This window comes from Falco rusticolus, chromosome 1 (genome assembly GCF_015220075.1).
Source record: "Falco rusticolus isolate bFalRus1 chromosome 1, bFalRus1.pri, whole genome shotgun sequence".
NCBI lineage: Eukaryota > Metazoa > Chordata > Aves > Falconiformes > Falconidae > Falco > Falco rusticolus.
Window position 1 is genome coordinate 126,858,571 of NC_051187.1, and position 64,393 is coordinate 126,922,963.

General features: G+C 44.8%; 1 protein-coding gene and 1 long non-coding RNA gene across 2 annotated transcripts; one reads left to right on the plus strand and one right to left on the minus strand.

Annotated features, from left to right (window-relative positions):
- Nucleotides 1–1,922: 1,922 nt before the first annotated feature.
- On the minus strand, nucleotides 1,923–28,382 carry CD38 (CD38 molecule). Its single transcript, XM_037400045.1, has 8 exons — nucleotides 28,110–28,382; nucleotides 13,457–13,589; nucleotides 12,644–12,779; nucleotides 11,758–11,840; nucleotides 9,919–9,995; nucleotides 9,110–9,202; nucleotides 6,770–6,856; nucleotides 1,923–3,562 (listed from the first exon to the last, which is right to left on the minus strand). Exons 1-8 carry the CDS (start codon nucleotides 28,346–28,348, stop codon nucleotides 3,481–3,483), a joined length of 930 nt encoding a protein of 309 aa, XP_037255942.1. The 5' UTR covers nucleotides 28,349–28,382; the 3' UTR covers nucleotides 1,923–3,480.
- A 267-nt stretch (nucleotides 28,383–28,649) lies between these two features.
- Nucleotides 28,650–33,364, plus strand: LOC119142411. Its single transcript, XR_005102262.1, has 4 exons — nucleotides 28,650–28,871; nucleotides 30,232–30,266; nucleotides 31,410–31,534; nucleotides 33,279–33,364. It is a non-coding gene; the product is annotated as an uncharacterized LOC119142411 (long non-coding RNA).
- Nucleotides 33,365–64,393: the final 31,029 nt, after the last annotated feature.

The window sequence follows — 64,393 nt, forward strand, 5'->3', positions numbered from 1 at the left end:
GGTGACTGCGGGGAGATGCAGGAGGCTGAAGTGATGCGTGGGGGCAGCTACCCGGGATCAGCCAAGAGGAAACACGAGGCATACGGGGCTAGGCGGGATTCAGGCTATCTGCATACCATCGCATTGAGCCTCCTGACACTAGGAGAGGCTGATATTTTAATTTGAACACAAGACCAAACGATGGCTAGCAAGGAGAACAAATCTTTCTGCATTTCATTTGTTTCCTAATCTTAAAAACAAATCTAATAATTGCAGGCTCTTGTCAGGTTGAGTACATCAAAGACTGGGGAGGCAGCAATGCGGTGGTACTAGTGCAGCGGTCCGGTCCTCAAACTTTTTAACTAGGGGGCTGGCGCGCAGATGAAGTGGCAGGCAGTCATCTGTGGCTGCTTAGTTTCCCCACAACCTCCGGCAGGGGGGTCTGTAAATACCAGGGGCTGGATTGAGGACCCTGGGGGGCCATATCCAGCCACGGGCCGTAGTTTGAGGACCCCTGTACTAGTGTCACAGAAGTAGCTTTCCCCACACAGTGTGGTCTGGGAGTGCATAACATTGATATCTCCTTATCACCCAGTAACTCTGATTCCTCTCAGGTTTCTGGACAGTGTTCTTTGGCAGTGTTTGCTAGGGGCCTGGGGCGCAGGTTAGCCAATTTATCTTAATGAAATTGTGACAGAGGTTAGCTTCATCAGGTTGAAAGTATATTTTCAAAACCCAACGTGTTTCAAACCATATTAAGAAATACTTCTTCCATGTAATGGAAAAAAGCATCAATTCTGCTTCATTTTGTCTGGTTTTCTGTGAATTTGGGATACTTTGTATTGGTTTGGGCGTTTCTTTGGTTTATAATTTTTCAGCAAAGCAATAGGATTAGGAATCATACTTGTCTGGTAGGGCATGTCTGCATGGCATTTCAAATGTGTGACTATGAATAACAAAAATGCTAGTTGTAAATGAGTTCACTAATGTTCTGTTATGCATGTAATCCAAGCACAGACCTGAGTGTGTCTCAGTGGGCCAGATGTACACCTACAGTGCATCTGTTCTAGTAAATAAAGTGGGCCAACATTAATGCTGCTTCCCGAAAGGCAACGAGCAGAACACAGTAGATGACACCAGGCTCTGTGGGTCTGGGGGGTGGTACTGGGGAAAGGAGCTGAAGGATATCCAGAGTGTGCCACAGCTGCTGTACTTGGGCTGACATCTCCCTTTGCAGGTGCTAATGAAGGGAAAAGCAAATGAGCCATTGTGTCCTGCACCCTCTTCCCAGCACATCCACCTGCAAATGCAGAAAATTTGCAACCCCTCTTGGCAGCAGAATAACGAGTCAAAATTAAATCAGGCAATTGGAAAGTTGATTATTTCCCTAAGGTTAATTTTGTTTATTGCCCTTTTCTCCTGTAAATGTGTGTCATCTTACATACCTTTAAAAGAAAGACTTTTTGCCGGGACAGTGTTCACGCCAACCACCTCTGTTACAAAGCTGTTATTTACTCCAGCACAGTTGCCTGTGTTAGGTGTAAACATCAGCTTTCAAAACCACGGATGTCCTTCTTGGCATTTTACTACATAATCAAATAAGAACAGTCACCTTTCTTAATTAATATGGCTGAGAACAACATATATATATATGGATGGATGTGTTCAAGATAAAGACACGGGATGTTTCACTGCCAGCCACCTACAGAGACATGGACATTTCTGTTTAAGATGGAGAGTGAGACAGAGTGCAGCCTAGGGAAGATGTGTGCTGTGACTTTTCTCTGCTTTCCTGCGTGGGTATATGTAGGGTTTCATACTTTGAATGAATTTCTGAGTTATTTTTAGGAAATGCTTATTTTTATGTTCAGTCGGAGGTTTAAATAGAATGTGAAACTGAATTAACCATGTTTGCCATCTGCAATTTTATTCTAGATCCCAACTTTACAGTCAATATTTTATACTATAACAGAAGAGGTACAAAAGCAAGCACAAAGACAAACTCTTCACCTATAGTCAGAAATAATCTATTTCAAAGTATTGGTATGTGTCTGCATTGATGCATCTAAGAAGTTACATAACAGAGTGCAAACAAAAATATTTTCACTTAATGTAAACATTATGGGTGAGGTCTTGGGAGTGGTCCAGCTACGCTCAGTGCAGGCTTGTGCATTACAGAGGAAAGGTTTATCTAGAGACGCGCAAAATTACACCAGCTTGTGTAGTTCCATAAGGATGCTTCACACTCTGGGTAACTGCAATAACATACGGCATTATAACCTCCTGCCTGTGGGATCATGGGAGCTTCAGTCCGCCTAATCTGCTGGTTACGGTGGCACAGCAACACCTAGGAGCATCTCTGTAACAGGGCTTGCTCTGTTCTCTTACTGTCAATGGCACTGCATGAAGGCACTACAGCCACGGCCACAAGCTGCCCTCAGATCTTTGCTTTGTTATAAACACTGCACTATAAACTATGCATATGAGGCTGGTGAAATAGCAATCCAAGGAAATCAATGAAATCTGCTGTTTCAGTGTACTATGGCATGCCCGTGCTTCTGAATTATGCACTGCAAGGAATCACCTTTCACCTCAGAAACCAAGGTCAAGAGAGACTCTTTATTGTGGCAACCTTTTGATGCTTGTCTCTGTTCCAGCGGATGGCCAAGCTGTGGCCTGAAGAACCTTTTATGAGAGTTAGAAGGCTTACGCTTACTGCTATATTAAGAATAAAATGTAATCTGAACTGCAAGAGTGTTTCCAGTAGGATGTTAATAGGGCAGTCTGAGTCAGTCTTGCTATTTTCTCTCCCCAGCTACATATTTGATGTGTTCTTACAGATGCTGGCAACCCCCTGAGTGGTTTCTGGTCTTTTCTTAGCTCAGCTCAGCCATTTCCCCAGCAGCCACTTGCTGTGATGCCCAATAAAAGGTAAGAACCATTCTGCCTCTTCCATTACTTGCTTCACTTGCTTGGGGGTGCCACGGTCCCTAGGAGAAACATGATGTATATATACCGTGTGCCACTGGGCAGTGCTCCCCTCTGGGGGATGTTGCGCTGGGATGCAGGGAGAGTGTAGCATGCTCCAGTCACTTCCCATCCAGTCTTCCAGCAGGGAAGTAGCAGAGCGCTGAGCCAGGCAAGCTCTGCCTCCGCCAGAAAGTCTCTCTCTTCTCTATGCATGCCCCAGGGAATACCATGCTCTGAGCCTGTGGGCACAAGGGGAGCTGTACAGGCGGGAGCAAACAAGGGCAACCATCTGCCCTCAACCACTGAACATGCCCCGGCCCCTTTGAAATAATGTTTGTGTGCATGTGTGTACAGTAATCACACCTAAAGTATCATCTCCTGTTATTTGGTTGTTAGTATCACAGCAAGGATTTCTGGTTATGGACTCTGTACACACCACACTACTATTTATCGTTCTAAGCTATGTAACCTCATCTTTTCCAGTTTTGCATGCAAATAATGAGAGTCCTCAGCAGTGTGTAGGACTGCATTTCATGGAGCTGCCGTGGCGTTGGTGCAAAGTCTGCAGTCTGAGTGGTCAGGATTATGCACACACTGAAGGAGCTGAACTGGCCTGTGATAAGACACAAAACCAAACAAATATTTAGTAACCACTTTGCAAGTACAACAGAGTAACTCCCCAGGTACTAAACCCAACATGAAAGTCACAGTGCATGTTACATCTGTGCTTATAAAGTAGATGTCTTTTCTTAGGTTATTTTTCAGATCTTGCTGCAGAAAGATAACTGGTGTTTCTAGGGGCTAGGGACAAGAGCAAGTGAGTATGCAATAAAGTATGATGTGAACTCACAGCATGTCAGCTACGCTGCATTAACAAAAATAATTATGAAAAAGAAGATCTCTTGCACGGGCTATGGAGTTGCTGCCATGCTGGGAAATTTACCATCTTGCTTAGTCAATGGTAACCTCTAGTGCTACAATGTAAAGCTGTTGCTAACAATGTCAGATATGATTAGATTTTTTTTGCTGCAATCACATCCAGTGAATCTATTTTGGGGTTTACTTGTGGAGGATGCTGTTGACGTGGACAGAAGCAGGAGAAAATGACCAGCATAAATTGCTACATGGCATGAAAAGCGAAATGCTCATCTGATATGGACCCACACAGTCCTGTTTGCAATGACTTCAGTGGAGAGATGCTAACTTGCACAGTCTATCTTGAAGAGTTTTACTGTACGTGTAAATTGCTTATTTTATTATTGCTCTGTATATAAAATACTAAAATTAATTGTCCATATTGCTCTACACAGTTGTTCATGTATTAGTGGAGCTCTGACAAAAAGCCACACTTGTTACTGTGTCTGAGGAGAGTTGTGAATCACAGCAATGAGTGTATCAGCGCTCAAGCAGATCACTGAATGCTGTTATGTGGCGTCCAGCCACATATGACAGCCAGGCAGTCAGGCCCAGCAGCAGGGGTTTACAAAAGGCGGGTCTTGCCTGACTGACCTGATCTCCTTCTATGACAAGGTGACCCGCTTAGTGGATGAGGGAAAGGCTGTGGATGTTGTCTACCTGGACCTTAGGAAAGCCTTTGACACTGTCTCCCACAGCATTCTCCTGGGGAAACTGGCCGCTCATGGCTTGGACGGGTGTGCTCTACGCTGGGTAAAATGCTGGATGGGTGGCTGAGGCCAAGGAGTGGTGGTGACTGGAGTTATATCCTGTTGAGGGCTGGTCACAAGTGGTGCTTCCCCAGGGATCAGTACTGGGGCCAGTCCTGTTTAATGTCCTCATCAATGACCTGGACAAGGAGGTCAAGTGCACTCTCAGTAAGTTGCAGACACCACCAAGCTGGGCAGGACTGTTGCTCTGCTTGAGGACAGGAGGCTCTGCAGAGGGGTCTGGACAGAACGGACCGATGACCCAAGGCCAACTGTGTGTGGTTCAACAAGGCTCAGTGCTGGGTCCTGCACTTGGGTCACACCAACCCCACACAGCCCTACAGGCTGGGGGAGAGTGGCTGCAAAGCTGCCCAGCAGAAAAGGGCCTGGGGGTGCTGGTCAATGGCCATCTGCATATGAGCTGGCAGTATGCCAAGGTGGCCAACAGCATCCTGGCTCGTATCTGAAATTGTGTGGCCAGCAGGACCAGGGCAGCGACCATCCCCCTGTACTTGGTACTGGTGAGGCTGCACCTTGACTACTGTGTTCACCTGTGGGCCCCTCAGAACGAGGAAGACCTTGAGGTGCTGGAGCATGTCCAGAGGAGGGCAACGGAGCTGGTGATGGGTCTGGAGCACAAGTCTTATGAGAAGTGGCTGAGGGAACTGGGGCTGTTTAGCCTGGAGGAAAGGATCCTCATGAAGGACCTTACTGCTCTTTACAACTGCCTGACAGGGGCTGTAGACAGCTGGGGGCTGGTCTCTTCTCCCAGACAACAAGCTATAGGATGAGAAGAAATGGCCTCAAGTTGCACCAGGGGAGGTTTAGATTGAATATCAGGAAAGATTTCTTCACTGAAAGGATGGTCAAGCATTGGAACAGGCTGCCCAGGGAAGTGGCTGAGTCATCATTCCTGGAGATATTTAAAAGATATGTAGACATGGTCCTTAGGGACATGGTTTAGTGGTAGACTTGGCAGTGTTGGGTTAACGGTTGGACCTGATCTTAAAGGTTTTTTCCAACCTAAACAATCATAGGATTCTGTAACAACTCTTCATGATGTGTTACGGGTTTCTCCTGTGCTAAGCCATGAGGGATCTAAGCTACTACTTATTTCCCCTTCCTTCCTGGCCCCTTAGTTTATTCATCTTAATCTAAAATAGTCTGTACCTACTCACAGGTCCTGGGAGCATTGATTAAAGGCTGCATTTACCCAAAGAGAAAGTGAGTACATGATCTGGCAGATTTATGCACTGCACCAGTGATAATTTTTTCACAAGGTGCAGAGTACCCGTTAATCAGGTTCAGCAATACCTAAACAGGAATATATTGCTCTGCCTTCAGGATTAAAGTTCTATCACCAGATAAGGCATTTGTCTCCTTTGCAGACCAACACTTCCATACTTAAAACCGATGTTACAAACACAGCGGGTTTTAGAAATGTTTGTTTACTTTGGAAATGTTATCTAATTAAGAGTTCTTCACTCTGAAAAGCTGTTCCTGACAGATATGAGTAATATTGAACTTTTGCTGCTTTTCTAATGTCACTAAGAAATAGTTTTGCTCTGTGTGAAGGTCTCTAAACCTACACAGAGGGATAAAGCCTCTCAGGCTTCTGTATCTCCTCAGCAGGCAGCTGGAGATTTCAGGCAAGTCAGAACTTGGGCTGCTGTTTCCCAGGTTCCTGTTTTTCTCTCCTGACAATGGTAAATTATAGTAATTAATAATGCTTATCATGTCTCATGCCTTATTCTCTGACAAAGCAGCTGGACAGAAAGTAAGCTTAAACTATAGCGAAGGAAGTGAGGACCATCCTTGACATACTGCGCTATCTGCATGCCACGGGGAGGAAAGCTGCTTACGTGGTTCTGATTATTGTAGGTAAAAAGCCCAGTCAGATGAAAATCTGTTGAAGATTGCTCCTTCTCTGAAAGCAATTGAACAAGCTTAATGGCAAGCACGAGGCAGAGAGCAAACCCCAGACCCAGCCAACACTTGCAGCCCAAGTGGAAGCCCTTGAGAAGCACACAGACACTGAAGGCATGTGATGGCAGTAAGAGGGGAGTCTGCTCTAGCTTGCTGTAAACCCTGTCAAGAGGGAGATGCAATTTCAGGTTTATGTTAGCAAGGCGTTACCAATAACAGCAAGTAATTACCTGTAATTGTCTTCACAGGTGATCTTAAAGTTTCGCTCTTCTAAGATGCTTTTTAACCTCTTTATGGAATGACCTGAGCAGGATTCACTGGAGAGAAAAGTCTTTCATTATTTGTGTTCCTTACGTGTACAAGAAGCTAAATTCCATACTATGTCACTTTGCTTTCTTTCAGGTAAGATTCTTTAAAAGCTTGTTTGCTAATGTGCTGTAAATTCCATTGGTTCTGTGGAGTTTTTGCTACTATTGGGCCTTCGCTGGTAGGAACTGTGATATTCGGCTGTGTACCTTGCACAAGAACTTTGTGCAGGATGGTGTTAGTGGGAAATAATTCAGTTCCATTCATAGTTCAATACGCTCTAGAACTGCTCCAGAGCTATTGGTGGCCTCCATCCACAGGAGTACAATATAAGGCTGTGGAAGGACAAAGGGATCGAGTCCTCTGTGAGATGAGAAAGGACCAATCATGAAAATGAGCAGCTAAGCCCCAGGCAGAACATAAGACAGGAGTAAGCAGGTAGACAACATGGGAGAAAGCATGCTATGAGCAGCGCCTGTCTGTTTGATTCAGTCTGTGGGTGCTGCTGCTTTGTTTTGGCAAGGGGCTGTTTCAACCTCTTTTCCATTGGCAGGAACCCTAACTTGTGTGTTCCTTTTCCATCCAGCTGATGGTTTCATGAAGCATGTAACAATGTCGTGCCTTTGAGATATTTACGTCTATGCTGAATTTGCTTGAAATAGCCCGAGGGGCCCCAAAGCTGAGTGAGAGGACTGACAAATGTCATAGGCAGAGATACTGCAAAAGACTTGCTACCTTGGGATAAAAATAATTACCTAGTCCAGAACATAGGACACACACCAGGGCAATAATACAGTAGCAGATCGTATCCAGTTCCTAACATATGGCATTAGTGGAAAGCAGTTCTCCTTTGTTCACTAAACTTGCCAGATCTATCAGTGACTCATCATGGAATACAAATCAGAAGATAAAAAGAATATCTACTATTGGAGCTAATCCTCCCTCTTTCTCCTTGGAAGGAAGTCGAAAATAAAAAGGAAACTGCTGTGAATGTGGCACAGGAGGAGGATGTGTCAAGAAGGTTGGCAGGGCACTGGGTTGTTGAAGCTGTTTAGGAGGAATGTGATGGCTTTTCTGATGTAGGGGAATCGTGACCGAAAGGATCAAGTGCTATGTCTGTTAGAACTAACGCACAGATTACTCAGTGTCCTTTTCTTCAGCAAACCTCTGTGCAATGGGACACAAGAGTATGTCTGGCACACTGACCACAGGATACATGCGTGCCTGTGGGCTCCAACAGATATGTCAGCTTGTGTGGCAGAGACACTTCAGGTGTCTGGGCTAGGGAAGCTGTTGCAGCACTGGAGCTGGTACTGTGTCAGACAGTGAGGCTGGCTAAGCAAGGGTCTCTGCTGGGTCCACACTCATTCCTGAGTGGCAACTGCATCATCACAGCCTGCTTCCTGACCCACAGGATCAGAGCTGCTGCCTCTGTCATGGGGATTCCTTAGGAATGGGAGAAACCATGGCAGTGTATTATAACCACAGGAACCACAGAACCAGCTCTGAAGGTAGGGGTCAAAGGCCTCTTTGACTGAGCCTCATGCTCAGTGCTTGAAATGTGATAGATCTGCAAATGAATCTGACCAGGATGGAGAAGGTCACTCAGAAAGGCTCAGATGTGATTTGAGGTCACTGTTCTTGTATCAGTAATTCCATGGTAAGCACTTAGACTCCAGATCTGTTATTAAAAATCACATAATCACTTAGGTTGGAAGGGACTACTTCAGATCATCTAGTCCAACCAGTATCAGCTAGAGCAGGTGTCCCAGGACCCAGTCAGGTTTGGGGAATATCCACAGTTGGAGACTCCACAACCTTTCTGGGAAACCTGCTTTAGCATTCAAAATTATTTTATCAAAAATAGTTTTGCTCAGCATAATTATACTATTACTGCAGACAAAGATATTTTCAGCCGTTCACCCTTGCAAATGTAGCCTGCTCTGTGACTTCAGTGCTGCACTCATAATAAAGGTCTGTAGAACTCAGTGGGGTTGGAAAGAACGTAAAGGTCATGGGACCTCTTGAAAGCAAGAAAAATGTCATTTGTCTTAGCTACAACTTCTCAGCAGTACCTACAAAAAATACTAAAGAAAACAACAGTACAGATGTTTATCTTTCCAGTAAACTTAGCAGCTAGGAGAGTGAAGGTAGAGCAGGTATTATGTGCAGGTTTAAGGCAGTGTCACTGTTAGTCACTTGTTAGAACTAAGCTGTGCTGTTTGGCTTCTACATGCTTGTTGTTTCGTACTGGCATGACTTACCTTTGAGGTCCACCGATGTCATGCATAAGCCAAATGTGTACTGCAGAGACTTTATCTGGATTTAGGTTAAAGATCTCAATACTTCCAAAAATGCTGTAAGAATGGGACATGAAAAAGCAAAACATTCTGTTATCTGAAAAAGACGTACAGAGTATGTTCCCCAAATACTAGTGCTTATTAGCGCTGCTGTTATTCTCAGTGAAAGAACGCTATCTTGCCAATGGATTTTCATAGAGTATTTAATCACCTTATGGTAAAATATTTTCTCCCCATTACTTCAATTTCAGAAGGACTTCTGAACCTGTCTGCAGACTGAGACAAGCTGAAGTTTTTCCATCTTTAGTACCTTTGCACCTGTTTGGTTTATTGGCTATTGATTTGGTCCAGTGCAAGGGAAATGAATATGGCTGTTCCCCTGACCAGCACATTCTGCATCTTTCAGTATTATTAAAGACTGCACTTCCAACCAGATGACCCAAGGAAGCACAGTCTGAAAGGGTAAAATCCAATCAGCTCCATGAACGGTTAGAAATGTGTCATTCAAGTGTAATGAAAAAATAAACTGCTATGATAAAGTTACTCTCTGTAGCAAGAGCATACTGGGTACCCCACCCTCATACCCTCTGAAGGATTTCAATTACAGTCACTGCATAGAAGGAGTTAAGTGAATCAGCTCTACCACAGCCAATGGTTTAGACCCCTATATGAGTTTCCCAAAATCTGTTCTGCACTGGGACTCGCTGGCAATGACATGCTCACCAGCGTGCAGGCCCCACAGAAACATGGGTGGTAGCACGCTGAGTAAGTACCTGCTGCTTCTGAAAGCCCCAGCTTCTACTGATCCATTGAGCATCACCTGAACCACACCACATGCTGCTTCTGCAAACTGAACAAAACAAATGGACATTACACTCTGACACTTCATGCAGTGCCGTGTCAAACTCAGGGCTAGTAGAAATTACTGTAGCTTCTTTGATGTCATCAGAACTGATGGATACAAGTAGAGGATCTGGCCAATATTTTTGCAGAACATATCAGTGCAAAAAAACCCAAAGCAACCCCAAAAAGCCTCTAAAAGCTATGGCAAAACAGTGACAAAGGTACATTAGCCAGCTATGAATTGGCTGTCAGAGGCTGCATGGGATTGGTACAGCAACTTTGCTTTCACTGCTGTTTTCAGGTTTTGTAGGGCTTTTCAGAGTCCCAGCAGCTACAGCTATCTGATGGGGCTGTAGTAACTTGCCATAATCCTCAGACTACTTTAACTCAGGTGGTGATGACGAGAACAGAGATGCCACACTAGTTTTAGGACATGCAAACCATCGTGTATTTGTTACACCGTGATTCACCCTCCGTGTTCTTTTGTGGCTTAGGATTTTTCTCCCCAGTGGTTTTCATAAAGCTCATCACTGAGTTTCATTTAATTTGATTTTTACATTACTGGATCATGTAATCACTGCTCTTTTAGTCTTTAAAGCTCACGGCCAAATATTTAAAGACTACTAAGGTTACAACATAAAGTAACCACTTTAGATACATAATGCATTGGTAAGACAAAGAATTTTTAAAAAGCTTGATGCAGGTGACTGTACTTATCAAATCTTCCAAGTCCTCTTACATCTAAACAATGTGGCTCACACTCACATCTTGAGAGCTGTGAAACTGCAGGAAGATTTCATTAAGTGTAACTTGCTAATGTAATACGCGTGAGTTTTAATAGATCTTAAATTTATTTGGACTGGAAAGCCTGCAGCTGAGCAAGACTGACTGTACGGTTGTTTATACCTCCCAGATTCTGGAACTGAAGGGATTAATAAGAACACAGAATCTATTCTGACCTTGGAAAACTTATGTACACCAGTTTACCCACAAAATTATTTTTTTATGGTGAGTAGACTTTTTCTTGGGTACGCGAGAGCTGAAGCATACAGGAATGCCTGCTTTCCACCTGGGCAGTCATCTACTAATAGCCGTATCAAGGATGAAGTCTTGAGAGACATGTAAAATCAAACTGATACAGAACAGGTTTTTTTCTGACAGTTTTTTTCTGTAAAGTGCTGATTCAACAAACCCAGGCTAACTGCTTAACTTGGACTAGCAGGGTCTCATTGCGTTGACAGGAGTTGGCATGTGCATACGAGTGGGTACACCCTAGGAACCTGGCCAGATGCTGCTGTAGGAGGACATGCTCTTCAGGTTTATGCCAGGAAGGTGCAAGGGGATTCTCAGCTGCTTGGAAAAATTCTGTGCCAATTTAGGCACTGCTCTCAATATTTACATGCTAAAATGTGTTTTATTTTAGCAATTTCAGTCCTCTGATTTAATTAAGGTGGTGATTATTATTAGTGTAAGCATTATTTGCAAAGTTCCAGCTGTCTGCCAAGTCTTGCTCTAGACACCAGCACACAGTCTCAGCCCACCCATAAGAATGCCCAAGCTACAGTGCTATTAAATCCTGTACGTAAAACATGGGACCTTGGAAATACACATTTCCAACACCATGATTTTTAGCACCTGAAGCTAAAGCTCATGTGAACTTTTCTGTTGTGTGTTTTAAGTCAAATCTGCAAACTCACATTTTTGGCAGTGTCAAGAACTTAGTGCCTTTCAACATTCTTGGATTCAGGGAGATTTGTTCTAGATCTTACCATCTTGGATGCCATTTTCCAGAACACAGAGCTAGGATTGCTCTCACATTCACTTCGTTTTGGACAGGATTCATAGTTGATTCCTGAGAAGAAATAAATTTATAGAATAGCTAAGGTTAGAATAAATATCATTGCAATGTTTACATGGCTTTGAGAGATGACTAACGATGGCAAAAAGATCTGCCCCCTACCAAAGAAAGAAGGCTACACGACGAAAGGGGTCTAAGAGGGAAACGAATTTGCATGTCTTCAAAGGTCTTCCAGTTTGCTCACACATGTTTTGGGGAGGCAGCTGCAGGCCCTGCATGCAAGTAATTCTCAGAAAACTGATTTTCTCAAAAAAAAAAAAAAATTGAGAAACAGGTGGCTCTTGACAAATACTGTCCAATTGCATTGAAAAATTAAACTTTGCCCAACATTTTCAGTAATTCCAGCCCAGTTTAGAGGTTGCTAGCCTTAAGTACCAACCCAGGGGTCCTGTGGGCAGCAATTGCCCCAGGGTACCCACATAGTGCCCCTGACACTTTGACTGGCCTATGGCCAGGACCTTTTTGAATGGCATTCCTGTTTCGCAAGGGTTTGTACTACAAAGGTCACAGGAAGGCAGCGAGTAAGCTAGATAAAGAGAGCTAGATGTGACCATTAGACCAAGCAGCAACTTTGTGTTTTAATAAAAGCCAAAGCTGTGGTTTTAAAATTAACCCGAGAACTAAGTATTATTTTTGGTTTTCCATAACATGGGACAGAAACACAGTTAAGGTTTTAAACTAAATTACAAGAAAAGAATATGATAAAAGGATTGTGTTTAGGTTTAGATACACAAGAGGAAAGAATAGTCTAGAATTCCAGTGTTTATGTTTGTTTTGTAAAAAACCGGACTCATTACCTGGGGCAGAGGGGTCTCCACACCATGAAACCCTATCAGCCATATAACCCAACAAGGTGTCCTCCAAGGTAAGGAAATTTTGATTGGATTTTGTATAACGATGAGCGAGGTCACTTGTCTTGCTCCAAAACAGTGACTGTGAAATAAGGTACAATGTCTAATAAGTGATACTTATACTAGAGCTGCTCAGGAAATTTTCCTGGAGAAAAACAAAACCAAAAAATATCATGATAATGAAAGAGGTTTAGTTTTTATTGAAATGCTGCAAGTTCACCTTAGTGGGTCAGTTCTTACTCCTGCAGCCCATGCTCCCATTTCCAAAATCTTTTTGGGTGGTTACTTTTTTGTGGAAATGGATGCGTTCAGCCTATAAAGCATTTTGAAAGAAAGGTTTTGACTAGTTCTCATAGGATACATAACTAATTTGTTGTGTGCTTTGGAACTGCACGTGGAGGAACAGCTTTTTGGAAGCAGTGTCCCTTTAACAGCATGATGGGATGCTCCTTACAAAAAGCCACCTGCTCAGGGAACAGGGACATCTCCCTCACTTCACCAGGATGACCCTGGTACTGGTGTTTGAGGCAAGCCTCACACAGGGATAATCTGCAGTGACAGAGAATGAACAAGGTCACTGGGGTCCAAAGGTGATAACTGCAGGACTATTGCAGTAAGGGCAAAAGCAAAATATCACCCTAGTCGACCTACAGACCCTCACAGTCATTACGGACAAGATCCCATCGCTCAGAGCACTGCGCAGGCATGCCATTGCACAACAATCCTACCTCAGCAGTCCACCATGCATCGTACTGTTACCTTGTTACAGGGTATAGGATGACTCGCTAACTCCATTAAAGGCTGATAATCTTCTGATGTAATATTACAGGGGTTCTTGTAAATGAACGCATGTTTTAATGATTCCCATATTTCTAGGCAATCCTTATCTCTGCTGAAAGATTAAAACATAGTTAATTAGTATTTATGAGTATTTATTGCTGTGATAGGATGTCCTTCTGTTATGGTTAAAAGCTTTAGAAGAGTTCTAACTGTCCTTAGGCACCAAAGTACATTATCCATTACAAAAGCAGAGTATCTCAAGCAAATTAAGTAAAAACGGAGGAATCATAGGATCATTTAGGTTGGTAAAGACCTTTGAGATCATCAAGTCCAACCATTAACCCAGAACCGCCAAGTCCACCACTAAACCGTGTCCCTAAGCACCACATCTACATGTGTTTTGAACGCTTCCAGGGATGGTGGTTCCACAACTTCCCTGGGCAAATGAACAGTTTTAAAACATCTTTCTCTCTATCCTGCATTTTGAATTTCTGATTATTGCAATATCTGAATGTCCTCTATGGTTTTGTCCCTTAAAAAGAGCAGTGCTGATATCACATAACCAGAAGATCAGATTTCTTGATTATTCATACCAAATCATGTGAAGCAAATGTGGCAGGCTATAGGTTGTAATTTTAAAAGTATGGCTGAAGGATACTACCTTCTCAGGTACGGTGAGCCAAAACTATGCCCATGCATCTCCCTGTACAGAAATAATATCTATATTTTTATCTAAAACAAAAGCAGGTGTCTGGCTGTTTTGGACCTGATATGATTTTCGCTTATGCACTCATTTGTAGTTACTGACTTTGCTGGAGCCACAGCTGATTTGCACACGTATAGCCAAGATCCAGATCAGGTGCTTGGTCGACAGTGGGTTTTTTCAGTCCCCTCCTGATCCTACACCCAGTTACAGGTTCTGGCACTTTTGCTCTCACTGGCATGAGTCAGAGGAGCTCCACTAAATTTACATGGTGGGGAACTGCTTCTTGCCACAACACAACTCTGTCACCGCAGCCTGTGCTTGTTTCTTAAGACACTGCTTCATCAGCCTAGGAAATTAAAGCACCTCTCTGTTGACAGGAGGGCTCCTTTCGGACTACCAAGAGGAACTCTGTTGCACAGTGTGGGCAAGCAACTGTGTCTCTGTACTGATGTAGTGCCATGCTCCCTTCCTGAGGCTGCAGCATACAATACCATTTGGGATGGCTCAGGACATTTGCTTTCTTGTACTTGAGATAATGAATGAAAACTTTGTATTAAGATAATTTGCATTTATTGCCTGTCCAGTATGGGTTTTCAAGGCTGTGCCCCATGGGTGTACTTCCTTTCCTCTTCCTGCTCCCACAGTTTCAGGCCCCTGTGGAAAGCCAGCCTCTCTCCTTACAGCAGTGATAAAAAACTCTCTTCTCGATTTTAATGTAAATTTAAAATGTTGACTGCCTTATCCTGCTGTCTGCATGTCTGAATGGAGCTCTTCTGTCTTTGACTCATCTGATCTTTCTTCACCATTTGCAATCATCTTCCAGAGTGTTCCCACTAAAAGCTGTTTGAAGAATGGACTTTGTCTTGTGTGAAGAAATTAGAGCCTTCAGAGCACTATAAAGCCAGCACTGATCAATTAGTACACGACAGACCCACAGCTGCAGGCTTTGTTACCAGCTGGCACATCCACGTGGGATGTGGAATCTGATCACTTCCAAATAGTCCTAAAGGGATTAAGAAAAGCAGTAGCAATTCATTGAAGATTTCAAAGCATTTTCAAGTTAATTGTCCCTACAGCTGCGTGATCTCATTCCTACTGCTGAACCTGATCGCAATTTCTACACGTTTAAGCATCAGGGGGCCAAACTGGAATGCTGAGCTCTCTGTGTGACGTGGGCTGCAGGAGCCAGAACCACTGAGCTCCTGGCCGTCTCCTTGCTGTCTGGGCATGAGCTCCCCTCCTTTCCTTCCTCAGCCTTATGGAAAATAATCAGAAGACAAATAGGAGGCCAGACTCACTCTGTGGCCAGAAGAAAGCGACAGCACCTGACAGCACTGTGTACCAGAGGGAATGTGTCCACCAGACGCACCGCAGGGGCTTGGGCCGGTATCATGCCAGGAAGGACCAGGCAATCCACAACAAGATGTCCCTGGCCTTCCTTCTTTTCTGCCTTTATTTATGTAGTAGCAAATCTAACTGAGTATTGTATATGATATTAGTTATGGGGAGGTCATACCACCAAGGTGGTTACTACAGCAGGTTTCCATGCCCCGGATTCTTCCAGCCCTCTGCAAAGGCTCCGCGGTGGGTATGTCCTCAGCTCTCGCTCCCACGGCAGCCAAGCATGTTACACTGCAGAGCTCTAGCTGGGCTGCAGATATGCCGCAGCCCAACCTGGCAGATTTCAAGCAAGCTTGGGTGCTGCTGCTGCAGAGTGCTGTCCGAGACACAGCCTGAGCCTGGGGCAGGGCACAGGCAGGTCAGCCTGGAGCGTGTCCGGCCGGCCAGGGCAGCCTGGCTGCACGCCCCATCTAACGCCTCACCGTGCAGTCTGGTACTGCTGTGTTAGGGACCACACCTCTTGCTTATACCAACCAAATTTACCTCCAGGTAAGGAAAGACTAGTAAGAATGATGATTTTTTACAGGGCTGTTGCCTTTTATCTGGGAGCCTAAATGCACTTCCAGTTACAGTCACCGTAGAAATCAGAAGCCAAACTGCAGATGCTCTAGGGAGCACAGTCAGTGCACTGTCATGTCAGGAAGTTTTCACATGTTTTACTTAGCAGAATTTAACTTGAGTGTATTAAATTTTCTCCTGGAGGAGCCTGTCCCTGGCTGCAAACTGTGTAATTAACCTGCAGAGACCATCCTTCTAGCTTTGGTATTTCATTTAGGAGTTGGGAAGTTGTAAATACCTCTCACTGCCACTTAGGATTACAACATGTCTGCACTGAATCAGCCAAAAGAGAGGGCTCTGGGTGATGGAGGGCAGAATAGGCAGCTGTCCCCTTTGCTTTGCACAGTCAACAGTATAATCAAGAGAATTTGTAGGGCTTGGCTATGAGCACTGGTACATCTCACAGACATTTATATGGCTCACACCTTCTCATCTGTCAAATGATTTGTGCTCCTGGCAGAAGCTTTTTTAAAATTTTTTTAAGCTACTCCTGAAATCTGTTATATGTAACAGTGTTAACAGCCACAGATGACAGCTGGTTACCTGGTCATTTACTCTTTCATATTACAAAGTTTTTAAACTTGGTCTCAGAAGACAAAATATTTTTCAAGGAATCATAAGAAAAATCTGGGGGGTTTATTTCCAAAGCAGAAAGGTAAGCAATACACACAATACAAAGCAGTTCTGCTGCTGGACTCAAGTCATGGCCATAAAAAGCACAAAGCAGCAACCATCCAGGTGATTAACAATCCTCCCGGGACAGCTTGCTGAGTCACAAATTCAAAGCATCAGCTCTCTAGCATTTCAAGACACCAAGCTCAGTACTTGGTGATGTGCATGGATGTCACTCGTGCCCAAGAGAAGAGTCTTTATATCCATGGTCCTGGCAAAGCTGAGCAAAACTACAAATGTCACAGAAGTGGTATGGCTTAGACTTCAAATGGGGGAAGGTCATCTACAGCTGCTAATCGGCGTGGTACTTTTAATTGTATAAACTAAAATGATAAGGCATGAAGATGGGCTTTTATAGAAATTAGGTAATTTCAGCATTGTTTTAGAAATCAAAATACAGATCTTCAATGTAAAAAAATACATGCAAGAGCTTAACAATATTTCATTTTTGCTGTCCTCACCTATCAAGGTGGATTAAAATAATTCATTGATATGCCATTGGAAAGCTATTTCTCTGATACGAAATACAGGTTTCGCCTCATATCTCAAAGAGATTGCCAGTCATGTAGAACTGTGATTTTGATTGATATATGGAAAAATAAGTCATGACAAGTCTTTTGGACTTGTTAAAGCCAGCTCCAGGGAGATATGCCACTCTTTCCAGCCTCACTGTTGAGGTAGACACTTTTCACCTCTCCCTTTTTCCAGCACAGCGAGAAAACATTTGTCTGGTATGCAGCGTTTAATTCACGCTGAGCAGAGGTAAAGGCAGAGACCTGCTGTAGCTCTGGGCCTCCTGAAAACAACACGAGAAGTTCGCTGGCATGTGGTATGCTAAAAATTCCAGCAAGAAGTTTCAGGTTGAAACAAGCACATCTGCCCCACCAAAAAATGCCTGAGAAACAAACTGTCCTCCCAACTTCTCATTGGGAAGTTCTCAGTCACAGAATGGGCTCATTTTGTTTTCTTTCTTGGTGTACAAAAGAAAGGAAGCATGCAAAAGAGATCACCAGTCTACCAGTCACATTTATCTAATCCAGATACAGAAATCCATGGTGAATGCGTTACATACCACACTGCTGGGAGGCTCATGTGATCTCCTTCTCTGGTTTTCGTTTGTATGTTTTGGGTTGCATATTAATTCTGCATCATATCTGCAAATATCATATATTTGTGCATAACAGATTTCTTCCTTTGAGGTTAACTTTGTTTATGCTTAAATATTTAAGGCCTTTTATTCTACTGCAGAATCTGAAATATTTAATCCAAATTCAGTGACATGTAACATAAACACACTCTAATGTTATGTTTAATTTTTTTAAAACTTTTTTTTTATGAACAGAGTTTGGGAAATGCTGGCACGTGTGAAATAATAACTAGCTTACTTAGAAGGAACACTGTGAAACCTGCTGTAAACTCAAGAACTGAACTTACAACCCTTTCTCCTGAATGTGAGGACTGCAGAACTTGCCTCATGACCTTCTGGAGACAGACACTATATCCTGTACTCTGTAGAGTGTTGAAGAAGGGCTGGGATGCAAATAACCATTAAAACCACATCGCCTTATTAAATCCAAATGTTATACATACTGCAAAGCATATCCTGCCTTTGTCCTTACATTTGGGTAGAAGTTGCATTTTCCAATGAATTTGAGTATTTCTACCCATTTACCTTTTATATGAATATCACACTAATTTATCAGACAGAAGCTGGAGCCAAGAATAGTTCCATTAGCAGCTATCCTAGCAGCCAAACTTTAATGTGCTTATTAGAAAAACGGACAGCTCCTGCATCATTATCTCTTGCATATCAGTACACTGGTCTGGCTAACCTTGAAAGAGTATCCTTTCACTTAAGGGAATGGGATGGCATTGAACTATCTGGAAAATCACTATTAATATAGATCTCCTTTTTCTTTACTTTGTAATTTTCTTTAACTGGACATGACAGAGCAAATTCATCCCCAACTGAAATCTATTTAATTGTTATAATATCATGAATAAGTTTCATCCCTGCAGATTTCAGTTACACCATGAACAATGTCTTGCTTTCAGTTACTTGGGCTGTGTTGCTTGTACATTTATACTCAAAGATTTGAGAGAGACGCTTCAAGTATGGGACCCATTTTAAATTTGTAAGAAATTACTTCTGGGCTTTGTTCTGGAGAACTCAGTCAACCCTGCCTGTATTGTTCAAATCGCTGTGAGGCACAGATACTTTCCTGGTGAGACGTGGTCTCCCCTGCACCCAGTAGCGGCTTTTCCAAGGTCTCAAGTTTTCTTTCTAAAGCACGCAATGTCTTCAGGCCACACTGAGATTTTAATTGTGGTTCTGTGGTGAGGCTCTGAAGTTAGAGCTGGAAACAGTCCCCTGAGTCCTTTACGTAACTGGCCTTTGCAGGCACCAAACCTCACCAGCAACTGCAATTTGTATAAGAAAACCCTTCTCATTTGCTACCACTGTTAGCCAAAACTGTAATGCAGATATGCAAATAAGCACTCGGAAATTTGGCTTTTTAAAAAAATCAGTGAGAAGTTTGTGGTTATTATGAAGCTCCTTAAAGGCTTAAGGTCAATTCACACTCTGCTGGGAGCCTAAGGTATCGTCTTCACCTGTGAAAGCCCAGGCATTTCAGAAGGAGAATGCATATTGAAGGATCTAAATGGTGTAGCAGTATTTCTGCATCTAACAGACCCGTCTCTGCCTGTGTTTTAGTTTATCTGCCTCCTTTAGGTGAACTGTGATGGCTGTAGACAGTGCTGCAATTTACACATCCATATTCAATTTGTTTTTTCATGTAAACTTGTGAGTGGCTATGTCTTTATGTTGTCAAAAACCTTTATGCCTGTGTTGAGGAAGCCCTCTGTAACCCAGAATCCTTTTGCTACCTTTTTTGCCCTAAATATTTCTGGGTTTTCTTCCGCTGTCCCTTCCCTTCTCCCAGCCTGCTGCTGCTTTGGAGTAGCTTTTTGGAGCGGCTGCCAAGCCCAGCCCAGGCGGCTGTGGTTGCGCTTCTCTGCAGCCAGCTCGAGCAGCAGGTGTGAGGAGCTGGATGCCGGGAGAACACTGCCACCAGGAGGGAGAGGGGGCTTCGCAGGAGCCCCAGCTGAGGGCAGCCCCAAAGGTGTGCGGTTCTTCATGCCAGCTGATGGCCAGACCCATCTCCAGACCACCTGTCAGAAGATGGGTACGTGCATGCAACAGATCAGCTCCGTGCCTATTCTTCCAGCACCTAAAATCTCCCATCAGGTATCTTTGTGCTAAAAATCAGACAGATATGATTTAAGAGAGGTCAGCCAACACGCTGTCATCGCTGAGGATTTGATGAGATAACTGTCTGCTGTTGTTAGCATTAGGATAATAGAGAGGGGGGAAATTACCAAGGGAAAGGAGGAAGGAAAAAAATCACGGAAGACCTGTCAATCTCAATGTTTCCAATGAGCACCAGCCTCTCACTACCCACTTAGTTTAATTATTGTAAAGTGTCTGCCACCATAACATTTCTGACTAACTTTTTTTCAATATGAGAATGACATACTCTATTTTCTTGGCAGCTTGATTTTGTAGGTATTGCTCTCTGTTAATTAAATAGTTCAAAAGCCAGTAAAGAAAATGTTGGAGGAACTGACTGGGGATACAAGATCCAAAACTCTGCCTCAGAGAAAGATGACTTCTGGAAAAGTTGCCTGCAGGCAGGGCGATTAAATTCCCCACAGCAGAGGTGGGGAGTCTGGAGGTCTGGAAAAAGAAGTACAAGGTGAGATTTCCACTGGGTGCACCTCAGGGCTGTGTACATTCATTTACAAGTAACGACTTGGAACGAACGATAGCTCCTCATTACATCGGTCCTTCACCTTTGGCAACAATGAGAAGGTTTTAATGGCAGGTGTACTTGTGGCTTTGGTTTATAGTTCCTAGAGTGTTTCACGTGTGTTGTGTGCTCCAGGACAACAGTAAGCCTTACCACCCTTCCTGGGAAAAGTTGAGCCAAGAGGTGGCAGCTATAAACCAGTGAAGGGTTCATCTACATAAGCAGATTTTTTTGCTGGCTAGATTTCAGCTTTCCTGGGTCAAAACCCAAGCTGCTAAAGCAGATGGTGTTTTCAGTGATGCTCTGTAAGTGGGACACAGTGTCTAGAAGGGCAGAAGCTTCACCTGGACTGCATTTTGACAGAGGGTCATAGCTGCTTTACAGTTTAAGCTTCCAAGTGAGGGCCATGTCATCAACAGATAGAAGGGGAACAAATTTAAGCTGGAATCTTGCCACTTGATTAGAAAGTGTATTTTTAGTATTGCTTTATTTTTAATATGAAACTTGGAAAAACACTTCTATAAGAAAGATCTAAATTAAAGTATGTTATAGCAGGGAATCACTCAACAGCTTAATGCAGCTGCGGACTATCCCCCCCCCCCCCCCCCCCCCGAAAAAAAAAAATAAATTGCAGTACATTAGGTTTTTTTATAGAACTGAAACTGCTGGGATGTGGCATAAATGCAGTAAGGAGAAGTCCCTGCTTCAAGGGTGGCATGTGTCAGCAAGACAAGGACAAGGGAACAGATCAGAGATTTAGTACAACTGTGAGTGAGCTACTTGCTAATACCTGATTTGGGTGACATCTCCTGGGAAGACAGCCCGCATCTTCAGCATCTGTTTTTACCCTTGGACACTTAAGGGAGATTTTCATTTGACCCTAGAGAGAAAAAGGATGCCCCTACAGAGAAGCAAAATTATATTTCCCCACAGTGCTCTGAAGCGTTAAAATTTCTCAAGTTTTAACCATACCTTAGCAATGACAGCTGAACAGTATCACCTCTAAGCACAGCTGTTTTCACTGACATCTCTACAGATATTACAGGAGAACTGAAGCAGGGAGAGGTGGGGAGGAAAAGGATTTCCCCTTTCAGCAACAACATGCTCTTTGACTGGCCTATCCAAACATCTAATAATTTCAATTCTAAAACAGTGCCATAATTTAGACAGCCCCAGCCATTGCTCTGTATAGCCAATTCTATAAAATCAATGAACAAGAGAGAAGGCAAAGAACAGGCACTGACTGTATATGACTAAATAGCTGCATAAAGTTGCAGTAGAAAAGTTGGACAGTATTTCATCAACAAATATTTCTGATTAATGTATAGAAGGCCAGTACCGACAGAATGATATTCTCTTTGGTATCTTGGATTAAAACCAAAGGAAACTTTCACTGCAAGCAGATTTATTATATGATGTGGGGTAAGTGTGATGCAGTATGTGTAGGCTAACCTAAATGTGAAAAATTATTTGAAATCCTACAGAATCTTGCAGTAAGAGCCATTAAATATCTAACCACTGTTAAATAAATGTAAGAAGTTTGAATATATGAGACATACATAGTCATTTAATATCAATTTTCATATGATTATAACTCAATATAGATGACAGAGGAGTTGACATATGGCTGCCAAAACAAGAGATAAGTTCAGGTCTCAACAGCATCTCTGTACCTCAGAAGTACATTGATGTTGGCCATGGAGAAAAGACAATGCAACTTTTGACATCTTCCCCTTAAATCTGCAGGAAACTCTCAGGCTTGGGTTGCTCTTGTCAGTGGAGTTACAGCCTGGGAGGGTAAATTTTAGGCGCAGAAATGAGTATGAGCTTTGCCCAGAATTGGATGGCCTTTCACAGCCTAGCATTGATGTTTATACTCAAGAAAAGCAGAAACAAATGTTGGCGGTTAATTATCTCAAGAACAAATAAATGATAGCTACTCACTGCCACATGAACTTGTCTCTTGCTAAAGAGAAAATGAATTCTTTCTAATAAACCTCCTCTCCGAAAAGATTACAATGACACCCAAACAGAACCCTATCTTACAGCCAAGAATAGTTAAGAAACTAGCCCTGTATAGCATGAGGGCTCATTTGAAGGACCAACTATAGAACCAGTGGCCCCACCTCTAAATCTTAAAGTGCTAATAACTGTCCATTTGTGCCTACTAAATGTTATACTCCAGCTTCCCATTAAAGCTCAATACAGCATATTTTGATGGAAGTGTATCTTTAAGTAAGACTCAAGCAATTCTTAATGTTTATATCTTAGTTACCAAGAAATTACAAGAACAGTCAAAGTCACTCACATACAAGTCAGGGGAAAACAACTGTAAAAGAAGACCTCGTTATAAGTATTGAAGGACAGAATACATGAAAAACAGCTATGCATGCTTCATGTAACAAAGGCTAACAGAGAAAAGGTATTAAAGTCATCATATTGGCATATGAAATAGGGAGAAGAATATTAAGAACATACACTGAAGCATTGTAGCAAATGTTCTAACTTGGGCGTTCTAATAAGCAGTGTGTTATTATGATGATACAGTGCCCACCTTAATACTGAGAGACAAACTGAAAGTAGCAACAGATATCAACTCCATTGCCATTACAGAGGAGCCAAAATGTTGCTGCATCACTGTCCTAGTTAGTCAGCGGACCTCTTGCAGTCTAAAAGCATTTTCTAAGAAACAGGAGAATAGAAAAGTACCTCTGGAGACTGTCTAGTCCAATCCCTGGCTCAAGCAGGTTGCTCGGAGCCATGTCCAGTCTGGGTTTGAATATCTCCAAGGATGGAGCCTCCACAAACTCTCCAGACAACCTGTTCTCCTCTTGGACCACCCTCACAGTAAGAAAAGGATTTTTTGTCTGATGTGTAAATGGAATTTTAATTATTTTCTTTGTTTAAGTATGAACAGAAGTATTTTAATTAGTGCCCATTGCCTCTTGTCCTGCAACTGCATACTGTGGGAAACCTCGGCTGGTCCGAGGGATCGGAATGTGAGCTTAGCCTTGAACAGATACCCGTGTATCCATGAAGAGTCCGAGAAGTCCTGAGAAGAGCTGAGCTAACAAGATAAAGGAACTGACAGCTGCGCAAGTAAAAGAAGCGTATTAAAGATGTGTCGAAGAAAAGATCATCCAATCATGAACTGGCGGTCTCTAATTAAACCAATCATGTATAGACACATGTTCTTAAGAAAAATATAAAAAGGCTTGTAAGAAAAATAAACAGGGCCTTTCATCGCCAGGTTTTTGCATTGTCAGACTCAGTAGGATTGCTGGGCCTGGAGAGTCACGTACGTTACCAAAGTGGCTCCCTCTCTGCATACTTGGTGCTCTCTCACTGACAGAGGTTAGACAAAAAATAAGCTGGTTTGATTTCAGCCATTTCCAAATAGCAGGTCCGTGCAAGCTTGGCTTAGCTTGGGTGAATGGGAGACTGAGAAGTGACTGCAGATCCGAGGGGGATACTCACTGCATGGGAATGAAAAATTTCTTGGGCTGCAAATTTAAGATGAGTTTATTTCTAGACTGAAAAAAAAGCATTGTTTATGCTTTGGGGATCAGTGACTATGACCTTTTAGAATATATCTTCTCTCCTCCTTTCCCAGGGCACAAGGTGTCGATCCGTGCCTGACCTCAGCCTGCCAACCTAGCCACGGTGGAGGAAAATGAAATCCGTTAACTCCGTCAACAAGTTCCGTGCTACACCTGTTACTGCCGGTTTTCCCCCTGCAGGCATCAAGGCACAAAGCCATCACAAACAACATCCCCCAGCCATGGTAAGTTACCAGGTGGCCACAGCTGCTCTCGACCAGCCCTGACCTCCCAAATGACCCGGCCTTGCCCCGGCACAGGCTGGTGCTGGTGGGTGCCCCGCTCTGCTCACCCCTACGCCTCCCTCCTCCAATTATATCTGCGATAAATTCCTGCAAGCTCAAATTTGTGTTGCATGAGACCCGGAGTATGAGAAGGGTGAGTTTCCGATAGCCACGAGGGAGGCCGCACCGCTGGGAAAGAGGAGACTGAGTAATCTGAGGTCAAATCCTTCCCTCAGCCTTTGGCCCCTACTCAGACAAAACTACCGCGCGTACCAACAGCCACGGTCGATGACTTCGGCAAGACTAGTGAAAGCAGAACTTGCAGCTTTTGTTAATGTTGAAAAAATCTCAGACTGCTGAGCTGTGGCAAGCTATGGCTCTAGCTCCGTCTCCTGGCAGCTGCCAGTATCTTCCAGGGAAGTCAAAATGAAACACTGCTCTTTAATGTCAGCATCTGGGTGTGCAACCCTGTGTGCGAGGAACAAACCCCCTAAAACCTGCTGCTAGACCACCCACATTTTCTCCTAAAAAATGGGGCTAATATTGAAAATACCCTGTTTAAGCATTTGGTATTCCCTGCCTCCTCGCAAACTGTGGCATGGTGACAGTTCTGTGCAGGAAGATGAACCGAGGAAACTGTGGGTGTGCAAGTCAGGCAGCCAGCAGCAGAGACAAAACTGAGGATTGCATTGCACACAGGTACTTCAACAATTTTTTTTCCTCAGGTGCTGCATACAGTACCTGAGAACTGCCCTTTAGCAAGCAAGTTCAATACCGCGCCTGCATGTTTTGATGGCTGAGGGGGATAAGCACATCGACAGGGTAATACCTGATTGCATGAGGCAATTCTTCAAAACGCGACTGCAGACAGCAGCAGCCTTTCCAGTGGCCTCACTGAGCTTGGGTTCAGCCCACAGACCATGTCGCAACAAAGAAGAGCATGACCAGAGTGTACTGACTGTGTACGGTGTCTGGGGCTCCAGGAAAATGAGGAAGAGTGCAAGGAGGTATCCTCTAGGATTAAAGCAGCCATGATGGTGGAGGTGTGTACGTTAGCATGTCCCTGGCCTTCTCACATGATTTATAGCATGCAGTTGCAAAAGCAGAGCTAAAGGGGGGCTGTAGACTTGTGGCCTTTGTTAAATCCATCCATGATATCCAGAAACATTATGAAAGTCCATATTCATATGTCAACAATCCCCCTTTTTTCTAAAATCTGCCAGCTATTCCAATTTGAACTATGGCACTCCAAAATGTAGTAGTCACACTCACTAACTACTGCGGTGAATAGATTGCTATTTTTAAAAATATAAAATAAAGTATCACCAAAGATGGAACTTAGTGGCTCTGATATAAAAAGGTAAACGTATGAGGAAATGCCCATGAGTTTACTAAAAGGAGAGTTTTTTAAACAAATGCGCATGTTGGTGTAAGATTAAAAGGGCAAGAAGAGATTGTGGGCAAATTTATGAGGAAATGAGAAGATGTCTAACCAAGGCACCAAGGTTCCCATGGTGGGATCGGTGGCAACAGAAGTCCTGATTCAATATAGACCACAGCTTGCTCAGCTCATAAACCTGCCCAAGTTTCTGCAGTTCCTTGTTCCTACTCCTTTACTTTGATTGAGTGCATCAAAGATCTCACGCAACACAAGATCCAAGGCCTACATTAACGATGAAAGAGCATGGGATGAAAGATAGGGGGTGCTCTGATGTGTCCTAAAGGCAAGCATTTTGTTATTGCAAAGTGCCAGCAACACAAGTGGTTGCATACACGACAAACTGCACCAAGGTCAGCTGGATCAGAAATGAGGAATCTCGTGTTGGATTCCCAGGAAAGCACCTATGTTTAATCCTTTGTTCAGGAACCTCCTGAACATTTCAGGTGTGTGTGAATGAGCGTATTTTTCCTTTCTTCAGTGTTCTACGTCTTGGATAGATTTGTCTCTTAAATAAAATAAACCAAAAAGCGTCCCACTATACAGAAGTCATTTAATCTGAAAGAAAGTGAGCTCACAGCCATGAAGCTGTTAAACATTGTTGGATTATGAATAGCACAAAATGTTATGCCTTGTAAAAACAACCTTCCTAGAAAATTTATGATCATGAGTTTGTGATTTTTTAAAAAGTGTCTTTGAAATAATTGCTTAAATAAATTATTCCCAGTGCTATTTGTGGTTCAGATTCAGCCTGTTGTTATGAATGAAAACGTAGGTGACTTTGAAAACGTGTTCACACAAAACTGGTTTTCACATCTTCAGCACCCCAATTTGAACGAAACAAGCATAAGTACTAAAGGTTATCAGGCTTCAAAATAATTTCAGATTTAAATACGAAGTGTATTTAATAAATAAGCTTCTTTAATAAATTCGTGTGTGCCTTTAGAAATATGTACATGATTTTGCAAAACCTTCAGGAGCTTTTTAATTTTATTTGAAAAAGAATCCCCCTTCCCTCACTAAACCCACGTAGGTGTTTAATGTAAAGCATGAACTTAAGTCTCTGCATGCTTGGGCCATGATTTTCAATGTGACAGTTTCCCTTCAGATGCTGCAAATCAGCTTTTAAATATGGCACCAGACATCCAGGGCCAAGAGAAGTCCAAACACAAGCAAACTATGTACAGCTTTGTTCTCATCAGCAAAATGTTATGAAAACGAGAGGTGGCAATTGCCTTTTGTAAGACAAAGACCAGGATGGTTCTGTCACCTGGCCAAGGTGTGGGGCAGCCCCACAGCTCTCAGCCCAGGGTGGTGGAAATGGCTGTCAGAGGCTTACTGCGGACACAAGATCGGGTGACTGGAGCCACAGAAGCGATGGATGTGTCCCTGCTGAGAGACCCTGGCTGCTCTGGATCCTGTCCTGAGGGTCTGTGTGTCCCCAACACTTGCAGGGGGCGGGGCTGGGGCACTCCTTATTTCATACTCTGCCTTTCCCTGTGGTGAAGTAGATCAGAAAATCAGTTCTCAGCCTTAACAGACGTGGGCTCAGGGGATCCTCTTCTGCAGCAGAGGAGAGGTGGGCTGCTCGGGGTGTCACACCACCTGCTGCCATGGGCTGAGCAGGGACCAGCACTGGGTGAAGGCTTTGCCTGGGACTGCTGTGCTGGCAGTTACCCATCTGTACTGCTCCGTGCGAGCTGTCTGTGTGCTCATCGCAAAGTCTTACCCACATGCTAAAAACACCTGTCTTGGCTAACCCTGAGATATTTCTCAATGCTTTTCTAACACCTTTGTCCATCCTTTAAATCTGTGCTGAACCTTCTCCTTTTCCTCCCTGCTGTGTGGGTTTGGTTACACGAATGCAGGATTTTTGGCAGATCAGCTTTATAGCAAATTGCTTACCTCCACGTACATAAACCTGTTAGAATGCAGCTTTTATTTCAGCTGGCTTTAAGGAAGTTTCAAAACCTGTTGATGATTACGTTTTGACCTAGGATTATTGTTCATTACACTGGCTCTGCAGGTAGTTTCCTTAAAGAGCCCCCACTCAGGTGCTGATGGTCGCTGTCAGAGTCTGAACATTTTGCTACAAAACGGGGGTCTTACCCCCCTGACTTCTCTCTGCCACTGCAAAGAGTGGACACAGCCAGGTGGAGGTGAGAGCCAGCTCTCTTTGGATCACTTTACACACCTGATGCACACCCGAGACCACTACTCACCCCAGTTCAGGGTACCGTGCCGTGATGTAGTTATAACATCTTCCCAGGATGACTTCCTGCAGGTTCCTAGTGGTCCCTCTGTCCTTCCACTTCAGCATTTGGGGGCTGAGCTCTCGCTCCCCGTGAGTCAGGACGGAGGCCAGCACCACGGCGAGGACGAGGGCGGCCAGCAGGACCGCGATCCCCACCAGAAGGACGGTGCGCTGCCGCGTCCGGGCAGAGCCCTGCTGGAAAGGCATCGTGCCAGGGCTCGGTGAGGAGCAGCACCAACTGCTCTCCCAGCGCGAAGGGAAAACAGCTTTCTGGGCTGCCACCCGCGCCGCCCCCCCGGCTCGGCCCCGCCAGCGGGAGGCCGGGCTGACCCCCGCCCGCCCCGGGGTCACCGGCCACCGCCATCCCGGCTGCGCGGCCTGGGGGGGCGCTGAGCCGGGAGCGGGTGGGCGCTGGGCTGGGCTGGGCCGGGGAGGGCCGGGCCCGGCTGGGCCGGGCTGGGCTGGGGGCCCTTCCACCGGCTCCTTCCCGGCAGGCTCGGGCCGGCTCCGTCCTTTTTAAAGCCGAACAGTGGCTTGTCGGGGCTGGACGCAGGACGGTGACAGCCTCGCTATTGCAAGCCTCCGTTTCCCGCTTTGCCGTGCTTAAACTTTGCAAAGTTAAACTTTGCAAAGCTGCCAGCGGTAACTCACACAACCGAATTACTTGCGAAACTCCTAAAGCCACTGTTCAAGTAAGGAGCTCATTGCAGAAGCACGCTCCGGCTAATGTGTGAGTACAAACTGGGCTCAGATAACCCCAGTCTGTTTTCTATAGATCGATTTGTTTCTAAACCGTAGGTGTCAAGTCCTACTTACCAAAGGAAATTATCAACTTTGCAGTAGTCCCAAAAATACAGCTCATCAGCACACAATGGGGTATTTTCTTTCCCTTGCCAGGTATGCTCGGATTAGTTGTCACATGAATTTCTAAGACTGGTGTGTACATTGCGGGTGTTTGAGTCTGGGTGAGATCATCTAACGAAGCATTAAGTGTTCCCAGCAAGAGGGAAGCCAGTTCCTTATTGTCTTCTCCAAACAGGGTGATTCTGCTTCCTTAGTCAAAAAACTAACACGAAATAATACTCCAGCCTCAAAAGCTAATCATCAATCAAAAGCAATGTCAGAATAATCTTAACCATAAATTATTAATAAATTGTTAAGAATTGCTTACCAAGCATCTGCCTTGAATGCGAGAAAGGGCATTTGCAGCACATCTTGGTTAGGACTAGGCAGTTCAGAAAGACCTGAGAAATGCTGCGCTCTGACCAAAGCCTTCACCGGGAAGCAGTGAGTTAAGCACATCATCTGAATTTTTCTGAACCTGTTGTCTGAGAAATGATGCAAACGTTGGCAGGGTTTTACTCAGAAATGAAGCCTCAGTTGTGGAGTGGCATACCAGGCTGTTAGCCCGGTGGTGGTGAGGCGGTTGGACTAGATGACAGTTGTAGGTCCCTCGCAGCTGAAATTCTCTATTCTCTATCTCTTCCTAACAGTATCAGACCTTCATAAGGGAGATAACAGTGTTCTCTCTTCATGACACTGCTTGTGTCTCCTCCACGGTCCCTGTGGCAGCTTCTGCAGAAAGCACAGGCAGCTCTGTAGGAGACAGTTCAGTAAGAACTAGCTCAAAAAGGAGGGTTTTTTCCCCATACTCCTTCAGTTACCATCCTGGTTTTGCCTTGGCAGGCTGGGATGATTGTTCTTTATTTGTTCCTTGTTTTCACCAACCTGTAAATAAGGATGCAAGGTTTTTGCAGCTGAACTTTCTAATCCTTTATGGTACGCAAGAGAGATTATTGAACGTGGTTTATTTTTCCCTTAGTGTTTGTTTGCATGTGTTTTCAACTTGCTGCTCTTTAGTTTCATTAACTAAGTGAACACCATGTTGCAAAAAACCAACTACCTATCCTAAGCAGTTTATGCAGTAAACCTGCAAACTCTGCTTGCTCTGGGTGTTGAAGATACATGTCTTCAGTGAGTCTAAGAGTCACTTGCAGAGTGGAACAATGGAATAGTTACTTAAAGAGTTTACAATTTTTTTAAATAATATTTTTCAGTAACCTGATATGTGAACTTTTTCTTCTGTTCAGATATGACATCGATTCATCAAGAATAAATACATAAGGTGAGTGCATACTCAGTGGCCCTGGAAGGTGTCCTTGTTGCTGATTTTGTAACACCTCGAACTACATAAGGAATGTCAAAGACAAGTAAATCTCAAGCCTCATTTCAGCAAGTCGTGGCAGCCTGATCAGGATGAAAAAATAGGACGAGCAGAGTTGAGGGGGCAGCAAAAAAGGCAGTAAAAGCACATATTCCCAGTGTTTCAGAAGGTGGAAATTTCTTTCCCGGTATGAATGTGAGCATGAACTCACTCCTTGCAAATGTTCTGGCCCAAGAGTTTTTCCAGGAGAGGTGTAAGATGGTAATGGTGCCTTAGTGAAGAAGGGATGAAACAGTATTCCCTGAACAGGATGGTGGGAGGGGAGCATAGATGAGAAAGTGAAATGAGGAAGGATGAAGGGAGGTGAAAATCAGTGTGTTTTACAAGGGTCTTGCACCCCCTTAGGTCTGTGGAGCAAGCTGGATTTCACTTCTTTCCTAAGCAGTTTTCCCAAACAGAGGACCATAAGCTGACTTGACTTTATTCCACAGGAATTCAGTACCTTCAACAGCACACTAAGGAAATGCAAATGTAGGGTTTCCCCTGAGACTGCAGTGAAGTGCTCATGGGTCTGTAACGTTCTTGAACTGGTTTGCTAGTGGTTATTTTGCCTTCTATAAGGAAAATTACAGTTTTTAAAAGCACCATGTCTCATAAACCGATAGCCAACTTTTGGAGCCCTCTGAGCTATGTGAATTTGCAAGACAGGAAATCTAAACTAATCCTGGTCTTATCAAGATGTGTCCACTCTTCTGCCATCATTTACACTAGATCTTTGGATGGGGTGATTATAAAGTGGATGTGAGAGACCAGAAGATAGAAATACTTTGGGCATGTAATTGCCAGCCTCTGCTTTGATACCAGGTATTGCAGCATGGGACTTCTATAAGAATGGAGCTGTATTGTGTATAATTTACCAGCCTGCATGGGTACTGCTGTAAGCACTGTAAGAGAAAAGCAGCTACCTCGCACTACTACCTGCAAGTTGTGCAGATGGTGTTTTGAGACAGCAAAGGATAACAGATCACCCCCCAGCCATTCCAAAGGCCAGATCACTCAAAAGTTTGATTTATCCTTTTCTTTTCTACTCACCGCCAAATGTAGATAGTTCTGGCACCGAAAACATGGCTGAGTACACAAAGAATCCTTCATGGCAGAAATGGCTAGTCAAAGGTGGTATGCAGCAGGTGGGACTGAACCTGTCCAAAAGAAGTGACCTGCAAATGTAGGTATGTTGTGCATCTTTTCAGTGCTTCTAGGAATCTCTGGAAATGTTTCTTCCCCTGAGTAAAATGTTTGTTAGAAATATTTTATGATGTGTGTGGTTTCCCTCTGTTTTGGTCATTCCTCACTGGCTGTGTGGCCAGCCCTCTGGTAGAAAAGGAAACAACGTCCCTGCTTTTAATGGAAGCCAGCTCAGCTACACTAGCAGTGAAGTTGTCCGTATAGTAGAAAAAAAGGCTGCCTCAAATGCTACATGATTTAGGAGTCATGAAGGCTCATTTTATTGTAATGTCTAGATTACAATACCACCACAGTGCCGCTAATCACTCACAGTCTTGTGGACCCCTGTAATTACTGGCTGCCACTTCTCAGCAGAACTTACCAAGGAGAGAATTTGAACTGAAAAGAGCAGAAGCTGTTATAATAATTAAAGAAATTATGTCTTTCTTGGCTTTTGTTGCAATAGCAGCAGCTCCCGTCTTCTCATTGCTTCCCACTTTCACAGGGTAAATGCTGTCATAACATTTAGGGAAGGTTTGAGATGAACACTGGAAATAAAATGACAAATGGGTTGGGATAAGAAAACCAGCTAGTACAAAGTGACAGCTGTAAAAAGCTGTATGCCATCCAACCACACACCAGCTCCTGAGAAAAATGCATTTGTAACTCAGTGTCTGGGCATCCCATTCAGCTCTCCTTTCTTTCAACTCCTCTGCCTGCAACAACATTGAGCTTTCCTGGAGAGCTGCGCCCTGGGCCAAGTGCGTGAGTGCTTGCAGGGTGTAGGACAGTTATTTAACCTGTAGGTTGCTCTGTGTTCTCCTGGTGGCAGCCCCCAGTGCACCCACCCTGGAGCTACAGGTGACAGCTGTAAAAAGCTGCATGCCATCCAACCACACACACAGAGACCAACAGACAACGGTGCCTTAACTATGAGCCTGCACTGGTGGCCATCTAAAGGACATGAAAAATGTCCCATTTGTGTCTTCTGCAATGCCATATCCACTGCTGGGGCCGTGTTATGCTCCTGTTTACCAGAAGAGCTGTCTGGAGATGATCTGAGTACCAGCATTCCCTTCCCAATACCAAATATTATTTTTTTTTCTCAGCTGGTTGCTGTTGCCCAGTTGTTTTCTTCAGCATGGTGGTATCGTCTTGCTCACTTTATTGTTACTTGACACAAATTTCTACTCTGATTGCATTTTCTTCTCCCGTAAATACTTTAAGTTTATTTCTGATGGCAAAATGCTTCATTTTATGTTAAAGTCTGAGATTTAAGGAAGGTTAATCTCCCTCAGAAGAGGACAGTGGGGTTCCCACCCACAGAACATAACAAGGACATCAGTTCTGCAGCCCGTCCTGAGATTTTGGTTGAAATTGGTGAATTAATTCACAAGTTTTTGGGAGGGAAAAGGCTGATGAGGAAGGACAAGAAAACCAAGTGATTGGGTAGGCCTCCTTCAGTTGTAAACCAGGCCCGGGATAATTATCTTCCTGCTTATAAGGGTGCATGAGTCTGCAACAGCAACAAAGCAAAGTGCTGTCTTGTGGTCAATACTGTCATCACTACTGCAGCTCCATATAGAAACGCTGATTAACTAGGTAATTGGCTTTCAGACATCTGTCAGGTAATCTGATATTGTAATGTTTCATCATCTTTTTAATTATTTTTTTTATATATCTTCAGCATTTTCTCAATTCTTTGAAAGGATATTAGATGCTTTTCTCTCTCTGCCTTGTTCTGTACAGAAGCTGTTTGAAAGTTCATAAGCCTTTCCTGATTTTCCTGTGCAGTTTGTACATAGAGGACAGGGCTCTGCTGACATAAATCAAGAACACTTGCCCTGCATCAAGTTGTGTGGCGAGTGCAGAGATGGACATTGCTTCCTCTGAGCAACTAAAGCTGAGGTTTTGGTGCATTTGCCTTACAACTTTGGACTATTACATTAAATTGCTGTCTCCTTTGAATGGTGATTTCATTTGTACCTGAACTATGTGTAAGTAGCTCACTGAAGCAATCGCTAATGTAGATGTGAAACTGACTGCTGAGTTTAAAGATGCATGTATCTGCATTTTCACCATTTTATTTCAGACATTTGCAGCTTTTCAAAGCTATAAGATTTCAGGTTCCTGAATTCTTCTAATTATCACGAAAATTGTAGAGAATTAGTTTTGCAGCAGTCCTCAAAAGTAAAAATGCTTGCTGTGTGTATGTGTGTGAGCATGTGCATTGATTAATTGTTACAAATTTTGTGTAAGGAGATTGCCCCTGGACTAATTTGTTGAAAAAATTGGTGTGGAAACTGGCTAGCTGAAAAAGGTCTCATAGACATAGGTCCAGCTGGCTGAACAAAAATGCACATCGCTCTTCAGCTTATCTGAAGTAAAGCAAAATACACTGTCTTTGGCTGTATTTGTTACACAATAACAGGAAGATTTTGGTGGGAAAAGAAATGTTGCAGTGGGAACAGAACTACAGAAGAGAAACTAGGGGTTGGCTTGGTATTTAGGCAACTAACCAATAATGAGCTTAACTTTTGTAATATGTATGAGCTAATTATAAAACAAGGAATAAAAGGTGACTGTAGGTACAAAAAACAAAAAGTCTGCTGATCACTCATATTGATGACTGTGTCTTCCCTCCGTCGCGACAAATTGGTAATGTTCTTAATTGCTATATGCCTCTGAGTTACTAATGGATGCTTCTGACTTTTTAATACAACCATGTTTAACCACCCAGACTTTTCAGTCCAATGCAAACACCCTTACATCTTAGGCACCTTATGTTGTAAGAATTATAGGATAGAAAGTGGTGTGAAATTGCTTTCTCAAGCCCTGATACCTATTCCTCATGAAGTGACTTGGTGCTCTGTGGTGTTTCTGAGTATGTCCACTTTTATGTTATCTTTGCTGTGAAGATGGTTATCATGGATCAGTATTACCCTTCCCTAGGAAGGAGGAGAGGGATGCAGATGGACCATTGCCATTACCTGCTGCTGTACACATTACCATGTGGGTAGGAGACATACCACGTCTCCTCACTGTTGCCGCTGTATCTAGCTGCAGATGCATGCACGTTGCTCATGCTGATAGCATTGTTTGGGGTTAACTTGCAGCATGTAAGCTGAAACTGCAAAGTCATCTGGGCTGCTTCAAGCACAGTCTTCCCCCGAGTGCTTGCAGGCGAGAGCATGGCCACCTGGCAGCTGGGGCAACAGGCTCAAGCTGCCAGACCCTAGAGCGGGAAATTATCCTGGAAAACGGCCACCGAAGTCATTATTTGCAGTTTCGCCCGCTACAGGCTGCTGGGGCTTTCCATCTCTTTCATCTCTATCACTTGTAAGCGCACTGTTTTTCCACATGGAAGTTATTCATTTTGTTTCATGTGCTGCTGAGGGGTTAGGTGGGGAAATGAGGAGTGCTAGATCAGCCCGTGCTGACAAGCACAATGCCTGTCTCCTCTCAATAACGCAGCCTGCTCTCTCGACCGGCATGTCCTAATTTTTCTATGCATTCTCAGACATGAATGGAGTGTGGGAAGACCCAATGTCACCAACTGTCCCTTGTCGCTTTGTTGGTGACCTTTTTGTTACCCTACACGCACTCCTGGCTATACGGGCTGTGGCTGCTTCTCAGCCTCAAGGCTTGTGCAGGACGCTGAGGGTTAAGGAAAGAAAGAAAAAACAATGCAGACAAAATCTTACAAAAATTACAGCGTTTTTGTTCTTTTGTGTAAATACTGTGAAGAAGCATGCATACGAAGGGCTTAACGCTGGACTGTGTCCCGAGGCTGATGCGCTATGTTGAACTGTAGAGCCAGAAAGAGCCAGCACAGCAGCACATGACAAAGCGACATTAAAATGAAGTGCCTTCATTCAAGACAAAACCTTCCTATACTTCAGCTGCTTGCACAGGCTCACCCGTCTCCCCTCCCCACCACCATTTTGCCTCCTGTCTCGCAGACACATTATTTGTGCACTGCTGAAGGGCAGGGTCGGTATGCCTTAAGGCCGCCAGCGCAAAGCTATTTCTTTGCTGTGTGAGTCACTGGGCAGACTGGTCCATCTGTCCGTCACCTGTCAGATCGGCCATCGGGAATAAGCTTAGATGGGCATGGGGCAGCGCCCAGCAGACCTGCTGGGGTTGCTCAGGGAGATCCCCCCTCCACACTCTGAGCTGCTCCTGGCATCTTCTGCAGCTCTCTGCCTCTGCCCCACTCTTACAGTTCGCCTTTGTCCGTGCAAAATCGACTTCCCAGGATGGATCAGCCCAATGCTCTGGTGCTGGGCTGTCTTTCAGTGCAGCAGAGCAGTGGTGTTACACTGTGTTTCACTAGGGATGAGCTGATCAGGTAGTAGTTTTCTCACAACCCATGGAGTGTTAGTAGATGTTCATCAGCAGGATGGGGAATTTTATGATCAGAACAATTAGTCAGGAATCACTGCTTAGGAAATGTTGAAAAATGGTCTTATGAAGGAAAACAGATACAGACCTGTAGATGCACTCAGTTTGGTGTGACCGAAACATTTGTGACTGAAGGACTGTGGCTTTTCAAGGGACCTGGTAGGTGTGACCCCAGGGGACACTGAACATCAAAGGAGCCCAAGACAGCATGTTAATTCAAGGACAATCCCCTCAAAGCGCAAGCGTGGTCCATCCTGATGGGCAGGAAGGGGAAGCTGTGGCAGGAGGCCAGCTTGACCAAATCAGGAATTCCTGATGGAGCTTAAATGTTGGAAGAAAGTGTAGGGTGAGATCAGAAGCAGGGATGGACTGTCTGGAAGTCATGTAGAAGCATTGCCCAGACTGTTAAGCTAGGTCATAAAACTCATCTGCAGGCCCACAAAGGAACTCAGAGAGACAACGGAAGGGTGGGAAAACCGAACAGAACCGTGCCTGGCTTCTCCCAGGCCCATAGCAGGGCCCATCTGCCCATCAAAGGCCCACGTGCACAAGCCCAGAGGAGCACAGGGGCACAAAGGCAGGCAAGAACCCAAATTTAAGGACTCCTGAGGAACAAACACCTTGTCTGCGTTCCCCTAGGGCTGTCCCAGCGAAGCTTTAGTCCCAACATCCAGACGCGACACATCACCATAAACATTGAGAGCAGCTCTCTGGATCACCTTTTGGACTAGGGGGACTGCTGCCTAGGAATTGTGTATGTTGTGGGATGCAGGGGGAAAGCAATTCATGATCACTTATTATAGGATGTTTAGGATGGGAAGCAACGGTGAACAGGAGAGGAGTTTAGGTAGTTTGGAGGAACAAGAGTGGTAAATAAAGGGGCAAGGAAATAAGAGGGAACTGCATGTAGCTGCTGGTCAGTTCACTTGGCTGGCCTACCCAGTGCCCTGACCAGGGCAAGCTGCCCTGTCTTCTTCTTTAACTCCTTTCCAGCTCTCCCTGGTCCTACCTCTCCATTCTGTGTGTGCATAGGTGTGTAGAGGGGTGTGAGTGCAGCAACAGGTCAGACCATGGGCTGGAGGGTCAGTGTGTCCCTGGTGTCAGTGGCTGGAGTGAGTGCAGGTGTGTGAGCAAGTCTGTGAGTGCTAGTGGAGATCAAGCTGGATGAGCTGGTGAGCAGGTGATACGACTTGGGAGCAAGGGGGTGAGTGGGTCTCTAAGGGTCAGCTCTGACAGAGAGCACCTGGGTGTCTTCAAAAAGAGCACGGGGTGGGGGGGTAGCTGTGGGAGTTTTGGCTGGTTCTGTGTGTATGACAGACATGTGGGGAAGGAATTAAGAAAGTCAGATCTGAATTGAAGTTAAAACTTGTGAGGTGTGGAAGGGCACCAAGAATGGCTTCCACAGGCACATCCACAGCAGGACAAACACCAAGGAAAATGTGGATCTTCTGCTTGATGGGGTAAGTGACCTAGTCCCAAAGGACACTGAAAAAGCAGAGGTGACTCAAAGCCATGACTTACTTTTCATTGGCAAGGTCTGTTCTCAGGCCTCTCAGGGTCCTTGTGCCTACAGTGCCCAGTAGGAGTTTTGTGGAGAAAATTACTACCCATAGCAGAGAAAGATTGAGTTATGGACCATTTAAGCATGCTTGTTGAACACAAGTGCCTGTGTCCAAGTGAGATGTGTCTCAGGGTAGTAAGGACAAGCTGACTCGCATCACTGCTGAGCTACTCTTGTCTTTGAGAGGTCCCTTCCAGCCTATATGAATTCTCTGAAGGTACAGTTTTGTGATGATGATTTGCAGGATGCAGACAAATCTCCATGCTTTCTAGTGAATAACTAGTGGAACTAAACCTTAACAGACAGGTCTCCAAAGATATTGGGAGTTAGGGAATTGAAGGCTGCTGGAAAGCTAGCTAACTTTTCCTTGAGGACAATAGCTGAAATCAATTGTGTGTGAGAGCAAATCTCCAGGAAGCTGAAGGCTGACTGAATGCAACATGATGTGGAATATTAGTTGTGCTACTAAATTAGAATTTTAAATGTCCTTGATAAAATTTATTAGTCATCAGATTTGAAATAAACACACCCAGTATGACTGCCTACTAACATTCTATGAACAGCTAAAGATGTCATAAAAAATAAAGCTGTTTTTCCAGTTACACATCTGTGTTATGAAATGAACTAGGGACAGCATGACAGGTCCTTCCTGCCATGAAAAGAAAAAATATTTAGCAATTGTTGTTCTTGCAAAACTCACAGTACCATTGAACAACGTAGCTTGAAAGGCACTTCTGCAGGTTATCTGGTCCCACCACTTGCTCAAATCATGGCTAACTTCAAGGTTAAATTAGGTTGTTCAGGTCGTTCTCCAGTGGAGTTTTGAAAACCTCCATGGATGGAGATTCCAGAACCTCTCTGGGCAGCCATGCTTATGGTGATTTTTTTTTTTTTTTTTAAGTTTAATCAGAATTTCGCTCGCTGCGCTTTTTGACCACTGCCCCTAGTCTTTTCACTGTGTATCCTGAAAAGAGTATGGCTCCATCTTCTCTACAATACCTCTAGACAGCAGAAGAAACTAGCCTTCTGGATAACTTTATGTATCTTCTTTGGAAGATTTGTTGCTATAGCATACAGAAGTGTCACATGGAGAGCTGTGAGATGTTCAGGCTTTTACAATGTTTCTGGACACCCATCCACCAGTCATTTTGAAAGATTTTAAGAAATACTTCCTCTTATATGAGGGTTTTTTGAAGAAATAAATGAGATTAAGGGAAGCTGTAGTGAAGAGTTACAGTATGGCTGTGTCAGGATCAATTCCTATGCTGGCTTTTCCCAAAATTTTTCCATTATGGGATTTAGTAAAGCAGAAAGAGTTGTGGACTCTTCAGATCCTTTGAGTCCTAGAATACAGTCTGTGTTTTACCCTAGTCTGTCCTTTCAAATGTCCTTACTTTTAAATGGGAGATCACAATTGGAGAAATAAAGGAAGCAGTGGTTTTTTTTCCTCTGATCAAACATGTGTGTTTAGTATGGAGAAGTCTTTTATCAGTAAGTGCAAAATTTCCTGATCTGTAATGACCTTCCAAAACCTTTCTGATTGCCTGGATAGGTAGGTTTATTTGTCTTTGTATGGATAATTACTCCTGTTTTGCCTATTTTCCTGTGAAGTCCTTCTTTAGAGTAATGATTCTAGGATGTTTTGAAAGGCTTTTTAGTTGTAATATATTTTAATTTTTCCACAAACATTCCCACCAGGGAACTCCTATCAAACACTGCCTAGCTCCAATCTTTTACACATTATTGTTTCACAGTAGGCTACAGTAGGAGACAACATAAGGGATGAGAACTTTTCAAGGCCCACAACAGAGTTTATGATCCCTAAATTAGTGGCCTGCTTCTTCTGTTAGTGTTGTGCTCTGCTGAAAATAGCACTGGGACGACCAGATTTAAGCTTCTTGTTTTAGGATGTGATTATGAACAGTCAGATTATTTCGGTAGGATCAAGTATCCAGTGAGATCCACTGACAAGAATACAGATGTACCCTGAGCTTTCTCTGAAGTCATAACATCTATCCCTAACTGTAAGGCAGTCAAAACTGCAGGGAGGTGCATTTAATGCTCCTGCCCAGGGAACTGGTGTTTGAGAACAGCTATTCCTTAATCATTTCTCCACGCAAACATGCACAGTCTAGTTCCTCTCCCGTTGTCTGTCTGGTTACACTTGCTTCTCGGCTTGTTGCTGTGTGGAGCTTGCTCATAGCCAGCTGGAGCCCTGACAGAACTGACTGAGACAGGGTAACAGACACGAATGACTGATTTTTTTCCTCTGTGTTTATTGCAAACAAAAATCCCAAAGGGTCCAAAACATTCTCCCTCTTTGGACCAAGCTTCTTCTCCCATCTCTGTGCTTGTTTCCCTTGCTGGCTCTCCTTGAGTGTCAGGCCATCTGCTCATTCTCCTTTCCTTGGAGAGCCTGGCACTGGCACAGTTGCTTCTGAAGCTTTGCTGTTTGCTTGAAGAATTTCTTGCTGTCACCAGTGCTGCTTGTTTGCATTTTGCAGGTTCCTATTTCTTTCTCAGCCGAAGTGGTGAGCTTGTAGCAAAACAAAGTCACAGCTGGACGTTTGTGCATTGATTTTTCTCATGGAACAGGCAACATGCTGAGAGATCCCCTACATACAAACTCACTGCTTGGTGGGGAAGGAGGTGGGTGGGGACACAAGCTGTGGAGTAGCTCCAGAACAGTTGTGAAGGAACAGGTTTGCTTCATTCTTCTGTATCGCCTTTGCTATTTTTTTTATGCTTTTCTAGTTAGACATGTCAGAAAATGATGTCCTAGACAAATTTTAAAAAACATATTCAAGGGTAATATGTGTTTAAAGCACTGGTCTGCAGAGTGGGAGACCCATGTTTAATGAATCATGTGTTCAACATAATCGGGCTATGAAGAAAATATTTGGTACTCAGGACGTCTTTAATTTATACAAAAGAGAACAGCTGCAATTGAGAGTTTACAAGTGAATAGATATACCAAAGCTATAACCTAGCAGCGAGGCATCTTAACCAGATTTCTGATGAGGCGCATCTACTTTGTGCAAAACATTTTCAAAGTTTAGTTGTTTTAATGGCAGAGGAAAAGCAAATGAAGTAGCCTCACCAACTTTCATGAAATCAAGTGCTTGTTTTCCACCCAGTACTAATTATCATGCTGCTCACACATTCTGTGAAGGGAAATACCCAGCAGGCTCCCATCCCACTGAAGCAGCCATGGAAACAAAGTTGATATAGAAGTATGCTCTACAAGTCCAGGAGTGTGTAAATAGCAAAATTTCTCCTGAAAGAACTATATGGAGCAGATATGCCACTTGAAAAGTATTCATGTGATGGTTCAAAGGTCAAAAACAAGGAAGCACAAAAAAAATCTTTCCTGGTTGCCAACTATGTAAAATATGCTTTTGTATACATGTGTATAAATATATGTCCAGGATTTGATGCTGTGGCTTCCAAGTTTATTGATTGTGCTCACTATCCTTAACTTCTTTTCACATGATATATGCCATATACTTGTCATCGCTCCTTTTTCATATTATTCTAGCAGCTCTTTTTTTTATTTAACCCCATGCTAATGGGCAGCGGTGTCAGAAAGTTCAGGGTGAAAGCCCAGAGCATTCATTCTGCTTTGTGGAAATACCAACTCTGGATTTTCTGGTACCTTGTATTAAAACAAAGGGAAAAGTAAGAATGAAGCACACCACAGGCCAGCATGTCCTAAAGTTGGGGTTTGATATCGCAAGACTGAAATGTCCATGGAATAGTTATTTCTACTCATTTGCTTCTTTGCTTACTGCTCTTCAAATGGATGGGGTGACCTAGCTTTTCCACACCTGTACCTTGATTTAGTGTAACATAGAGATACCTGTTATTTTCTTAGCACTGCTCTCTTGATGTTACCTGCTGCAAATGGGGAAAACAAAAAAAGCTTCCTGCAGCTTGGTGATCCAGCATTTGCCAATTTTTGACCTATAATTCTGGTTTCTTCCTACATTCCTTTTTACTTACTTATCCAAGCACTCATATACACCAGACCATATTGGGTGTAATCACTAAGAGGTGCCCAGGCAAACACAGTTACTGAATTTAAAATACCATTGTCTTTGTACTATTGTAACTATGGTATAACTTGAGTTACCTCCAGGTACAGGTTAGGAAGATCGCCTCTGCCTGCTTTTTGGGAACTTAACTCTTTTACTGCTTACATAGCACAGAGGTATTTCTCGTCAAATGGCCACAAATAAGACTACTCTACTTCGCTGCCTGCTACTGAAAGGAAATGCAGATTATAATTTCCTCCTTCATTTTCCTTCTATAAAGCTTCCAACATCATAATTTTCTGCTCACATACTCTGCTAAAAATATAAAGCAATTTGTCTGAACTGAGATGAGGTTCACCTTTGCTGCAGTGGCAGGGAGGAGAGGAGGAGGCAGGCGAAGAGGTGGGTGCTCTGGCACGGGGTGAGGGTAAATACGTGCCATGCTCCCGGGATCCAGATTCCTGTGCCCCTCTCCCTGCCAGCCGGCACTGGAACTGCACTGCTGCAGTAAGGGAGCGGGGGGTCTCCTCCGAGCTTGCCTTCATACTTTGCAGGAAACTGTAGGAAATCCCACACCTGCAGGTTATAAGCAAATTCTGGCAGAATCTATTCTCCACCTCTTAAATAAAATGGCAGGTAAATTTAGACTGGGCAGAAGCTGGAATTGGGAAAAACCTGAAAATCAGGAAAACATTTGTAAAGTGCTTGAGCCACCCTAACATTTGGCTAAATTAAGACACTGTGCCTGCCCATACTGAGCTATTTTAAACAAAACTTCCTGGCTCTGCTAAAAGGACCCTTCTTCCACTTTACACTCTCTATTGCTGAAACAGAATACATCAGAGCTACTTCTAGCTAATCCAGTTGAAAAGAAAACTACCAGAGCAGTTAGCTTTCCTTGAACAATAAGTATTATGCAGCTTCTTGAGGTTTCAGATCAAGTTTCACTACATTTAAGATTGCTGATCGGAAACACAGTCATGACAGCTGAATATCACATCAAGGCCAATATGACAAAAATAAAACACCAGCGGTATAAAAAGGGCAGAGGTAAACAAGTTGTCCTTGGTTTATTCTCACAACTTCTCACTCCAGAGCACTTGAGAGTTTGTATTTAGAAGTAGTCAGAGCAGGTATGATCAGATGTATATGTGTGCATGCACACACATGCTGAAAAAAGTAATTACTCTAAATTAGAGTTTGGCTTTTGTCGGAGACAGTAACTAGAACACATGCAGCATTTAAAAAAAAAAAGAGTAGGTGAGATTTCATTCCTATATAGAAATAAATATAGAGCGTGACCTAACTGACGTCTTAAATGGTCCACAAAATGGGACAAGACTACCTTAGCAGCAGTAGCTTCCGCAGGTCTGCCTGCAAGAATGCAGAGCACCTTGTAATGCTCCTGTACATCATGTTGTCACTTGCCACAAGTGGCTGGATAGTAACAGGTCTACACAGGATTGTGCCACCTAACTGGGTTCAAATGAAGTGATATGCATAATGTTTTCATATGAAACATTTTCCCCCTTGAATTCAGGTCTGGAGACAGCTGGTTTTGCAGTACTGCTAGTACAATTGTGAATGACTGAAACATTTTGTATCTATGTTGAAGGAACCTGCTGAACATTATTCAGGATTACATCATGGCTCAGGAAACATGTTAGGAGAGTGGACAGCGAGGTGGATCGAGAACTGGCTGAATGGCAGAGCTCAGAGGGTTGTGGTCAACAGCGCAGAGTCCAGCTGGAGGCCTGTAGCTTGAGCAGTGTTCCCCAGGGTCAGTACTGGGTCCAGTCCTGTTCAACGTATCCATCAGTGACCTGGGTGACGGGACAGAGCGTACCCTCAGCAAGTTTGCTGGCGACACAAAACTGGGAGCAGTGGCTGACACACCAGGAGGCTGCGCTGCCGTTCAGCGAGACCTGGATGGGCTGGAGAGCTGGGTGGAGGGGGTCCTAGTGGAGATCCACAAAGGCCAGCGTAAGGTCCTGCACCAAGGGAGGAGTAACCCCATGCGCCAGTACAGCCTGGGGCTGACCTGCTGGGAGGCAGCTCTGCGAAGAAGGACCTGGGAGTGCTGGTGGGCAGCAAGTTGCCCATGAGCCAGCAGTGTGCCCTGGTGGCCAGGAAGGCCAGTGGGATCCTGGGGCGCATTAGGAGGAGCGTGGCCAGCAGGTGCAGGGAGGTGATCCTGCCCCTCTGCTCTGCCCTGGTGAGGCCGCACCTGCAGTGCTGTGTCCAGCGCTGGGCTCCCCAGTTCAAGAGAGAGACAGGGAACTACTGGAGAGGGTCCAGCAGAGGGCTATGAAGGTGATGAGGGGACTGGAGCATCCCCCTTGTGAGGAAAGGCTGAGAGAGCTGGGCCTGTTTAGCCAGAAGAGCAGCCGGAGGGGATCTTACCAACGTCTACAGATGTTTCAAGGGCAAGTGTCAAGAGGCTGGGGCCAGGCTCTTTTCAGCAGCGCCCAGCGACAGGACAAGGGGCAGCGGGCACAAACTGTAACACAAGAAGTTCCATTAGAATGTGAGGAGAAATTTCTTTACTTTGAAGGTGGCAGAGCACAGAGACAGGCTGCCCAGAGAGGTTGTGGAGTCTCCTTCTCTGGAGACATTCAAAACCCACCTGGATGGGATTCTGTGCAACCTGCTCCAGGAGAACCTACTTTATCAGGGAGTTGGACTGGATGATCTCTAGAAGTCCCTCCCAACCCTGACTATTCTGTGATTACCAGGCTTGCACAAGTTTATGGAAAATGGCAGATGCCTTTTGGACATTATGATTTCTCGAAATTTGTCTTAGCTGTTACGTAAGACAACAGTCATTCTACTCAAAGCATTTAACGAGTGTTCAAGACAAAGCACAGGCATACCTACCTAATTCTCACCACATTTGTGTAAAATACATGTGTAACTAGCACTATTCACATCCTTTGTAGATGTAAAAATCAAAAAGAGATCTAAGGGATTATCTTGCGCAACTTTTTTTTTTGGTCTCTCTCTCTCCTTCTGGGAATAACAAATGACCTTATTGTTTCTTGCTCTGCTGACACTTCTTCTGCCCCTCTGCTTTCAAGATGCCAGTCACACTGTTCTTCTGCACAGATTAAAAACATTAGATTAAATGCACAACAAATGATCCACACTGTTTGAAATTTACTGCCTTTAAGATCTTAGGAAGTCTATGCATCTAAAACTTTGCCTTCTTTGTTTTCCCAGCTTTATTGGTTGGTGAGCTAAAAATCTTTACAGATCTTTCTGAGCTTTTCCAGGAAGTCTGAGACACTTTATTCAAAAGATATTGGAAAATGGATTTGCTACCAAGTTGAAGTAATGGGAAAAGAGAAGAACATTAGAAATAAGAAAACACTGCAAGAGGGTCCTGACCGTGTTCTTGATATAAGATTATGCAGTAAATAACCTCAAATATTTGAATCTTATCTATTCTACTTTGTATTTTACTTTTTGTTTGTTTGGGTTTGTTTTTTTTTTTAAATAGACTTATTTAGAACTTCCTATAGTCTGTTTGGTACCATATGTAATGTCCAGCACTGACTGTGCTGCTGGACTGGATTGCATCCAGAGGCTGCAAAGCTTTCACAGGCTGGAAAGCTGAAGTTGGCCAGCTAGGATGCTTGGCTTCTGGATGGAAGTTGCCTAAGAGGCATGTGGCTTGTTGTGTATTATGCTATTCTTTGAATCCCACACACACTATAATATACAGGTCAGCGGGTAGGACAACACTAGACCAAACAATGGCTTAGACACCTATCTGTGAGCCTTACATGCACTGTCTCTACTGCCTGTGCTCCAGAATGTGTCACTATGTGATCTGCTGTGGACAACTAGAACACTGAGCAAAATTGCTTGAGTTTAGTTATCTGAGCTGTGTCTGTGTCACAAATGGATACCTCTATTCTGGCAGCTGCTGTTAAGGACAACAAAAATGAGATGTTGAAGGAACTAAAGGACTAGTGTTTCAGCATAGGTAGGGAACAATTTTGAGGCATATTAGAGCGCAGATCTTCAAGGTCTGTGACTTCTGATTTCAGTACTTTTGCAAGTGTCTGAAACGGACATAAAAATCCTTCAGGCCAGAGCCTAAACCCAGCTGTGACACAGGAAAATGCAACTATGTGTGTAATGTAAAGGAATTTGCAATAAAACCAAATTGAAGACTGTTACAGGAATGGAAGCCAGACAAATAAGCAACAACAACACATTTTAGATATTTTATCTTTCAAACATACAACGTGATACAGTTGTACCAGGGACTGAAAGGATGCAAACCTACTTTGGAGTCCTAAATCAGATGCACTGAGGTAACAGGAACATCCTATCCCAGCTTCCTGACAACTAGCTGATACAAACAAATAAATAATACAGAAGCTAAAAGAGAATGTGCAATGAAATTCTACTTAAAGTTGTTTTCTAGAAGAACTACTACATTTTCCCAAAGATTTATGTGTCATCTTGGTAGCTGGATGCCCTGGTGCTTTAGAGGAGCATCTAGCTGGAACACTTTGATAATTCACAAAAGTAATTCAAGAGATATTAGAGATGGCAGTTGCTCTCTCAATACATTCTGAAGCATGCTTAGTTCACTGCAAGCAGACAGATGTCTGACTTGGCAGGTTTTTGTCTGAATTTGATAGGCCCTAAATCACATTGTGATGATCAACCATCATATTATGGTGGAAAACCTGAGGAACCTTCTAGACCTGGTATTCCTGACTATTGGCTATCCAGTGGCCAGGAAACAGCCAGCTGAGGAACAGTCATGTGGATGATGAAGCAATCGATGTGTGGTAAAATAGTGTATGTGAGTATGCAGGCCAGAATCTCGATGTATGATAGTTTCAGGTAAGTTTGGCCCAAGTATTGGACCACTTATGAAAATGAGTTTCATTTTTCCACTGTCTCACCTATTCTGCCTTGTACCAAGTGAGCAATCTAAGCTCCCTGCCATCTGTATTCATATTTCCTTGTGCCAAAACACAATAATAAGTTAGTTTCCAAGGCCAAATGATAGGACTTTTTTTACAAAAAAGTGAGCTGTGTAGAGATATATGACAGGCATAGTTTCACTTTTCTTTCTGAAATAAGTGTTCTAGGAAGTATTCTCAGTTTAATTATGGAGAATAAGATAAGTGGAAATAGCAATGGATTTCTAGTCAAGAAAAGGAAACGAAGGGTAGTAGCAGTAGAACAATTTTTGATACTAAAAGTAGTTTCTATCTAGATAAAAGTATGCAGGGGTTTAATAGGCAGGTTTCTCAGTCCCAGAAGTTGGGCGAAATTGCAGATAGAAATTAGTTGAAGCCAAATTTATAGTCAGCTAAGACAGAGTATGGATTCAATTGATTAACTTAGTACACTAAACGAATCTGAACAAAAGGCCTACACATGAGCCTGTTCCATCTGCCTCCTCTGTCTGTAGATATAGCTCCTCTTTGTGCTGCTGGTGCAGATCTGAGGAAAAGAAAACAAACAGGATTTTCACAGCACAGAGCTGAGTTTGGATTCTTTTAAATATCAGGGGGCTGTTGCCAAGGGTGAAGTTTGCAGTCCAAGTGCTAAGCTAGAAGTTTCATTACAAGAGCTTGCCACCAGATTCCTTTTGGCTGTCATGATGTTATAAACAGGGTATCTGTTCAAAACCTTCAAAACCCTGGAAGCACTCCGTTCTACTTTAATACCTAAGCTTCCTTGTCTCTCCACGTCCATTTACTGTCTCTGGCCTTATGCTTGAGATTGTATAGAGCATTTCTAGACAGCAGTGGTCCTAGAGTTCTATATATATTTTTAGAGCACTTGATACAACGCTCTCCAGATCCCCTTCTAAGTCTCCCTGACACTGCGATAATGCAAGTAATAAATACCACTGCTAACAGGTTGCATCTGGCTGCCCTTCTGCTTGCGTTTGTAAGTCATCTGTGCCATCTAGTGGGCATTTTTTTACATGCAAGTTTTTTTCAAACCGTGTGTCAACAAGCCCGTTCAAATTTTGGCTCATGTCACGTGCCGGTCTGAGACCGAAGCGCGGCTCTGTTTGTATTCTCGGGAACAGAATTAAGACTCAAAACGAAGTCAAGAGCCAAGGAACTTTATTTGCCCAACAATAAATCTGCGAATGCAAAGGGGGAGAGAAAGAGAGAGGGAGAGAGAGAGAGAAAGGAGGAAAAAAGGAAAGAAGGGAAGAGTTCAAGGCAATAGCTACCACCCCGGAGCTGCGGAGTCCCGACGGTCCGATTTGTTTCCCAGTCCGGTGGGGGAACGTTCCGTCCCATGTTACTTAGTTCTGTTTTTTATAGAGTTGTTACAAGCTGTTCTGCTTAACTACACCTTCCACCCGGCAATGGTGTATATGCCTAACATTCCTCAGGGTCCCCCAGGCACCCTGACCCCCCTGACCCCAAGTCTGGGCACACGCACAGGGGTTTGGTTGGGTTGTGCAGGATCAGCCTCCCCCGTTGCTCCATGGCGTCTGTCGGTTTCCTCCTTTAACAATGTATAGACCAATCTCTGCGGTGGCAGTGGTGTTACCCTCCTGCCTTAAATCCCTTCTGTGCCAGTGGTGTTATCTTCCTGCCTTAACAATGTATAGATCATTCCCTGTGGGGATGGCATGAGTTTCCTGCCATAGTAATGTTGAGGCAACACATCTGCTGTGGCAATGGTGGGTCTCACCGGCGCAGTCTCTTACACCCAGTCAGAAGGGGTATCTTGAAATTTAATCTAGGGCCCAATATGCTTTTAAAAATTATAAAATTAAATTATAGCCTTGTGAACATACAGTAGCTTTTTAATCCATAGGGGATAGCTAGGTCCCTGTATGTATGTGGTAGAAAGAAAGCACTCGGGAAAAGTACTTAGTTTCAGGCTGGTTATAATTCAATAATGCATCGTTTTCATTGAATCAAATCTGTAGTGCAGTCCAGCTAAAAAATAGGTCATCCCTGAAAGTTAATATTTTTTATGTCATTAATTTACTTTGACTCATTTTATTAAAGTAGGAAAAATAAATGGGATTGAAACCAGAAAGTGAACATAGAGTGATGGCCTTGTATTAGTGATACTAAAACAGAAAGCTAGAGGATGTTAGTCCCCGGAGGAGGAAGAGCCTAGGGTGGGAGCTCAGCAGGTGTGAAGGCTGCGGATGTATCTTGACTCTAGACCAGATGTCCTCAAACTACGGCCCGCGGGCTGGATACGGCCCCCCAGGGTCCTCAATCCGGCCCCCGTTATTTACAGACTTCCCCGCCCCCCGCCGGGGTTGGGGGGAACCAAGCAGCCTCAGATGACTGCCTGCCACTGCATCTGCGCCGGCCTCCACAGCCCCCACGCACCTGCCGGGACTGGGCTGGAACCAGTGCCTCGTCCTCGACCTGCCCCCGCCAGGGGGCGCCTCTCGGCCCAAACCGCGCCGCCTCCTCCCTCCCCCCTCCTCCCCCTCCTCCTCCTCCTTCTCCTCTGCGGTGCGCGGCGGGCGAGAGGCGCGGGCATCTCCTCTGCCGGGTAAGCTCAGCCGGCAGCCTCTGCACTGCGAGGCCCAGCCAACTCGGGCGAGTCGCCAGAGCCCCGGCGCGGCAAAGTCCCTACAGTCCCTTCTGGCCACCCTGTCCGGACTGCGCGGCCGGGCTGAGGAGGGGGGCGGCTCCCCCGTCTCTCCCTCCCTCCAGCTCCCGGGCAGGACAAGCAAGCCAGCACCAGTGGGAAGCGCGCACACCATCATGTCAAAAAAAAAAAGAAAAATTGACTCCGAGTGCGGGGTGTTCCAACAAAAGTGGACTTTGATTATTTTTTCACGGAGTACAAAGAGCGAGCTATTTGTCTGATATGCCAGAATTCAGTGTCTGCGTTCAAGGAATACAATTTGCATCAACACTACGAAACTCAACATAAAGATAAATATGATTCTTTGGTCAGACAAGTGAGAAAAGATAAAATATTAATACTGAAACATGGATTGACAACTTAGCAAAATACTTTTGTGAAGCAAAAGCAGCTCGATATATCATCACTTCGAGCAAGCGATCAAGTTGCCAAGCTCATAGCACGCACTGGCAGAGCATTCACAGAGGGAGAATTTGTTAAAGAATGCCTTCTTTCTGTGGCCAAAGAAATTTATCCAGAGAAGGCGGATTTATTTAGTACAGTGAGTCTTTCAGGACCTACAATTGCACTAAGGATTGGAGAAATGGGGTAAAATTTGAATCTGCAGTTGCAAAACTCCCCCCAAAAACTTTGCTATTTCTCATTGGCACTCAACGAAAGCAATGATGTTCGTGATTCTGCACAACTTCTAATTTTCATTTGTGGGACAAATGATTCTTTTGAAGTCACAGCTTGCTGCACTGAAAAGCATCAAAGGAGAGGATCTCTATGAGAAAGTTTGCCAAGCTATGAACGATTTGGAGCTTGACTGGGATAAACTATTCAGTGTGACCACTGATAGTGCTCCTAGCTTGGTGGGGTCCATGAAAGGAGTGGTTGCACGCATTAACAAACAGATGGACAAATGCAACCATTCACATCCAATAGCCATATACTGCATCATCCACCAACATGCACTGTGTTGTAAATCTGAAGATTTAGATCTTCAGATCTACAGAAAAAATCGGGTTTTATACACCCCTGTATAAAAACTGAAGCTGGACTCTGTCATGAAAATTATGGTTTCTTGTGTTAACTTCATTATAGCTCATGCACTAAACCACAGACAGTTTCAGGAATTTCTGTCTGTTTGGGGGAGCTAAATGTTGCCGATGAAGATATTCTGTACCACACAGAAGTCCATTGGCTGAGTCGAGGGAGAGTTTTGAAATGATTTTATGAATTACTTCCACAGGTTTATGATTCTGTGCTTTCTAAAAACAAAGAAGTACCAGAGCTCAGAGATGCAGAATGGAAATGGCACCTTGCGTTTCTGACAGATGTAACAGAGCTACTCAACAATTTCAATGTCCAACTTCGAGGAAAGGGGAAGCTTGTATGTGATATGTATTCACATGTGAAAGCATTTCAAGTCAAATTAGACCTGCTCATTAACCAAGTAAAGGAGGAAAACTTCTGCCATCTCCCCACAACTCAAAACCTGTGGGCAGAAAAAACAGCAGTTGCATTCCCAAACAAAACACGTGTGGATGTACTAGAAATGTTGCAAAAGGAGTTTCAAATCAGATTTAAAGAGCTTTGTCTCCATGAACAGGACATACAGCTTTTCCAGAACCCATTTTCTGTTGACATTGAAACTGTTGATCTGATTTACCAAATGGAAATGGTCGAACTACAGACTTGTGACTCGCTCAAAGATGCATTCAAATCAAGCAGCCTTACTAATTTCTGTGCATCTCTCCCCTCAGAGACATAATATAATCTCAGGAACCATGCACTCAAAATTGCAACCATCTTTGGCAGCACCTATGTCTGTGAGCAGACTTTTTGCTGAATGAAACATCTGAAATCTCCAATCAGATCCAGACTAACAGATGAACACTTGCATCACTTGCTACGACTATCAGTGACAAATATGGAACATAACATTGACCATCTCATTAGCCAAAAGCAGGCCCATAGTTCACATTGAAATATTATTTGGTTTTGTTAATTACAATTGTTCTTCATTTTAATTATTGCATTCTTTTTCCTGTTTTTTGTGCATTACTACAAATAAAATATGTGCAGTGTGCATAGGAATTCGTTCATTTTTTTCCAAACTATAGTCCGGCCCCCGACAGTGTCTGAGGGACAGTGAACCAGCCCCCTGTTTAAAAAGTTTGAGGACCCCTGCTTTATACCATTTTATGTACACAGACCAGGTTTGGGGGTGTTTTGTTCTGCAGCAAGTTGCAGTGCTGAGCAGAAGCCAGGGCAGGAAGCGATTATGGCTAAAGAGCCGATGCTGAGTGATAGTGTGTGATGCTGCAGAGGAAATGTAGCACCGTAGAACCTCAGCTGGTTTGGAAACAGATTTCAAAACCAGGGAACATTAAGATGTAAACAGTCAATAGGACTGGGGCCCACCTTTCTCCTAACAATCAGGTCATTAGCAGTAGGAGTGTGCAGAATGATTTCCATGATTAAACTGCAAGTGCAAAATGCATGAAAGTGTGTGTTCATCAACGCCGAGTGGAAACAGCCTTGCTTTTTGCCATGTTTCTTCTCCTGCTTGTTCTAATTCATCCTGGATACAAGAGTCAGGCGTAAGGGCAGCTTATGTCTAGCAAGTGCAAAGAGGCCTTTGAAAAGGCTTAAGATTCCTCTGTGTAACTATACTGGGGCAGCATTGCTCTCTGGAATTGTGCTTCTGATTTTCAAGACTGCTTCCCTGAAAAGTCATCAGCTCACATTCAATTAAAATTGCCAGGATCTGAGTGGAAAGTGTCTCTGACGAGAAATGGAACAGAATTCAAATATTTGGTGGAGTTAGCTATTGTTATAATGTAAGTGATGATTGTTATATGGGTGAAGGGGACAGCTTCCTTTTTATCTAGATCTTAACATCTGGCGTAGTTTATAGTATCCATTAAGTAATTTTGAGTTTTATGCTCTAACTCCTGATTTCCACCATTTTTTAGAAGTCCGGACAGTGTAGAAAGGAATAAGAAAGACAAACTCCAACCTGGGAGCCCTTGCCTTTTATTTTGTTGTTGGTTTTTTTTTTGTTGTTGTTGTGTAGGTTTTTGTTTTTGTTTTTTGGTTTTGGGTTTTTTTTTTTATAAGGTGTGTGTGATGCTCTACAATCACATTGTGTATGTCAGCAGTTTTGCTTTTCTGCAAAGTTCATGTGCCGGCAGAATTTCTCATAGCCGAAAGGGAATTGCCAGGCTACCCTACTGCTAATGCCATGCTTCAACACGCAGATGTACCCAGGGCAATGCCCTTCATCACACTGGCCCATCACCCTGAAGGCCATCACACCTTCAGACCTAACCCTCAAGCTTAAGCCTAGCTCTTAACCCGAGGGCTGAACCTTCAGACCTAACCCTTAGGCTTAAGCCTAGCTCTTAACCCGAGGGCTGAACTTTCAGACCTAACCCTCAGACTTAAGCCTAGCTCTTAACCCGAGGTTAAGCAGCTGAGCATTATTTATGAAAACACTGAAGTTTCCCTGCACTTTTCCATGCACCATCTGAGCCATAGGAACTTATTAAAGTGAGAAAGTTCTAGAATGACAAAGGTTCTACTACAGCACCAAGAAAGGCTTAATCAGCGAAGATAATCTAGACATAAGGATGTTTAGGTAAATTGCAAAAGCCAGTGATCCATCATTTTCCCCCTGCACTTCTGGTACATACTTTTCTCTGTTTGTACCTGTCTGTATGCCCATAACATCTACACATCTTGTCTTCCATGTCGAAAAGGAAAGCTGGTCTTTCTCACAGTGGCTTGAGCCCCTCATATGACAGATGGCAAAATACAGGTGCAGGATTTTGTTGCAGGGATGAAGTTGGAATGTAATACAGCCAGTCATTATTACAGAGAAGATTAAATTCTGCCCATGTTCAAAGTAATTTCTTCCTTGCCCCAAAATAGATGAGTCAAAAAATTCCCCAGGTATGTCCTTTTCTTGATGGAAGAAATCTCAGTGCTATTGTGGATACCAAGAAACAAACCAAGTTTTAAATCCCAGCTTCTCTGAGATATTGAAGAATTTCTGGGAAGCAGCCCTGCAACTCTTGAAAATTAGAGGACAGCACCAAACCGGTTAGAGTTTATGAACAGTAAATACAAAGACACATTGTTGATTAGATTGCTCTGAAGAATTATGTGGAAAGGGGAGCTCGAATGGGCCTGTGTGATTTAGGATTCCTTTGTATATAATTTCTACTATGGCTACATAGATGCTGTGAAAGGACTATTAGCTTTGTACAGGGTTATTTTTGCCTTGATGCTCTAGAAATAGGTAAGCATGATGCTGTTTCATGAAAAGCCATTAAAGAGGAGCATTTGAGCTGGGTAATAACTATCTATTCATTCTTGCAACAGGGAACGCAGTTTTATACGCAGGATTTTGATAATAGAGCCAGAGGTTAAAAGTGAACTTTCTCTAAGGCTGTGGCAATTGGCACTTCACCAGCAAGAAGGTGTTCGTGTAGATGCCATGGGTGTTTATAGATGTGAAGGAAGCTTGCTTGTTTGTTTGTTTATAAAGGTGCCTAGAGCTCCATTCTACATGAAGGTATTCCTGTAGACATCTGGGGATGGGCCTGTGAGGTGGGAGCAGAACTTGTACTCAGTTGCTACAAATAGAACAGAATTTGCAAGGAAGATAAAAAGTGAATATTATCCTTGTTGTTTGTGATACACAGCTGTGCTCAAAAGGCCCAACTAGGGAGTGGTCCAGATTATCCTGAATACAACATGGACTGTGCTGCTTGTCTTCTTAACAGTCACTGTCCTTGTTGTGCTTATAGCAGTGATTAATAGTAATAACTAATCATTAATAATTCATCATAGTTAATAGGTAGTACAATGATCAGCTGTCACAGTAACCTCACCTAAAGTAGGGCTTAAGCTCAGGGAAAGGTGGTACTATCAATGAAAAGAAATTTGCATATTCAAGGTTAACAGTGTCAAGAAAGACAATTATAAAATCAAATTGATTTGCAGGTGCAAACAGTCAGCACGATCTGCTACTGGCAACACGTAACCAGCGGGTGAGAGGAGGCATAAATCAAAACGATGGTACAGTAGAAGCTGAAAAACTGGTTGTACAACACTTGTCCTAAGGTCCTTCTCTAGGTACCGTGATACCTCCCAAGACCTCAACCAGGTAGTCCAGCTTTTGTGGTGCCTTTCATCTGGCTACTGGGGCAGTGTGAGAACTATCAACAGAATTCCTTCCTGGTACCTTCCCCGGTGGAGTTGTGCATGGGGTGTGCCTTGGAGCAGTTTGTCTCCGGCTGAGTCCAAAATTCAGCTGTTCCCGATCTCAGCCCAGAAAGCAGGTAGAACAAGTTTTGTGGTGCCTTTAAGCTGCCTACCGGAGCAATGAAAAAGCTACCAAGAGAACTCCTGTCTGGCACGTTCCCCGGTGGAGTTGTGCATGGGGTGTGTTTGGAACATTTTGTCACCAGCCGAGTCCAAAAGTCAGCCTTTCCCCATCTCAGCCCAGAAAGCAGGTAGAAGAAGTTTTGTGGTGCCTTTCAGCTGCCTAAAGGGGTAGCGTAAAAACTACCGACGGAACTCATTTCAGTCACCTTCCCCGGTGGAGTTGTGCATGGGGTGTTTTTGGAGCATTTTGTCACCAGCCGAGTCCAAAAGTCAGCGCTTCCCCATCTGAGCCCAGAAAGCAGGTAGAACAACTTTTGTGGTGCCTTTCAGCTGCCTACCGGAGCAATGTAAAAACTACCAAGAGAACTCCTGTCTGGCACCTTCCCCGGTGGAGTTGTGCATGGGGTGTGTTTGGAACAGTTTGTCACCAGCCGAGTCCAAAATTCAGCGGTTCCCCATCTCAGCCCAGAAAGCTGGTAGAAAAAGTTTTGTGGTGTCTTTCAGCTGCCTACCGGAGCAATGTAAAAAGTACCAACGAGAACTCCTGTCTGGCACCTTCCCCGGTGGAGTTGTGCATGGGGTGTGTTTATTAAAATTTTGTCGCCAGCCGAGTCCAAAATTCAGCGGTTCCCCATCTCAGCCCAGAAAGCAGGTAGAACAGCTTTTGTGGTGCCTTTCAGCTGCCTACGCAAGTAATGTAAAAAGTACCAAGAGAACTCCTGTCTGGCACCTTCCCCGGTGGAGTTGTGCATGGGGTGTCTTTGGAACATTCTGTCACCAGCCGAGTCCAAAATTCAGCGGTTCCCCATCTCAGCCCAGAAAGCAGGTAGAACAACTTTTGTGGTGCCTTTCAGCTGCCTACCGAGGTAGTGTAAAAACTACCAAGAGAAGTCCTGTCTGGCACCTTCCCCGGTGGAGTTGTGCATGGGGTGTGTTTGGAACATTTTGTCACCAGGCCGAGTCCAAAATTCAGCGGTTCCCCATCTCAGCCCAGAAAGCAGGAAGAACAACTTTTGTGGTGTCCTTTCAGCTGCCTACCAGGGAGCATGTAAAAAGTACCAAGAGAACTCGTTTCTGGCACCTTCCCCGGTGGAGTTGTGCATGGGGTGTGTTTGGAACAATTGTCACCTGCCGAGTCCTAAATTCTGCTGTTCCCCATCTCAGCCCAGAAAGCAGGTAGAACAACTTTTGTGGTGCCTTTCAGCTGCCTACCGGGGTAGTGTAAAAAGTACCAACAGAACTCCTGTCTGGCACCTTCCCCATTGGAGTTGTGCATGGGGTGTGTTTGGAACATTTGGTTCACCAGACGAGTCCAAAAGTCAGCCGTTCCTGATCTCAGCCCAGAAAGCAGGTAGAAAAAGTTTTGTGGTGCCTTTCTGCTTCCTACCGGGGTAGTGTAAAAACTACCAACAGAACTCGTTTCTGTCACCTTCCCCGATGGAGTTGTTCATGGGGTGTGTTTGGAATATTTTTCACCAGCCGAGTCCAAAATTCAGAGGTTCCCCACCTCAGCCCAGAAAGCAGGTAGAACACCTTTTCTGCTGCCTTTCAGCTGCCTACCGGAGCAATGTAAAAACTACCAAGAGAACTCCTGTCTGGCACCTTCCCCGTTGGAGTTGTGCATGGGGTGTGTTTGGAACATTTTGTTCACCAGCCGAGTCCTAAATTCTGCTCTTCCCCATCTCAACCCGGAAAGCAGGTAGAACAACTTTTGTGGTGCCTTTCAGCTGCCTACCGGAACAATGTAAAAACTGCCAACAGAACTCCTGTCTGGCGCCTTCCCCGGTGGAGGTTTGCTTGGGGTGTTTTTGGAACATTTTGTTCACCAGACAAGTCCAAAATTCAGCCTTTCCCCACCTCAGCCCGGAAAGCAGGTAGAACAACTTTTGTGGTGCCTTTCAGCTGCCTACCGGACCAATGTAAAAAGTACCAAGAGAACTCCTGTCTGGCACCTTCCCCGTTGGAGTTGTGCATGGGGTGTGTTTGGAACATTCTGTCACCAGCCGAGTCCAAAAATCACCGGTTCCCCATCTCAGCCCAGAAAGCAGGAAGAACAACATTTGTGATGTATTTCAGATGCCTACCAAGGTAGTGTAAAAACTAGCAAGAGAACTCCTGTCTGGCACCTTCCCCGGTCGAGTTGTGCAGGAGGTGTGTTTGGAACATTTTGTCATCAGCTGAGTCCAAAATTCAGCTGTTCCCCATCTCAGCCCAATAAGCTGGTAGAAAAAGTTTTGTGATGCCTTTCAGCTTCCTACCAGAGTAATGTAAAAAGTAAAAACAGAACTCCTTTCTGGCACCTTCCCCGGTGCAGTTGTGCATGGGTGTGTTTGGAACATTTTGTCACCGGCCGACTCCAAAATTCAGCGGTTCCCCACCTCAGCCCAGAAAGCAGGTAGAAAACCTTTTCTGCTGCCTTTCAGCTGCCTACCGGAGCAATGTAAAAACTACCAAGAGAACTCCTGTCTGGCACCTTCCCCGATGGAGTTGTGCCTGGGGTGTGTTTGGAATATTTTGTCACCGGCCGACTCCAAAATTCAGCGGTTCCCCATCTCAGCCCAGAAAGCTGGTAGAACAACTTTTTTGGTGTCCTTTCAGATGCCTACCGAGGCAATGTAAAAACTACCAACAGAATTCGTGTCTGGCACCTTCCCCGGTGGAGTTGTGCATGGGGTGTCTTTGGAACATTCTGTCACCGGCCGAGTCCAAAATTCAGCGGTTCCCCATCTCAGCCCGGAAAGCAGGTAGAACAACTTTTGTGGTGTCTTTCAGATGCCTACCGGAGCAATGTAAAAACTACCAGGAGAACTCCTGTCTGTCACCTTCCCCGGTGGAGTTGTGCATGGGGTGTGTTTGGAACATTTTGTCACCAGCCGAGTCCAAAATTCAGCGGTTCCCCATCTCAGCCCAGAAAGCAGGTAGAACAACTTTTGTGGTGTCTTTCAGATGCCTACCGGAGCAATGTAAAAACTACCAGGAGAACTCCTGTCTGGCACCTTCCCCGGTGGAGTTGTGCATGGGGTGTGTTTGGAACATTTTGTCACCGGCCGAGTCCAAAATTCAGCGATTCCCCATCTCAGCCCAGAAAGCAGGAAGAACAACTTTTGTGGTGTCCTTTTAGATGCCTACCAAGGTAGTGTAAAAACTACTAACAGAACTCCTGTCTGGCACCTTCCCCGGTGGAGTTGTGCATGGGGTGTGTTTGGAACATTTTGTCACCAGCCGAGTCCAAAATTCAGCGGTTCCCCATCTCAGCCCAGAAAGCAGGTAGAACAACTTTTGTGGTGTCTTTCAGATGCCTACCGGAGCAATGTAAAAACTACCAAGAGAACTCCTGTCTGGCACCTTCCCCGGTGGAGTTGTGCATGGGGTATGTTTGGAACATTTTGTCACCAGCCGACTCCAAAATTCAGCGGTTCCCCATCTCAGCCCAGAAAGCAGGTAGAACAACTTTTGTGGTGCCTTTCAGATGCCTACCAAGGTAGTGTAAAAACTACCAAGAGAACTCCTGTCTGGCACCTTCCCCGGTGGAGTTGTGCATGGGGTGTGTTTGGAACATTTTGTCACCAGGCCGACTCCAAAATTCAGCGGTTCCCCATCTCAGCCCAGAAAGCAGGTAGAACAACTTTTGTGGTGTCTTTCAGATGCCTACCAAGGTAGTGTAAAAACTACCAAGAGAACTCCTGTCTGGCACCTTCCCCGGTGGAGTTGTGCATGGGGTGTGTTTGGAACATTTTGTCACCAGCCGAGTCCAAAATTCAGCGGTTCCCCATCTCAGCCCAGAAAGCAGGAAGAACAACTTTTGTGGTGCCTTTCAGATGCCTACCAAGGTAGTGTAAAAACTACCAAGAGAACTCCTGTCTGGCACCTTCCCCGGTGGAGTTGTGCATGGGGTGTGTTTGGAACATTTTGTCACCAGCCGAGTCCAAAATTCAGCGATTCCCCATCTCAGCCCAGAAAGCAGGTAGAACAACTTTTGTGGTGCCTTTCAGCTGCCTACCAAGGTAGTGTAAAAACTACTAAGAGAACTCCTGTCTGGCACCTTCCCCGGTGGAGTTGTGCATGGGGTGTGTTTGGAACATTTTGTCACCGGCCGACTCCAAAATTCAGCGGTTCCCCATCTCAGCCCAGAAAGCAGGTAGAACAACTTTTCTGGTGTCTTTCAGATGCCTACCAAGGTAGTGTAAAAACTATCAAGAGAACTCCTGTCTGGCACCTTCCCCGGTGGAGTTGTGCATGGGGTGTGTTTGGAACATTTTGTCACCGGCCGACTCCAAAATTCAGCGGTTCCCCATCTCAGCCCAGAAAGCAGGTAGAACAACTTTTGTGGTGTCTTTCAGATGCCTACCGAGGCAATGTAAAAACTACCAGGAGAACTCCTGCCTGGCACCTTCCCCGGTGGAGTTGTGCAGGGGGTGTGTTTGGAACATTTTGTCACCGGCCGAGTCCAAAATTCAGCGGTTCCCCATCTCAGCCCAGAAAGCAGGTAGAACAACTTTTGTGGTGTCTTTCAGATGCCTACCAGGGAGCATGTAAAAACTACCAAGAGAACTCCTGTCTGGCACCTTCCCCGGTGGAGTTGTGCATGGGGTGTATTTGGAACATTTTGTCACCAGCCGAGTCCAAAATTCAGCTGTTCCCCATCTCAGCCCAGAAAGCAGGTAGAACAACTTTTGTGGTGCCTTTCAAATGCCTACCAAGGTAGTGTAAAAACTACCAAGAGAACTCCTGTCTGGCACCTTCCCCGGTGGAGTTGTGCATGGGGTGTGTTTGGAACATTTTGTCACCAGCCGAGTCCAAAATTCAGCGGTTCCCCATCTCAGCCCAGAAAGCAGGTAAAACAACTTTTGTGGTGTCTTTCAGGTGCCTACCGAGGTAGTGTAAAAACTACCAGGAGAACTCCTGTCTGGCACCTTCCCCGGTGGAGTTGTGCATGGGGTGTGTTTGGAACATTTTGTCACCAGCCGAGTCCAAAATTCAGCGGTTCCCCATCTCAGCCCAGAAAGCAGGTAGAACAACTTTTGTGGTGCCTTTCAGATGCCTACCGGAGCAATGTAAAAACTACCAGCAGAACTCCTGTCCTGGCACCTTCCCCGGTGGAGTTGTGCATGGGGTGTATTTGGAACATTTTGTCACCGGCCGAGTCCAAAATTCAGCTGTTCCCCATCTCAGCCCAGAAAGCAGGTAGAACAACTTTTGTGGTGCCTTTCAGATGCCTACCAAGGTAGTGTAAAAACTACTAAGAGAACTCCTGTCTGGCACCTTCCCCGGTGGAGTTGTGCATGGGGTGTGTTTGGAACATTTTGTCACCGGCCGACTCCAAAATTCAGCGGTTCCCCATCTCAGCCCAGAAAGCAGGTAGAACAACTTTTGTGGTGTCTTTCAGATGCCTACCAAGGTAGTGTAAAAACTATCAGGAGAACTCCTGTCTGGCACCTTCCCCGGTGGAGTTGTGCATGGGGTGTGTTTGGAACATTTTGTCACCAGCCGACTCCAAAATTCAGCGGTTCCCCATCTCAGCCCAGAAAGCAGGTAGAACAACTTTTGTGGTGCCTTTCAGCTGCCTACCAGGGAGCAATGTAAAAACTACCAGGAGAACTCCTGTCTGGCACCTTCCCCGGTGGAGTTGTGCATGGGGTGTGTTTGGAACATTTTGTCACCAGCCGAGTCCAAAATTCAGCGGTTCCCCATCTCAGCCCAGAAAGCAGGTAGAACAACTTTTGTGGTGCCTTTCAGATGCCTACCGAGGTAGTGTAAAAACTACCAAGAGAACTCCTGTCTGGCACCTTCCCCGGTGGAGTTGTGCATGGGGTGTGTTTGGAACATTTTGTCACCAGCCGAGTCCAAAATTCAGCGGTTCCCCATCTCAGCCCAGAAAGCAGGTAGAACAACTTTTGTGGTGCCTTTCAGCTGCCTACCAAGGTAGTGTAAAAACTACCAAGAGAACTCCTGTCTGGCACCTTCCCCGGTGGAGTTGTGCATGGGGTGTGTTTGGAACATTTTGTCACCAGCCGAGTCCAAAATTCAGCGGTTCCCCATCTCAGCCCAGAAAGCAGGTAGAACAACTTTTGTGGTGTCTTTCAGATGCCTACCAAGGTAGTGTAAAAACTACCAGGAGAACTCCTGTCTGGCACCTTCCCCGGTGGAGTTGTGCATGGGGTGTGTTTGGAACATTTTGTCACCGGCCGAGTCCAAAATTCAGCGGTTCCCCATCTCAGCCCAGAAAGCAGGTAGAACAACTTTTGTGGTGTCTTTCAGATGCCTACCAAGGTAGTGTAAAAACTACCAAGAGAACTCCTGTCTGGCACCTTCCCCGGTGGAGTTGTGCATGGGGTGTGTTTGGAACATTTTGTCACCAGCCGAGTCCAAAATTCAGCGTTTCCCCATCTCAGCCCAGAAAGCAGGTAGAACAACTTTTGTGGTGCCTTTCAGATGCCTACCAAGGTAGTGTAAAAACTACTAAGAGAACTCCTGTCTGGCACCTTCCCCGGTGGAGTTGTGCATGGGGTGTGTTTGGAACATTTTGTCACCAGCCGACTCCAAAATTCAGCGGTTCCCCATCTCAGCCCAGAAAGCAGGTAGAACAACTTTTGTGGTGTCCTTTCAGATGCCTACCAAGGTAGTGTAAAAACTACCAAGAGAACTCCTGTCTGGCACCTTCCCCGGTGGAGTTGTGCATGGGGTGTGTTTGGAACATTTTGTCACCGGCCGAGTCCAAAATTCAGCGGTTCCCCATCTCAGCCCAGAAAGCAGGTAGAACAACTTTTGTGGTGTCTTTCAGATGCCTACCAAGGTAGTGTAAAAACTACCAAGAGAACTCCTGTCTGGCACCTTCCCCGGTGGAGTTGTGCATGGGGTGTGTTTGGAACATTTTGTCACCGGCCGACTCCAAAATTCAGCGGTTCCCCATCTCAGCCCAGAAAGCAGGTAGAACAACTTTTGTGGTGTCTTTCAGCTGCCTACCAAGGTAGTGTAAAAACTACCAAGAGAACTCCTGTCTGGCACCTTCCCCGGTGGAGTTGTGCATGGGGTGTGTTTGGAACATTTTGTCACCAGGCCGAGTCCAAAATTCAGCGGTTCCCCATCTCAGCCCAGAAAGCAGGTAGAACAACTTTTGTGGTGCCTTTCAGATGCCTACCAAGGTAGTGTAAAAACTACCAAGAGAACTCCTGTCTGGCACCTTCCCCGGTGGAGTTGTGCATGGGGTGTGTTTGGAACATTTTGTCACCAGCCGAGTCCAAAATTCAGCGATTCCCCATCTCAGCCCAGAAAGCAGGTAGAACAACTTTTGTGGTGTCTTTCAGATGCCTACCGGAGCAATGTAAAAACTACCAGGAGAACTCCTGTCTGGCACCTTCCCCGGTGGAGTTGTGCATGGGGTGTGTTTGGAACATTTTGTCACCAGCCGACTCCAAAATTCAGCGATTCCCCATCTCAGCCCAGAAAGCAGGTAGAACAACTTTTGTGGTGCCTTTCAGCTGCCTACCGAGGTAATGTAAAAACTACCAAGAGAACTCCTGTCTGGCACCTTCCCCGGTGGAGTTGTGCATGGGGTGTGTTTGGAACATTTTGTCACCAGCCGACTCCAAAATTCAGCGGTTCCCCATCTCAGCCCAGAAAGCAGGTAGAACAACTTTTGTGGTGTCTTTCAGATGCCTACCAAGGTAGTGTAAAAACTACTAAGAGAACTCCTGTCTGGCACCTTCCCCGGTGGAGTTGTGCATGGGGTGTGTTTGGAACATTTTGTCACCAGCCGAGTCCAAAATTCAGCGTTTCCCCATCTCAGCCCAGAAAGCAGGTAGAACAACTTTTGTGGTGTCTTTCAGATGCCTACCAAGGTAGTGTAAAAACTACCAGGAGAACTCCTGTCTGGCACCTTCCCCGGTGGAGTTGTGCATGGGGTGTGTTTGGAACATTTTGTCACCGGCCGAGTCCAAAATTCAGCGGTTCCCCATCTCAGCCCAGAAAGCAGGTAGAACAACTTTTGTGGTGCCTTTCAGATGCCTACCAAGGTAGTGTAAAAACTACCAGGAGAACTCCTGTCTGGCACCTTCCCCGGTGGAGTTGTGCATGGGGTGTGTTTGGAACATTTTGTCACCAGCCGAGTCCAAAATTCAGCGGTTCCCCATCTCAGCCCAGAAAGCAGGTAGAACAACTTTTGTGGTGTCTTTCAGATGCCTACCAAGGTAGTGTAAAAACTACCAAGAGAACTCCTGTCTGGCACCTTCCCCGGTGGAGTTGTGCATGGGGTGTGTTTGGAACATTTTGTCACCAGCCGACTCCAAAATTCAGCGGTTCCCCATCTCAGCCCAGAAAGCAGGTAGAACAACTTTTGTGGTGTCTTTCAGATGCCTACCGAGGCAATGTAAAAACTACCAGGAGAACTCCTGTCTGGCACCTTCCCCGGTGGAGTTGTGCATGGGGTGTGTTTGGAACATTTTGTCACCAGCCGAAGTCCAAAATTCAGCGGTTCCCCATCTCAGCCCAGAAAGCAGGTAGAACAACTTTTGTGGTGCCTTTCAGATGCCTACCGAGGCAGTGTAAAAACTACCAACAGAACTCCTGTCTGGCACCTTCCCCGGTGGAGTTGTGCATGGGGTGTGTTTGGAACATTTTGTCACCAGCCGAGTCCAAAATTCAGCGGTTCCCCATCTCAGCCCAGAAAGCAGGTAGAACAACTTTTGTGGTGCCTTTCAGATGCCTACCAAGGTAGTGTAAAAACTACCAGGAGAACTCCTGTCTGGCACCTTCCCCGGTGGAGTTGTGCATGGGGTGTGTTTGGAACATTTTGTCACCAGCCGAGTCCAAAATTCAGCGGTTCCCCATCTCAGCCCAGAAAGCAGGTAGAACAACTTTTGTGGTGCCTTTCAGCTGCCTACCAAGGTAGTGTAAAAACTATCAAGAGAACTCCTGTCTGGCACCTTCCCCGGTGGAGTTGTGCATGGGGTGTGTTTGGAACATTTTGTCACCAGCCGAGTCCAAAATTCAGCGGTTCCCCATCTCAGCCCAGAAAGCAGGTAGAACAACTTTTGTGGTGCCTTTCAGCTGCCTACCAAGGTAGTGTAAAAACTACCAAGAGAACTCCTGTCTGGCACCTTCCCCGGTGGAGTTGTGCATGGGGTGTGTTTGGAACATTTTGTCACCAGCCGAGTCCAAAATTCAGCGGTTCCCCATCTCAGCCCAGAAAGCAGGTAGAACAACTTTTGTGGTGTCTTTCAGATGCCTACCAAGGTAGTGTAAAAACTACTAAGAGAACTCCTGTCTGGCACCTTCCCCGGTGGAGTTGTGCATGGGGTGTGTTTGGAACATTTTGTCACCGGCCGACTCCAAAATTCAGCGGTTCCCCATCTCAGCCCAGAAAGCAGGTAGAACAACTTTTGTGGTGTCTTTCAGATGCCTACCAAGGTAGTGTAAAAACTACTAAGAGAACTCCTGTCTGGCACCTTCCCCGGTGGAGTTGTGCATGGGGTGTGTTTGGAACATTTTGTCACCAGCCGAGTCCAAAATTCAGCGGTTCCCCATCTCAGCCCAGAAAGCAGGTAGAACAACTTTTGTGGTGCCTTTCAGCTGCCTACCAAGGTAGTGTAAAAACTACCAAGAGAACTCCTGTCTGGCACCTTCCCCGGTGGAGTTGTGCATGGGGTGTGTTTGGAACATTTTGTCACCAGCCGAGTCCAAAATTCAGCGGTTCCCCATCTCAGCCCAGAAAGCAGGTAGAACAACTTTTGTGGTGTCCTTTCAGCTGCCTACCAAGGTAGTGTAAAAACTACCAAGAGAACTCCTGTCTGGCACCTTCCCCGGTGGAGTTGTGCATGGGGTGTGTTTGGAACATTTTGTCACCGGCCGACTCCAAAATTCAGCGGTTC

Coding starts and splice junctions, on each gene's coding strand:
- CD38 (XM_037400045.1), bottom strand. CDS start 28,348: ATGCCTTTCCAGCAGGGCTCTGCCCGGACGCGGCAGCGCACCGTCCTT. Junction 12,780..13,456: donor ATCCTATACCCTGTAACAAG/GTAACAGTACGA, acceptor CTTATTTCACAG/TCACTGTTTTGGAGCAAGAC. Junction 3,563..6,769: donor ACCTGTGAAGACAATTACAG/GTAATTACTTGC, acceptor GTCTTATCACAG/GCCAGTTCAGCTCCTTCAGT.